This window comes from Ranitomeya imitator, chromosome 4, assembly GCF_032444005.1.
Source record: "Ranitomeya imitator isolate aRanImi1 chromosome 4, aRanImi1.pri, whole genome shotgun sequence".
Taxonomy (NCBI): domain Eukaryota; kingdom Metazoa; phylum Chordata; class Amphibia; order Anura; family Dendrobatidae; genus Ranitomeya; species Ranitomeya imitator.
The window spans coordinates 274756030-274828118 of NC_091285.1; the positions used below are offsets into that span (position 1 = coordinate 274756030).

Consider the following 72089-nt stretch of genomic DNA (forward strand, 5'->3'; position numbering starts at 1 on the left):
CCTACCTCCCTGGCCCCTATTGTAAATAAGAATACCGGTGCCACTATTCTCTGGGTAAACCTAACGGCCCCGGTAAATATCTGGAGATTTGATTTCTGCGATGTAGTCAAGTGCCCCGAGACTCAGCGGGTGGTAGAGGGAATTATCCAGTATTGTATATGTGTTACCAGAGATAACTATTGTGCTGGGAAGATATTTTCATAATGTGTTTAATAGTGGATACTATGGGAATTTAGGCCATATACAGCTCCAGGATATTAGCTTCAGACCAACCAAGGCCCCCGTTACCAGTACAGCTAAAACAGGCCCAGGTGAACGTTTGCAAAATATAGTTAACGAAGTAATCCCCATTCCAGGTCTTAGGGTACCGTCACACTATAACATTTTGATCGCTACGACGGTACGATTCGTGACGTTCCAGCGATATCGTTACGATATCGCTGTGTCTGACACGCAGCAGCGATCAGGGATCCTGCTGAGAATCGTACGTCGTAGCAGATCGTATGGAACTTTCTTTCATCGCTGGATCTCCCGCTGTCATCGCTAGATCGGTGTGTGTGACACCGATCTAGCGATCTAGCGATGCGATCCAGCGATGCGTTCGCTTGTAACCAGGGTAAACATCGGGTAACTAAGCGCAGGACCGCGCTTAGTAACCCGATGTTTACCCTGGTTACAAGCGTTAAACTAAGAAAAAACAAACAGCACATACTTACATTCTGGTGTCCGTCAGGTCCCTTGCAGTCTGCTTCCAGCACTGTGACTGCCGGCCGTAAAGTGAAAGCAGAGCACAGCGGCTGTGCTTTCACTTTCACTTTACGGCCGGCAGTCACTGAGTGCGGAAGCAGACTGCAAGGGACCTGACGGACACCAGAATGTAAGTATGTGCTGTTTTTTTTTTTTTAGTTTAACGCTTGTAACCAGGGTAAACATCGGGTAACTAAGCGCGGTCCTGCGCTTAGTTACCCGATGTTTACCCTGGTTACCCAGGGACCTCGGCATCGTTGGTCGCTGGAGAGCTGTCTGTGTGACAGCTCCCCAGTGACCACACTACGATTTACCTACGATCACGGCCAGGTCATATCGCTGGTCGTGATCGTAGGTAAATCGTATAGTGTGACGGTACCCTTAGTTGGCAAGAAGTTTTCTCCATAGAAACACAAACAGCCCCAAGGACAAATTTATGGTTAGAATGGGTAAGATACAATGTAAGAGTCCAGAGTATCTCTGTAGGATGTATTGCTTGTGCTGCAGCGAATACACATCTATACACACATGCATTGTCTTTTCCTGATGACAATACCACTGCCTTTGTTATGAATCTGTTGAAGGGTTTAAAGCCCACTGATTGGATTATGTTCCACTAATACATGAAGAACCCACACTAAAGGTCCCAGAAGGGATAACTGTGTTAGCTGATAATTATACATGTTATAATTCCCATGACACTACAGGTACACCAGTAGGGGTCTTCGAGACAGGGTTCTGCAAAGAGAACAGTTCCCTAGATACTGATTTGCTAGCTAATCATACAAAGTACATGTACGACATTTATTGGTTATGTGGAAATGGTAAGCTCCATCCTAGGTTGCGTAATGCCTGGACAGGTCAATGTACCCTTGTTAAACTAGCTATGCAGTTCAAGATTTTACCTTGGGATCCAGAGACACCTGATGAATATACCAGAAAGAGGAGAAGTCTCGATCAGCTCCACATGAGTTATGAAGAAGATCCATTGGTATATGTCGATGGCATTGGAGTGCCAAGGGGGGTGCCTGACCAATTTAAGGCCCAGAATCAGATCTATGCTAGATTTGCTTCTATAATCCCACAGGTGCAGATTAATAAAATGTTGATTGGACCAATTACATATATTACAGTGAACAAAGGTTCGTCAATTTTACCTGTGATGCCTTCCAAGGTATAGTTGAGGAGTTGGGCCCTAACACTAGAATGACCCTCCAAAACCGACTAGCCCTTGATATGATCTTAGCTGAGAAAGGAGGAGTCTGTGGGATAGTGGGAGAGGAGTGTTGTACCTATATCCCTCAGAACTCTGGGGTAAATGGAAAGACCATGATAGCCCTTAAGAAGATAAATGGGTTAGCAGCAGAATTAAAAACTAATGCAGGAGTAGACACATCTTTCTTTTCCGGTTGGTTGGGTGGGCTCAAGGGATTCCTTCAACAAGCTTGTCTAGTACTGATTACCCTTCTTGTAGTTAGATCGATAATCCTCTGTTGTGTTATTCCCCTGTATAAAAAGGTTATTACTAAGGCAACTCCGACTGGCACCTTCCTCAACCAAGAAGTAGACCCACCAGAGTACAATGGCACTGATCCAGGGGAGATCCCTAAGTATGTCCCCCTCAAGAAGATAGACAAAACCCCTTTACTCTCAGATGATGCAAAGAGATTTAGTTTAGGGACAGCGGGAGAACTCCATGTGAAGCTAGTGAAGGGTTCAGCTGCCTGGAGGCCTCTCACAAGGGGAGAGCTTCTGAGGTGTCTGGATGAAGAAATCCACCTCCCCTTTCCCCATCACATGGACAGTGTCGAAGGATCTTTCTTTTTAGGGAAAAACTTAGTGTTTAGGGGGGATTGTCAAGGTGAAAATATATGTCTTTATACACTTTTGTACTTTTATATATTCTTATACTGTGAAACAATAAGTTTTTCCCTTTGCTTGCCAAATGCAAATTTAACTGTATTTAAGATGGCTGCCAGTATTCACCTTTGCCCTACTTTTTGTTCTTGCCAAGAATCTACTTTCGTTTCTGAAGCTAAAGTATCGTCCCTGGAGAAATGGAAACTTAAAGTGACGTGGAGGAAGGAGGATCTATCATATGACGTCAGGCCAACCAGAGAGACTGAATACTAGATACATTGCTTAAACCCCGCCTATCCCCGCCCTCTGCACACCTTCCCCCAATGGACCATATAATGTTGTGTATATGAAATAAAGAGTTCAGTTGCTGTGAGGTTACCACTACGTGTGGAAGCATAAGCAGGCACTGAGTTTGAACCAGCATTGTGTCTGACTCATTCTTCACTCCGGTACCACTGCTTCTAATCTGATTTGGAATGACTGGTGGATGAAGGGTATTGTCGTGACGACCCCGACACTTTCTTCCCTGTCCAGACTTTGATCTGCTGTGTACATCTTCCTCATCCTCCCAGCCGCTATTGCTAACACTTAGAGCATGGAGGAGAGCAAAGAGCGCCATCAAAGTTAGGAGCAAAGCCCTGACAGATTTTGCAGTGAAGCTAGCTAGGCGAAGAACTTGATGCAGCAAAATGGCAGTACATTTCTAATGAAGACTATTTAGAAAAAAACTTAATTTTGCATTTTAAAAAGGAAAACAAATCAGCACATAGTCTTAAATACTGTTTGTATTATCACTGTAGGTCCACTGACTAAAGCTACACGCCCTTGTGTAGCCATGAATTTGATGTTGTTGCAAGAAATAATCTTCAGTACACCTATATTTTTAACATTGTTTAATGTTTTTAATACACAAATACCATTAATCTAGACATTTATGATTGTAACTTTAGGATGTTAGAAATTAAACATCAAGAAAAATTGTGACTATTTAACATCAGAAAAAATGTAGTTAATGAATCCCTCCTAATGTGCCATAGTAACCAACTTAGATGGTATAAAGTTAAACAAAGGGGTCTAAAGATTATATACATTTATCATCTAGCATTACAACTTCTGTCATAAATTTACTGGATTTTAACACTATGTAGCCTAAATTTGCACTAACTATTGCTCGGGATTAGTAATTCCTTCCCAATGTGCCATTGTTGATTATAAAATATTTTGAGTAAAATCTATGAGACTGTAAAGAGTAGAATAAATGTTCAGAATTAAAGCTTGCAACCTCTAATCCATTCTGACAAGTCTCTGCCTTTGCAGTGATTTCTCCAAGCAACCCTGTAGAAGAAAAAAAGATTTCATAAGTTCAATATTAGCAGCGTTGTCAGGTATGTTAACTTTAATGATTAATGAGGATGTGCTGGTGATTAGGGATGAGCGGACCCGTTGATGTTCAGGTTCGTCCAAAGTTTGGGTTCCGTGCCGAATAAAGTTTACATTTATCCGAGACCATATAGACATTTGATCAAATAGATTACATGTGTTGGGTAGACAAGAAGGCTTGTCTTGTCTAACCAATGCAAATGGACATTCCCCTGCCATTCCTCTGCTTGCAATGCTGCAATGTAACCAAAGGAGACACATTCTCACACCCAAGATCAGGAAAAAGATTTCCTATTAGAGTCACCTGTGACTCCTCATATATAATCTACAGTGGGTACGGAAAGTATTCAGACCCATTAAAATGTTTCACTCTTTGTTTCATTGCAGCCATTTGGTAAATTCAAAAAAGTTCATTTTTGTTCTCATTAATGTACACTCGGCACCCCATCTTGACTGAAAAAAAACTGAAATGTAGTAATGTAACAAATATATTAACGTAGCAAATTTATTAAAAAAGAAAAACTGAAATATCACATGGTCATAAGTATTCAGACCCTTTGCTCAGTATTGAGTAGAAGCACCTCTTTGAGCTAGTACAGCCATGAGTCTTCTTGGGAACGGTGCAACAAGTTTTTCACACCTGGATTTGGGGATCCTCTGCCATTCTTCCTTGCAGATCCTCTCCAGTTCTGTCAGGTTGGATGGTGAACATTGGTGGACGGCCATTTTCAGATCTCTCCAGAGATGCTCAATTGGGTTTAGAATGGTCATAGAGTTGTTCTGAAGCCACTCCTTTGTTATTTTAGCTGTGTGCTTAGGGTCATTGTCTTGCTGGAAGGTGAACATTTGGCCAAGTCTGAGGTCTAGAGCACTCTGGAAGAGGTTTTCATCCAGGATATCTCTGTATTTGGCCGCATTCATGTTTCATTAAATGGCAGCCAGTCGTCCCGTCCCTGCAGCTGAAAAACACCCCCATAGCATGATGCTGCCACCACCATGTTTCACTGTTGGGATTGTATTGGCAGGTGATGAGCAGTGCCTGGTTTTCTCCACACATACCACTTAGAATTATCACCAAAAAGGTCTATCTTCGTCTGATGAGACCAGAGAATCTTATTTCTCATAGTCTGGGAGTCCTTCATGTGTTTTTCAGCAAACACTATGTGGGCTTTCATATGTCTTGCACTGAGGAGAGGCTTCCATTGGGCCACTCTGCCATAAAGGCCTGACTGGTGGAGGGCTGCAGTGATAGTTGACTTTGTGGAACTTTCTCCCATCTCCCTACTGTATCTCTGGAGCTCAGCCACAGAGATCTTGGGGTTCTTGCTCAGTTTGGCTGGATGGCCAGGTCTAGGAAGACTTCAGGTGGTCCCAAACGTCTTCCATTTAAGGATTATGAAGGCCACTGTGCTCTTAAGAGCCTTTAGTACTGCAGAAATTCTGTTGTAACCTTGGCCAGATATGTGCATTGCCACAATTCTGTCTCAGAGCTCCTTGGCCAGTTCCTTTGACCTCATGATTCTCATTTGGTCTGACATGCAATGTGAGCTGTGAGGTCTTATATAGACAGGTGTGTGCCTTTCCAAATCAAGTCCTATCAGTTTAATTAAACACAGCTGGCCTCCAATGAAGGAGTAGACCCATCTCAAGGAGGATCACAAAGAAATGGACAGCATGTGACTTAAATATGAGTGTCTGAGCAAAGGGTCTGAATACTTATGACCATGTGATATTTCAGTTTTTCTTTTTTATAAAATGTGCAAAAATTTCTACATTTCTGTTTCTTTTCAGTCAAGATGGGATGCAGAGAGTACATTAATGAGAAAACAAATGAAATTTTTTGAATTTACCAAATGGCTGCAATGAAACAAACAGTGAAAAATTTAAAGGGGTCTGAATACTTTCCGTACCCACTGTATAGTGTATTTGTATTTATAGGTAGTTGTCTATTACTATAGCATCACAATAGTGTGTTTGTAGGCTGTAGGCTGTAGTCTGCAGTGACGATGTCACAATAATGTGGATTTTTTTATAGATTGCACTCATTCATCATGTTGTTACAATAGCCCCATTGTTTACTTGTTTTGCTTTCACAACAGGGTGTCTTTATGCTGTGATACCTGTGTGGTGATGTTAAAACAATATAATAATACTGAATATGTGTATTTATCGGTATTTATTGGTTGCACTTTGTTGCAATGTGTATTTTATCATGTTCTGTACTGTATATTCATTTATTTGTGGCCAATGATCTGTTGTGATGATGTCACAATACTGTATATGTTATTGAATATACATTTATATAAAGCCATGTTTTACTATTTTTACTGTTACATGATTACATTATTAGTGTAGCACCTTATACTCACCATGCATTCATACCATTGGGATCACTCACAACTCGCTTTGCACATTGCACAGATTTCGTTATGTCATCAGACAGCAATTCTGTTAAATGACATGAAAATTAGAATTGATGAAATTATGTTATAGCTTTAAATAATAATGCATCATTACATTAAAAGGTAATCATAGGCTCCATCCACATATGGACAACATACCTTTATTTTCTTACGTCTGTTCCTATAATGGCTCCGTTAAAGAGGATCTGTCACCGAGTCAAAAGTATCCAATCTTTGCTCTTATTTTATTCCTGCTATTCCCCTAAGTACTCATTTGTTTTGTTTTTTTATTATCAGATGACTTTACCAAGGGGGTTATAATGCAGTGAAGCATAAAGCGACGCCCATAGAGAATACTGTGACCAACTCCCCCTTGGTAAAGACCATAACAATTAACATATTGGGTGAACTAAATAAAAAGGCCAATATCTATGGCACCATATAGTGGATACAAAAAAAAGAGTCCACTTTTGACCTGGTGACTGATACTGTTTAATTTGCCTACCCCCCCAACCAAAAGTGCCCCAGAGTTAAGGTACCGTTACACTAAACGACTTACCAACGATCACGAACAGCGATACGACCTGGCCGTGATCGTTGGTAAGTCGTTGTGTGGTCGCTGGAGAGCTGTCACACAGACAGCTCTCTCCAGCGACCAACGATCAGGGGAAAGACTTCGGCATGGTTGAAACTGTCTTCGACGATGCCGAAGTCCCCGGGTAACCAGGGTAAACATTGGGTTACTAAGTGCAGGGCCGCGCTTAGTAACCCGATATTTATCCTGGTTACCATTGTAAAAGTTAAAAAAAAAAAAAAACAGTACATACTCACGGGGAACGTGACAGACATCGGAATGTGAGTATGTACTGTTTTTTTTTTTTACTTTTGCAATGGTAACCAGGATAAATATCGGGTTACTAAGCGCGGCCCTGCGCTTAGTAACCGGAAGTTTACCCTGGTTACAAGTGAACACATCGCTGGATCGGCGTCACACACGCCGATCCAGCGATGACAGCGGGTGATCAGCGACCAAAAAGTCCTGATCCCCACGACCAACGATCTCCCAGCAGGGGCCTGATCGTTGGTCGCTGTCACACATAACGAGATCGTTAGCGGGATCGTTGCTACGTCACAAAAAGCGTGACGTTGCAACGATATCGTTAACGAAATCGTTATGTGTGAAGGTACCTTTAGTGGAAGAGCTTCAAATTCTAGGTCCATTTGCCCCAGGGAGTCCCCTGCCTCTATTTCACCATAAAGCAAAAGATGTCATGAACTGGGGCTAGTAATAATTATATTAATAGAGGAATATTTGGGCATCAAGAAAATGGTGTTGTCTTCTGCTGATTAAAATATCTGAACAAGTCAACATTCTACAGTAAGGGTAAGTTCACACTAGGCGTTTCTTCAGCTTTTTTTTCTGCAGCAAAACTAGATCTCTTGGCCGGAAAGAAGCTGCAGAAAAAAGCAGGTTTTGTTTGTTTTTTCTTGCGTTATTTTGCTGCATTTTTTGCTTTGTTATTGGCATGCTAGAGTTGTCTCTTGCGCATGCTGATAAAGTTTAGTGCAAAAAAAGCCTTATTCTACAGAGTCAGGTCTTAGCACAAAACAATGCTGAAAAACCTGTTACCTGCATTTTTGCTGCAGTTTTTCAGTGTTTTTTTCACCACCCATTCATGTCAATGGGTGAAAAATGCTGAAAACACTTGAAAGAAGTGCCATGCTCTGTTCTGCAAAGAAACATGCAAAGCACAAAATTCTGATGTCATAAAAAACAAGGTGTGTGCATGAAATTTCTGAAATCTCATAGACATAACCAGGGCCGGACTGGCCATTGGGCACTTCTGGCAAATGCCAGAATGGCCAGTGCCAGTAGTGGGCCGCTCAATCCCTGCACGCTCTGCCACTGGGCTAACTCCCCCCGCCAGCGCCGACTCACCTCCCCCCCCCCACCAGCACCGCCTCATTCAACTATACCGGCGTCTATGAGGCCGGTACAGTTGAATGCAATGATGGAGGAGAGAGGGTCTGTTGACGCTTCCTCTCCCATCATTCCCCGTTCTGCCTCTGACACTGCGGGTGCGCAATGATGTCATATCATCGCGTACCTGCTGTGTGCCGGGCAGACTGCCGCCGAGACAGGAGCCAGGAGCAGCACGCGGCACGAGGGGAGGGGAGGATTGTGTGTTTTTTTGTTATATGAATGAGTGATAACTGGATTGTGGGGTCTATTGGGGGGCGCTACATTACATTTTATGGGGGTTGTATTATATTCTATAGGGGGCTGTATTACATTCTATGGGGGGCTGTATTACATTCTATGGGGGGGCAGTATTACATTCTATGGGAGGTTGTATTACATTCTATGGGGGGCTCTATTAAATTATATGGGGGGCTGTATTACATTCTATGGGGGGTTGTATTACTTTCTATGGGGGGCTGTATTACATTCTATGGGGGTTGTATTACATTCTATGGGGGTTGTATTACATTCTATGGGGGGCTGTATTACATCCTATGGGGGGCTGTATTACATTCTATGGGGGTTGTATTACATTTTATGGGGGGTTGTATTATATTCTAGGGGTGGCTGTATTACATTCTATGGGGGGCTCTATTAAATTCTATGGGGGGCTGTATTACATTCTATGGGGGTTGTATTACATTCTATGGGGGTTGTATTACATTCTATGGGGGGCTGTATTACATTCTATGGGGGGCTGTATTACATTCTATGGGGGGGCTGTATTACATTCTATGGGGGTTGTATTATATTCTAGGGGTGGCTGTATTACATTCTATGTGGGGCTGTATTACATTCCATGGGGGTTGTATTACTTTCTATGGGGTCTGTATTACATTCTATGGGGGGTTATATTATATTCTAGGGGTGGCTGTATTACATTCCATGGGGGGGCTGTATTACATTCTTTGGGGGGCAGTATTACATTCTATGGGGGGCTGTATTACATTCTATGGTGGGCTGTATTACATTCTATGATGGAGGATTGCATCATACTCTTTTATGGGGCTACATTATATTCTATGGGGAGGTAGGCTGTATTATATTCTATATTAAATGTATTCTATGTAATAAATTTATTATGTTCTATGAGGGGTGATTGCATCATACTCTATGAGGGGGCTGTATTACATTCTATGGGGGGTTGTATTACATTCTATGAGGGGGGCTGTATTACATTCTATGGGGGGCAGTATTACATTCTATTGGGGGGGCTGTATTACATTCTATAGGGGGTTGTATTATATTCTATGGGTGGCTGTATTACATTCTATGGGGGGCTGTATTACATTCCATGGGTGGGGCTGTATTACATTCTATGGAGGGGCTGTATTACATTCTATGGAGGGGCTGTATTACATTCTATGGGGTGCTGTATTACATTCTATGACGGAAGATTGCATCATACTATTTTATGGGGCTACAATATATTCTATGGGGAGGTAGGCTGTATCATATTCTATATTAAATGTGTTCTATATATTAAACTTATGATATTCTATGAGGGGTGATTGCATCATACTCTATGAGGGGGCTACATTATATTCTATGGGGAGCTGCATTATACTATATGAAGACGGCTGCATTGTATTCTATGGAAGGGCTACATTATATTCTATGGGGGGCTGCATTATGATATATGAGGTGGCTACCATATATTATATATACAGGGGCTGCATTATACTATATGAGGGGGCTGCATTATATTCTCTGGGGTGTTACATTATACTCGGGGCTACAATATATTCATTGGGGTGGCTGCATTATACTCTGGGGATGGCATCATTATACTATAAGTGGGCTGCATCATACTGTATCGAGGAATACAATGGGGAATACATTATACTATATGAAGAACTATGGGGTGCATTATACTATGGGAAGTGAGTTGTACTACATGGATGACTATGGCGGTGCATTATACTATATGGAGCACTATGAGGAGTGTATTATACTATATGGAGGACTGAGGAGTGTATTATACTATATGGAGGACTGAGGAGTGTATTATACTATATGGAGGACTGAGGAGTGTATTATACTATATGGAGGACTAAGGAGTGTATTATACTAAACAAGCAAAATGCTGCCTATTCACCGAGTGATTGGATTTTTTATGTGGGAACAGAAATCCTTGGTCTCAGCAGGACATCGCCGGTTTAAACTGTAGTTGTGCTGCTGATAACATGATACTGTATGGGGACAGATTGATCTAATTGTGATTGTTCTGTCCCCATCATTCTTTCTCAGTTGGTGTAAAGAGGCCGGGAAACAAGTGAACAACTTCAGTATTGTCGATCACACTCGTTTAGCGGCCTGAGATTAGCGCATGTAAATACAACAGAAATATTTCGCAGGGAGATGAGGCAAGGATGATGACAGCTGTAGTTAGCACCCGGCGCCTGGGAATAGCGCTAACTCTACTGCTTTTCCCAGCCGCCAAAGCATTTAATTTTGGTATGTGTAATGATTTTTAGGGTTGATGTCAGCTGCGTAATGTCAGCTGCTATCAATCCCTGGTGTAAGTAATGGAGAGGTGTCTAACAGACACCCCCACTACTAGCCCAGACTTGGCGAGACCCAGCGACTCTGAAGAGCGGTGACGGTAGTAACAATACCGCTCTTCACAGTCGCCGAGCTCAGCGGAAGACCCGGAATATCTGAAGAGCGGTGATGTTACTGATGTCACCGCTCTTCAGAGTCCCCGGGTCTCGTGCTGCGCAGTGGAACCAAAAGTGGCTGTAGGCAAAGTTTATGGAGATTCAGAATGAGGTTCCATAGCCTTTGGTCGTCTCAATCCCTTCATTATCTACGAGATCCAGTTATGTAGGTAAAGTAGCGGCTTTTCTTGGTACTGCAACTAAAATCAATAAATAGGACTGAGCTGTAATGCTGGATACAGCTGTGATTATACTGTATGTTATATAGTCGTGTTACACTCCCCTCACTTCTTGTAACCTACAAGTGTACAAAGATATTATACAGTCACCATGTGATAAGTGGGCCTGTGTACCTTCAAATGCCAGGGCTGAATTTTAGTCCCAGTCCGGCCCTGGACATAGCTGGTACTGTAAAATGCAGCTGAAAATTAGCATTAAAAAAACGCATGAAAAAACACCTAGTGTGAACTTATCCTAAGAGTAGAGCTTTGATTTGCATCGTATGTGGTGGGATATGTAACTGGTACATATGTAAGAGTCTCAAATCCTCTTATAATGGTGTTGAATGACCTCAATATGTGTTACTGGTTGGCACTTATGGTTGGTATTGGGCCATGCAATAGGGAGACAAAAATGTTATCTTTAGGCCAGGGTCACACTAGCGTAGAATACGGACGAGTGCTATGCGAGAAAATATTGCATAGCACTCGGATCAGTGTTACTCTATGGGGCAGCGTAAATCACCGTATTTTTTCTCTGGCATATTCTACGTGTGTGTAAAATTGCAGCATGCTGCGATTTTACGCATATCTCGGCCGAGTCTCACCAATGCAAGCCTATGGGTGCAAGAAAAAATCGGACACCACACGGACCATGTGAGTGCTGTCCGATGTTTGCGAATCGGTGTCCTTTGAAAAGATTGCGCCTCAATTCAGGACTCTATACAAACAGATACAAAACAAAGCCAAAACCTGACAACTTGGACAACACGCCATTCCAGACACAAAAGCATCTAACTATGTCATTAATCTCTCAGATTATAAACCCAACAAAGTGGAACTGGCCGTACTTTCCAGAGGACTCTCATTTTGTCCTGCTAAGGCCCTGGATAAAACTGAACTCTGCAGTGATATGGAACATTTTTTCAGGAGACTGCGTCTGAGGGAATATTTCAGTGATGCAGAAGATTCAGAACTCACCTGGACTGAAGGAAAAGGGATCCTAACAACAAAGAAGAGGTCAGACTGGACACCTCCACCTGGACGCAACCCTCATTTGGAAAAATATATAGACTCCTTCAGACATTTGATAAAATCCACCATCATAGCTACTAACAGGAGACAAGCATCCAACATCAGTGCCCAGGAGAGAAATGCCATACAGTCTCTGAAAACCAACAAAGAAATCATCAAACCTGCTGACAAGGGTGGTACAATAGTCATGATGAACACATCAGACTATATGAAGGAAGCAAACAGACAACTTATGGACACACGCTACTACAAAAAATTGAAGTCGGATCCCACACAGGACTATTACAAGGAACTAAACAAGTTGGTATCTTGTCTGCCTGACAAATCCACAAGAGCCGATGACCTGATACCAGAAAGTCCAAGAACAGGGACATTCTACATGCTTCCCAAAATCCACAAATATGGAAACCCAGGAAGACCAATTATTTCATGTGTGGGCACCTGTTGTGAATTCTGTGGCTGAGTTCACTTCTGTGGTCACAAGTGGTATTGCAGTCTCTGGGCTTCCTCCCTCAGGTGTTTTGGTGAGCTCGTTGGCTGCCTTGCTATTTAGCTCCACCTGAGTCTGTCTTCCTTGCTCCTTGTCAATGTTCCAGTGTTGGATCTGAGCTACTGCATCTTTCCTTGGGCCTGCTGCTCTGCTAGATAAGTGCTTCTAGTTTGTTTTCTGTTTTTTCTGTCCAGCTTGCTATTAACTTTTGCTGGAAGCTCTGAGAAGCAAAGGGGTGCACCGCCGTGCTGTTAGTTCGGCACGGTGGGTCTTTTTGCCCCTTTGCGTGGTTTTCGTTTTAGGGTTTTTTGTAGACTGCATAGTTCTCTTTGCTATCCTCGCTCTGTCTAGAATATCGGGCCTCACTTTGCTGAATCTATTTCATTCCTACGTTTGTCTTTTCATCTTGCTAACAGTCATTATATGTGGGGGGCTGCCTATTCCTTTGGGGTATTTCTCTGAGGTAAGTCAGGCTTGTATTTCTATCTGCAGGCTAGTCAGCTCCTCAGGCAGTGTCGAGTTGCATAGGTAGTTATAGGCGCAATCCACTGCTGCTTATAGTTGTGTGAGGATAGATCAGGTACTGCAGTCTACAGAGATTCCACGTCTCAGAGCTCGTCCTATTGTTTTTGGTTATTGTCAGATCTCTGTATGTGCGCTGATTACTGCACGCTGTGTTGCCTGATTGCCAGCCATAACAGTACAAGGAGCCCTTCCAATGATTTCCAATAGAGGAAAAAAAAAAATCCTGACATCATTTTTTTTTCTTAGCTCTGTCTTCAGTCTTTTTTTTCCCCTAGACATTAGAGTGCTTCAGGACACAGCTGTGGACATGGATATTCAGGCTCTGTGCTCCTCAATGGATAATCTCGTTGTAAATGTACAAAAGATTCAAGATACTATTGATCAGAAATCGATGCTAGAACCAAGAATTCCGATTCCTGATTTGTTTTTTGGTGACAGAACTAAGTTCCTGAGCTTCAGAAATAATTGTAAGCTATTTTTGGCCTTGAAACCTCATTCTTCTGGTAATCCTATTCAACAGGTTTTGATTATTATTTCTTTTTTGCGCGGCGACCCACAGGACTGGGCGTTTTCTCTTGCACCAGGAGATTCTGCATTGAGTAATGTTGATGCATTTTTCCAGGCGCTGGGATTGCTTTACGATGAGCCTAATTCAGTGGATCAAGCTGAGAAAAATCTGCTGGCTTTATGCCAGGGTCAGGATGATGTAGAAGTATATTGTCAGAAATTTAGGAAATGGTCAGTACTCACTCTGTGGAATGAATCTGCACTAGCGGCTTTGTTCAGAAAGGGTCTCTCTGAAGCTCTTAAGGATGTAATGGTGGGATTTCCTATGCCTGCTGGTTTGAATGAGTCTATGTCCTTGGCCATTCAGATCGGTCGTCGCTTGCGCGAGCGTAAATCTGTGCACCATCTGGCGGTATTGTCTGAGAGTAAGCCTGAGCCTATGCAGTGCGACAGGACTATGACTAAAGTAGAACGGCACGAACACAGACGTCTGAACAGACTGTGTTTCTATTGTGGTGATTCTACTCATGCTATTTCTAATTGTCCTAAACGCACTAGGCGGTTCGATAGCTCTGCCGTTATTGGTACTGTACAGTCCAAATTCCTTTTGTCCATTACCTTAATGTGCTCTTTGTCATCATATTCTGTCATGGCGTTTGTGGATTCAGGCGCTGCCCTGAATCTGATGGATTTGGATTATGCTAAACGTTGTGGATTTTTCTTGGAGCCTTTGCGGTGTCCTATTCCGTTGAGAGGAATTGATGCTACACCTTTGGCCAAGAATAAGCCTCAGTACTGGGCCCAGCTGACCATGTGCATGGCTCCTGCACATCAGGAAGTTATTCGCTTTCTGGTACTGCATAATTTGCATGATGTGGTCGTGTTGGGGTTGCCATGGCTACAAACCCATAATCCAGTATTGGATTGGAACTCTATGTCGGTAACCAGCTGGGGTTGTCAGGGAGTACATGGTGATGTTCCATTTTTGTCTATTTCGTCATCCATTCCTTCTGACATCCCAGAGTTCTTGTCGGACTTTCAGGATGTATTTGAAGAGTCCAAGTCTGATGCCCTACCTCCGCATAGGAATTGTGATTGTGCTATCGATTTGATTCCTGGTAGTAAATTCCCTAAGGGTCGTTTATTTAATTTGTCCGTACCTGAACACACCGCTATGCGCAGTTATGTGAAGGAGTCCCTGGAGAAGGGACATATTCGCCCATCGTCGTCACCATTGGGAGCAGGGTTCTTTTTTGTAGCCAAGAAGGATGGTTCGCTAAGACCGTGTATTGATTACCGCCTTCTTAATAAGATCACTGTTAAGTTTCAGTATCCCTTGCCATTGATATCTGACTTGTTTGCTCGGATTAAGGGGGCTAGTTGGTTTACTAAGATTGATCTTCGTGGTGCGTATAATCTGGTGAGAATCAGGCAGGGAGATGAATGGAAAACGGCATTTAATACGCCTGAGGGTCATTTTGAGTATCTGGTGATGCCGTTCGGACTTGCCAATGCTCCATCTGTTTTTCAGTCTTTTATGCATGACATTTTCCGTGAGTATCTGGATAAATTCTTGATTGTTTACTTGGATGACATTTTGATCTTCTCAGATGATTGGGAGTCTCATGTGAAGCAAGTCAGAATGGTTTTCCAGGTACTGCGTGCTAATTCCTTGTTCGTGAAGGGATCAAAGTGTCTCTTCGGTGTGCAGAAAGTTTCATTTTTGGGGTTCATTTTTTCCCCTTCTACTATCGAGATGGATCCGGTTAAGGTTCAGGCCATCCAGGATTGGACTCAGCCGACATCTCTGAAAAGTCTGCAGAAATTCCTGGGCTTTGCTAATTTTTATCGTCGCTTCATCTGTAATTTTTCTAGCATTGCCAGACCATTGACCGATTTGACCAAGAAGGGTGCTGATTTGGTTAATTGGTCTTCTGCTGCCGTGGAAGCTTTTCAGGAATTGAAGCGTCGTTTTTGCTGTGCCCCTGTGTTGTGTCAACCTGATGTTTCTCTTCCGTTCCAGGTCGAGGTTGATGCTTCTGAGATTGGTGCAGGGGCGGTTTTGTCACAGAGAGGTTCTGGTTGCTCAGTGTTCAAACCATGTGCTTTCTTTTCCAGGAAATTTTCTGCTGCTGAGCGTAATTATGATGTGGGCAACCGAGAGTTGCTGGCCATGAAGTGGGCATTCGAGGAGTGGCGTCATTGGCTTGAGGGTGCTAAGCATCGCGTGGTGGTTTTGACTGATCATAAGAACCTTACTTATCTTGAGTCTGCCAAGCGCTTGAATCCTAGACAGGCCCGTTGGTCGTTATTTTTTGCTCGTTTTGATTTTGTGGTTTCGTACCTTCCGGGCTCTAAAAATGTGAAGGCGGATGCTCTGTCTAGGAGTTTTGTGCCCGATTCTCCGGGGTTATCTGAGCCGGCGAGTATCCTCAAGGAAGGAGTCATTGTGTCTGCCATCTCCCCTGATTTGCGGAGAGTGTTGCAGAAATTTCAGGCTAATAAACCTGATCGTTGTCCGGCCGAGAAACTGTTCGTCCCTGATAGGTGGACTAGTAAAGTTATCTCTGAACTTCATTGTTCGGTGCTGGCCGGTCATCCAGGAATCTTTGGTACCAGGGAGTTGGTTGCTAGATCCTTCTGGTGGCCATCTCTGTCACGGGATGTGCGTGCTTTTGTGCAGTCCTGTGGAATTTGTGCTAGGGCTAAGCCCTGCTGTTCACGTGCCAGTGGGTTGCTTTTGCCCTTGCCGGTCCCGAAGAGGCCTTGGACACATATTTCGATGGATTTCATTTCTGACCTTCCCGTTTCTCAAAAAATGTCGGTCATTTGGGTGGTCTGTGATCGCTTTTCTAAAATGGTCCATCTGGTGCCCTTGGTTAAATTGCCTTCCTCCTCTGATTTGGTGCCTTTGTTCTTTCAGCATGTGGTTCGTTTACATGGCATTCCTGAGAATATTGTTTCTGACAGAGGTTCCCAGTTTGTCTCGAGGTTCTGGCGAGCCTTTTGTGGTAGGATGGGCATTGACCTATCTTTTTCCTCGGCCTTCCATCCTCAGACTAATGGCCAGACCGAACGAACCAATCAGACCTTGGAAACATATCTGAGATGTTTTGTTTCCGCTGACCAGGATGATTGGGTGTCATTTTTGCCGTTGGCTGAGTTCGCCCTTAATAATCGGGCCAGCTCGGCTACCTTGGTCTCTCCATTTTTCTGCAATTCTGGGTTCCATCCTCGTTTCTCTTCAGGACAGGTTGAGTCTTCGGACTGTCCTGGTGTGGATTCTGTGGTGGACAGGTTGCAGCAGATCTGGACTCAGGTAGTGGACAATTTGACCTTGTCCCAGGAGAAGGCTCAGCTTTTCGCTAATCGCAGACGCCGTGTGGGACCCCGACTTCGTGTTGGGGATCTGGTTTGGTTATCTTCTCGTCATATTCCTATGAAGGTTTCCTCTCCTAAATTTAAACCTCGTTTTATTGGTCCGTATAGGATTTCTGAGATTCTCAATCCGGTGTCTTTTCGTCTGACCCTCCCAGACTCCTTTTCCATACATAATGTATTCCATAGGTCGTTGTTGAGGAGATACGTGGCACCTATGGTTCCATCTGTGGAGCCTCCTGCCCCTGTTTTGGTGGAGGGGGAATTGGAGTATGTTGTGGAGAAGATTTTGGATTCTCGTGTCTCTAGACGGAGACTCCAGTATCTGGTCAAATGGAAGGGTTATGCTCAGGAAGATAATTCCTGGGTTTTTGCCTCTGATGTCCATGCCCCAGATCTTGTTCGTGCCTTTCATGTGGCTCATCCTGGTCGGCCTGGGGGTTCTGGTGAGGGTTCGGTGACCCCTCCTCAAGGGGGGGGTACTGTTGTGAATTCTGTGGCTGAGTTCACTTCTGTGGTCACAAGTGGTATTGCAGTCTCTGGGCTTCCTCCCTCAGGTGTTTTGGTGAGCTCGTTGGCTGCCTTGCTATTTAGCTCCACCTGAGTCTGTCTTCCTTGCTCCTTGTCAATGTTCCAGTGTTGGATCTGAGCTACTGCATCTTTCCTTGGGCCTGCTGCTCTGCTAGATAAGTGCTTCTAGTTTGTTTTCTGTTTTTTTCTGTCCAGCTTGCTATTAACTTTTGCTGGAAGCTCTGAGAAGCAAAGGGGTGCACCGCCGTGCTGTTAGTTCGGCACGGTGGGTCTTTTTGCCCCTTTGCGTGGTTTTCGTTTTAGGGTTTTTTGTAGACTGCATAGTTCTCTTTGCTATCCTCGCTCTGTCTAGAATATCGGGCCTCACTTTGCTGAATATATTTCATTCCTACGTTTGTCTTTTCATCTTGCTAACAGTCATTATATGTGGGGGGCTGCCTATTCCTTTGGGGTATTTCTCTGAGGTAAGTCAGGCTTGTATTTCTATCTGCAGGCTAGTCAGCTCCTCAGGCAGTGTCGAGTTGCATAGGTAGTTATAGGCGCAATCCACTGCTGCTTATAGTTGTGTGAGGATAGATCAGGTACTGCAGTCTACAGAGATTCCACGTCTCAGAGCTCGTCCTATTGTTTTTGGTTATTGTCAGATCTCTGTATGTGCGCTGATTACTGCACGCTGTGTTGCCTGATTGCCAGCCATAACAGGCACCCTTACTGAGCAGGTATCTGGATGGGTAGAGGGTATTCTTACACCCCTGGTAAAAGGATAGACCCAGCTACATTCAGGACACAACTGACCTATTGAATACACTATCAGCAATAGGTCCTAGGTACTAGAAGAAGAGGGGACGGGAAGAAAAACATTAGACTTGAACAAAGAGGACCCAGGAAAACATACTCACAAGGGAGGTAAGAACATTTCTAAAACAATCCACAGCGAGGAGATTGGAACAAAACAAAATCCTCTAAACTGCATGCTCGCAAACGCCAGAAGCCTGACAAACAAGATGGAAGAACTAGAAGCAGAAATATCTACAGGTAACTATGACATAGTGGGAATAACCGAGACATGGTTAGATGAAAGCTATGACTGGGCAGTTAACTTACAGGGTTACAGTCTGTTTAGAAAGGATCGTAAAAATCGTAGAGGAAGAGGGGTTTGTCTCTATGTAAAGTCTTGTCTAAAGTCCACTTTGAGGGAGGATATTAGCGAAGGAAATGAGGATGTCGAGTCCATATGGGTCGAAATTCATGGAGGGAAAAATGGTAACAAAATTCTCTTTGGGGTCTGTTACAAACCCCCAAATATAACAGAAACCATGGAAAGTCTACTTCTAAAGCAGATAGATGAAGCTGCAACCCATAATGAGGTCCTGGTTATGGGGGACTTTAACTACCCGGATATTAACTGGGAAACAGAAACCTGTGAAACCCATAAAGGCAACAGGTTTCTGCTAATAACCAAGAAAAATTATCTTTCACAATTGGTGCAGAATCCAACCAGAGGAGCAGCACTTTTAGACCTAATACTATCTAATAGACCTGACAGAATAACAAATCTGCAGGTGGTCGGGCATCTAGGAAATAGCGACCACAATATTGTACAGTTTCACCTGTCTTTCACTAGGGGGACTTGTCAGGGAGTCACAAAAACACTGAACTTTAGGAAGGCAAAGTTTGACCAGCTTAGAGATACCCTTAATCTGGTAGACTGGGACAATATCCTCAGAAATAAGAATACAGATAATAAATGGGAAATGTTTAAAGGGACTCTGTCACCTGAATTTGGCGGGACTGGTTTTGGGTCATATGGGCGGAGTTTTCTGGTGTTTGATTCACCCTTTCCTTACCCGCTGGCTGCATGCTGGGTGCAATATTGGATTGAAGTTCATTCTCTGTCCTCCATAGTACATGCCTGCGCAAAACAATCTTGCCTTGTGCAGGCGTGTACTACGGAGGACAGAGAATGAACTTCAATCCAATATTGCAGCCAGCATGCAGCCAGTGGGTAAGGAAAGGGTGAATCAAACACCAGAAAACTCCGCCCATTTGACCCAAAACCAGTCCCGCCAAATTCAGGTGACAGGTTCCCTTTAAGAACATCCTAAATAGGCAGTGTAAGCGGTTTATACCTTGTGGGAATAAAAGGACTAGAAATAGGAAAAACCCAATGTGGCTAAACAAAGAAATAAGACAGGCAATTAACAGTAAAAAGAAAGCATTTGCACTACTAAAGCAGGATGGCACCATTGAAGCTCTAAAAAACTATAGGGAGAAAAATACTTTATCTAAAAAACTAATTAAAGCTGCCAAAAAGGAAACAGAGAAGCACATTGCTAAGGAGAGTAAAACTAATCCCAAACTGTTCTTCAACTATATCAATAGTAAAAGAATAAAAACTGAAAATGTAGGCCCCTTAAAAAATAGTGAGGAAATAATGGTTGTAGATGACGAGGAAAAAGCTAACATATTAAACACCTTCTTCTCCACGGTATTCACGGTGGAAAATGAAATGCTAGGTGAAATCCCAAGAAACAATGAAAACCCTATATTAAGGGTCACCAATCTAACCCAAGAAGAGGTGCGAAAGCGGCTAAATAAGATTAAAATAGATAAATCTCCGGGTCCGGATGGCATACACCCACGAGTACTAAGAGAACTAAGTAATGTAATAGATAAACCATTATTTCTTATTTTTAGGGACTCTATAGCGACAGGGTCTGTTCCGCAGGACTGGCGCATAGCAAATGTGGTGCCAATATTCAAAAAGGGCTCTAAAAGTGAACCTGGAAATTATAGGCCAGTAAGTCTAACCTCTATTGTTGGTAAAATATTTGAAGGGTTTCTGAGGGATGTTATTCTGGATTATCTCAATGAGAATAACTGTTTAACTCCATATCAGCATGGGTTTATGAGAAATCGCTCCTGTCAAACCAATCTAATCAGTTTTTATGAAGAGGTAAGCTATAGGCTGGACCACTGTGAGTCATTGGACGTGGTATATCTCGATTTTTCCAAAGCGTTTGATACCGTGCCGCACAAGAGGTTGGTACACAAAATGAGAATGCTTGGTCTGGGGGAAAATGTGTGTAAATGGGTTAGTAACTGGCTTAGTGATAGAAAGCAGAGGGTGGTTATAAATGGTATAGTCTCTAACTGGGTCGCTGTGACCAGTGGGGTACCGCAGGGGTCGGTATTGGGACCTGTTCTCTTCAACATATTCATTAATGATCTGGTAGAAGGTTTACACAGTAAAATATCGATATTTGCAGATGATACAAAACTATGTAAAGCAGTTAATACAAGAGAAGATAGTATTCTGCTACAGATGGATCTGGATAAGTTGGAAACTTGGGCTGAAAGGTGGCAGATGAGGTTTAACAATGATAAATGTAAGGTTATACACATGGGAAGAAGGAATCAATATCACCATTACACACTGAATGGGAAACCACTGGGTAAATCTGACAGGGAGAAGGACTTGGGGATCCTAGTTAATGATAAACTTACCTGGAGCAGCCAGTGCCAGGCAGCAGCTGCCAAGGAAAACAGGATCATGGGGTGCATTAAAAGAGGTCTGGATACACATGATGAGAGCATTATACTGCCTCTGTACAAATCCCTAGTTAGACCGCACATGGAGTACTGTGTCCAGTTTTGGGCACCGGTGCTCAGGAAGGATATAATGGAACTAGAGAGAGTACAAAGGAGGGCAACAAAATTAATAAAGGGGATGGGAGAACTACAATACCCAGATAGATTAGCGAAATTAGGATTATTTAGTCTAGAAAAAAGACGACTGAGGGGCGATCTAATAACCATGTATAAGTATATAAGGGGACAATACAAATATCTCGCTGAGGATCTGTTTATACCAAGGAAGGTGACGGGCACAAGGGGGCATTCTTTGTGTCTGGAGGAGAGAAGGTTTTTCCACCAACATAGAAGAGGATTCTTTATTGTTAGGGCAGTGAGAATCTGGAATTGCTTGCCTGAGGAGATGGTGATGGCGAACTCAGTCGAGGGATTCAAGAGAGGCCTGGATGTCTTCCTGGAGCAGAACAATATTGTATCATACAATTATTAGGTTCTGTAGAAGGACGTAGATCTGGGGATTTATTATGATGGAATATAGGCTGAACTGGATGGACAAATGTCTTTTTTCGGCCTTACTAACTATGTTACTATGTTACTATGTCCTCTACCAGAAGGAACCATCCTGGCCACCATGGATGTGGAATCTTTGTACTTCAATATCCCACACGAGGATGGATTAAATGCCTGCAAATACTTCCTGGAAAACACAGGGACTGATACTGATTCTGTGGTGAAACTTATAAAATTCATCCTCACCCACAATTACTTTGAATTTGACAACAAGATCTATCTACAGGAGACTGGCACAGCAATAGGAAGTAAAATGGCTCCACAGTATGCAAATATTTTCATGGCCAAGCTTGAAAGTGACTTTTTGTCCTCATGTCCCAGCAGGCCTCTGGCCTACTACCGCTACATTGATGACATTTTAATCATCTGGACGGAGTCTGAGCCACAGCTAAAGAAGTTCCATGAACAGTTTAATCAATTTCATCCCACCATCAACTTGACACTCAACTACTCCCTTACTGAAATTAACTTTTTGGACACCATCATTAAGCTGCAGAACAATAAAATAGAGACATCCCTGTACCAGAAGCCAATCGACCGTCCAACATACCTTAAATGGGACAGTTTCCATCCAAAACACATAAAAAACTCTATTGTCTACAGCCAAGCCATCAGATACAATTGTATATGTTAGAACCCAATGGATAGGGATGAACACCTTGGTCGCCTCAGAAAGACCTTTTTGAATCAGGGCTACCATCCAAGAACAATTGAAAACCAAATCACAAGAGCCACCAGAATATCAAGGAATCACCTGCTACATTACAAAGCTAAAGAAGAAAATAACCGGGTACCTCTATTAGTTACCTACAATCCAAATCTAGAGGTACTAAGGGGAGCTGCACTGAAATTACAACCTTTACTACAAAAAGATGCCCGCTTACAATCCATTTTTCCAGACCCCCCACTACTGTGTTTTAGGCAGCCCCCAAATCTAAGAAGCAACCAGAAAAAATGTAAAACCTGTTCATTTATAAAGACCACGGACAAGATAAAGATCCCCAATTCACATCAGGACTGCAAGATGCCAGGTCCCTTCAGCTGCATCACATCTAATGTGGTGTACTTAATTATGTGTACTAAATGTCTAACTGGGGGTCTGTATGTTGGGGAGACAGGGCAAAAACTGAGAACAAGGATAAATTCTCACCACCATACAATAAAAGAAAAAAGAATGGATCTACCTGTGGCCAAACATTTTTGTATGGCTGATCATAGCACTATGGAGCTGAAATTACTTGTATTAAAAGGTAGCTTCAAATCTCAAAGAGACAGGAGAATCTGGGAGTATAACTTATGATGACCTTTGACACACTTAGTGCAGGAATGAATGTGTCACATGGATTTATGTCTTATTACATCAATTAAGGAATTTGCACTTCAGACCATGTGGGGTCATCATAACAGAACCAGACACCAATCAGAGGACAACAAAACATTCACTCCTAATCTAGGAACTTTCCAATATTCATGGACACAATTGTTTATCACTTCTCACTCTACCATAATGACATTTCTGTGCTGTGTTGTGTATAAATATGTTATTCTTCAGAATTTGCTTTAGTCTGTGCCTGACGAAGAGACCTGAATAGTCTCAAAAGCTTGCAATTTGTTACCATCTTTTCAGTTAGCCATTAAAAGGTATCAACCACTGAGGACTCTTAATTCTAAAAATTTTTCTTTTAAAAGCCGGCAATTCATGTGCGGCATACAGTAAAATCACACTGACAGGTTAGAATAAAATAGATAGAATAGGTGTATACATATAGAATACATAGATATGTAGATGTCAGTGACACACACATATATATACAGTATGTATTTATATTACACTAGATGGTAGCCCGATTCTAACGCATCGGGTATTCTAGTATGTAGTTTATTTATGAAGATTTTAGAATAATACTTTGAATACACAGGATTTGGCTGGCCGCGACCAAATAGGGAAGCGTGGTTCAAATCCCGCGCCAATTCGTGGATGGACTGCGCCTGTCGCTGATTGTTCGTGGCCGGCCACATAGTATATAGCACAGTCACGTAGTATATAACAGCCCACGTAGTAAATAGCACAGCCACGTAGTATATTGCACAGCCACGTAGTATATTGCACAGCCACGTAGTATATTGCACAGCCCACGTAGTATATAGCACAGCCCACGCAGTATATAGCACAGCCCATGCAGTATATTGCACAGCCCACGCAGTACATTGCACAGCCCACGTAGTACATTGCACAGCCCACGTAGTACATTGCACAGCCCACGTAGTACATTGCACAGCCCACGTAGTACATTGCACAACCCACGTAGTATATTCCACAGCCCAAGTAGTATATTGCACAGCTCATGCAGTATATTGCACAGCCCATGCAGTATATAGCACAGCCTACATAGTATATTGCACAGCCTACGCAGTATATTGCACAGCCCATGCAGTATATTGCACAGCCCATGTAGTATATAGCAATGTGGGCATCATATCCCTGTTAAAAAAAATAATTAAAATAAAAAATAGTTATATACTCACCTTCCGTTGGCCCCCGGATCCAGGCGAAGCATTTACAGATGCTCCTCACGCGCTCTGGTCTCAAGAGTGCATTGCGGTCTCGTGAGATCGCAATGCATGGAGCGGTCACCGGAGCGTCGCGAGGAGTGGGAAAGGCCTGTTCTGGATCCGAGGGGCCGACGGATGGTGAGTATATAACTATTTTTAATTTTTTTGATGATTTTTAACATTAGATCTTTTTACTATTGATGCTGCATAAGCAGCATCAATAATAAAAAGTTGGTCACACAGGGTTAATAGCAGCGTTAACGGAGTGAGTTACACCGTGGCATAACGCGGTCTGTTAACGCTGCCATTAACCCTGTGTGAGCGCTGACTGGAGGGGAGTATGGAGCGGGCACTGATTGCGGGGAGTAAGGAGCGGCCATTTTGCCACCGGACTCTGCCCGTCGCTGATTGGTGGTGGCTGTTTTGCCGTGACCAATCAGCAACTTGGGATTTCCGTTACAGACAGATGGAAGTGACCCTTAGATATTTATATAGTAGATAGAGAGATAGAAGAAAAGCTGGTAAATTATCTGCCGTGTTCTGTAAAATCATTGCAAGAGCCAACAGGATAGAAGACATGGATTGCATACAGTAAATAAAAATAGAATAAATATATAAATGACATAAATATTATTTTTTGGAAAAAAATGGTGTGGGCTCCCATGCAATTTTCGTAACCAGCAAAGGGAAAGCCGACGACTGGGGGCAGATGTTTATAGCCTGGAAAGGGGGTAATACCATGGAGCTTCCCAGGCTATTAATATCAGCTCACAACTGTATACTTAGCCTTTACTGGCTATTAAAATGGGGTACCCCCAAAAAATGACGTGGGTCCCCCTCTAATTAATAACCAGCAAAAGCTATGGATACTGGCCCCCCTGACTAAAAACATCAGCTCTCAGCCGCCCCAGAAAAGGTGCATCTTATGCGCCAATTCTGGCACTTAGCCTTGCCGTAATCCATGTCTGAGGGAGAATTAGTTTTCAACCTGGACGGTGCCAAGATGCGTCCCTCCAGGCTGAGAACCACTGGTGAATGAGATGATTTGAAAAATTCTCACAGTGATCTGCTGTGAAGACACTGAGCTTGAACTGCGGTGATCTCATCACTGACTTTTTCCCACGGTCCAGAGGTCACCGCAGTTCAGCCGGCCGGGAGCGCAGCCTCAGTGACTTCACTGAGGCTGCGCTCGCAGCATCTCATTCACCAGTGGTACGCATCTTGGCACCGTCCAGGTTGAAAACTAATTCTCTCCCAGACATGGATTAAGGCATGGGACAGAACGACCAACAGGTACGGTATATTGTTGTTTTTTTATTTTACTTTTATTACAGGAGTTCGAGGGCTTCGGTGGAATTAGGTGAGGTCGTAAGTATGGTTTGAGATTATTAAAGGAGTCTTTGTCATTTTTTCAATTTAAGGATTTTGTTCTGGCTGTGTCTTTATTTACCATATAACTATAGGATTAGTAATGGAGAGGTTGCTTATAGATACCTCTTCATTACTAAGCTTGTCATGATCCCAATGGCAGGGGATCACAAAAGGACAAGCACAAAAACAAAACAAGCTCTAGGGTGATGGAACCTGAGCTGACCGCGATCCTGAACCTAAACACACAACTAGCAGTAGCCGGGGAACGTGCCTACGATGATTCCTAGACGTCTCGCGCCAGCCGAAGGATTAACTTCCCCTATAAGAAGAAACACAGACCTCACTTGCCTCCAGAGAAACACCCCACAGAAATAGCAGCCCCCCACATGTAATAACGGTGAAATGAGAGGAAAGCACATACGTAGTTATGAAAATAGAATCAGCAAAAATGAGGCCCGCTAAAGCTAGATAGCAGAGGATACAAAAGTGAACTGCGTGGTCAGCGAAAAACCCTTCAAAAAACCATCCTGAAATTACTTGAACTCATGTGCCACCTCATGGAACATGAGGAGTAATTTCAGCCCACTAGAGCAACCAGCAGCAAGGAATCACATCTCTGCAAGCTGGACTAAGGCAAAAATTAAGCAAAACGTGGAACAGGAAAATCAAAACTTAGCTTGTCCTGAAGATAACAGACGCAGGGAGCAGAGGTAAAAAGACACGCTGATTACATTGATAGCCGGCGAGGAAATGACAAAAAAGCCAGGTTAAATAGGAAACTCCCATAACTTGATGGAACAGGTGGACACCAGAGACCGCAGAGAACACAAGTCACCCGGTACCATGAGTAACCACCAGAGGGAGCCCAAAAACAGAACTCACAACAGTACCCCCCCTTGAGGAGGGGTCACCGAACCCTCACGAGAACCACCAGGGCGACCAGGATGAGCCCTATGAAAAGCACGGACCAAATCGGCAGCATGAACATCAGAGGCAATCACCCAAGAATTATCCTCCTGACCATAACCCTTCCACTTGACCAAATACTGGAGTTTCCGTCTGGAAACACGAGAATCCAAGATCTTCTCCACAACATACTCCAATTCACCCTCCACCAGCACCGGAGCAGGAGGCTCAAGCGAAGGAACGACAGGTACCTCATACTTCCGCAACAACGACCGATGGAACACATTATGAATAGCAAACGATGCCGGGAGATCCAAACGAAACGACACAGGGTTAAGAATTTCCAAGATCCTATAGGGACCGATGAACCGAGGCTTGAACTTAGGAGAAGAGACCTTCATAGGAACAAAACGAGAAGACAACCACACCAAGTCCCCAACAAGAAGTCGAGGACCCACGCGGCGACGGCGATTAGCAAACTGCTGAGCCCTCTCCTGGGACAACTTCAAATTGTCCACCACATGACTCCAAATCCGATGCAACCTATCCACCACCATGTCCACTCCAGGACAATCAGAAGGCTCCACCTGACCAGAGGAAAAACGAGGATGAAACCCTGAATTACAAAAGAAAGGAGAAACCAAGGTAGCAGAACTAGCCCGATTATTAAGAGCAAACTCGGCAAGCGGCAAAAAGGTAACCCAGTCATCTTGATCAGCAGAAACAAAACACCTTAAATAAGTTTCTAAAGTCTGATTAGTTCGTTCCGTCTGGCCATTCGTCTGGGGATGGAATGCAGACGAAAAGGACAAATCAATGCCCATCTTAGCACAGAACGTCCGCCAAAATCTAGACACAAACTGGGATCCCCTGTCAGAAACGATGTTCTCCGGAATGCCATGCAAACGGACCACGTTTTGAAAAAACAGAGGGACCAACTCAGAGGAGGAAGGTAACTTAGGCAAGGGTACCAGATGAACCATCTTAGAAAAGTGGTCACACACAACCCATATGACGGACATTTTTTGAGAGACAGGGAGATCCGAAATAAAGTCCATGGAAATGTGCGTCCAAGGCCTCTTCGGGATAGGCAAAGGTAACAACAATCCACTGGCCCGAGAACAGCAAGGCTTAGCCCGAGCGCAAACTCCACAAGACTGCATGAAAGAACGCACATCCCTCGACAAGGAAGGCCACCAAAAAGACCTGGCCACCAAGTCTCTAGTACCATATATTCCAGGATGACCTGCCAACACAGAAGAATGGACCTCGGACATGACTCTACTGGTCCAATTATCCGGAACAAACAGTCTTTCCGGCGGACAACGATCAGGTTTATCCGCCTGAAACTCCTGCAAAGCACGTCGCAAGTCTGGGGAGACAGCCGACAAAATCACCCCATCCCTAAGGATACCAGTGGGCTCAGAATTTCCAGAGGAGTCAGGCACAAAACTCCTAGAAAGAGCATCCGCCTTCACATTCTTTGAACCTGGCAGGTATGAAACCACAAAATTGAAACGGGAGAAAAACAGTGACCAACGAGCCTGTCTAGGATTCAGACGCTTGGCAGACTCAAGGTACATCAGATTTTTGTGATCAGTCAAGACCACCACACGATGTCTAGCACCCTCAAGCCAATGACGCCACTCCTCAAATGCCCACTTCATGGCCAAAAGCTCCCGATTACCAACATCATAATTCCGTTCAGTGGGCGAAAATTTTCTAGAAAAGAACGCACATGGCTTCATCACTGAGCCATCGGAGCTTCTCTGTGACAAAACCGCCCCCGCTCCGATCTCGGAAGCATCGACCTCAACCTGAAAAGGAAGCGACGTATCTGGCTGACGCAACACAGGAGCAGAAGAAAACCGGCGCTTAAGTTCCTGAAAGGCCTCCACAGCCGCAGGAGACCAATCAGTAACATCAGCACCCTTTTTAGTCAAATCCGTCAAAGGCTTAACAACACTAGAAAAATTAGTTATGAAGCGACGATAAAAATTAGCAAAGCCCAAGAACTTCTGTAGACTCTTAAGAGATGTAGGCTGCGTCCAGTCACAAATAGCCTGAACCTTGACGGGATCCATCTCAATAGTAGAAGGGGAAAAAATATACCCCAAAAAAGAAATCTTCTGGACTCCAAAGAGACATTTAGAACCCTTTACAAACAAAGAATTGGCCCGCAGGACCTGAAACACCTTCCTGACCTGCTGAACATGAGACTCCCAGTCATCAGAAAAAACCAAAACATCATCCAAATACACGATAATAAATTTATCCAGATATTCACGGAAAATATCGTGCATAAAAGACTGGAAGACAGAAGGAGCATTAGAAAGTCCAAAAGGCATCACCAAATACTCGAAATGGCCCTCAGGCGTATTAAATGCGGTTTTCCACTCATCACCCTGCCTTATCCGCACAAGATTATACGCACCCCGAAGATCAATCTTTGTGAACCATTTAGCCCCCTTAATGCGAGCGAACAAATCAGTCAACAATGGCAAAGGATACTGATATTTGACTGTAATCTTATTCAAAAGACGATAATCTATGCAAGGCCTCAAGGAACCATCTTTTTTGGCCACAAAAAAAAAACCTGCTCCCAAAGGGGACGAAGATGGACGGATATGTCCCTTTTCCAAGGACTCCTTAACATAATTCCGCATAGCAGTATGCTCTGGCACTGACAGATTGAACAAACGACCTTTAGGGAATTTACTGCCAGGAATCAAATCTATAGCACAATCGCAATCCCTCTGAGGAGGAAGCGAACTGAGCTTAGGCTCCTCAAAAACCTCCCGATAATCAGACAAAAATACCGGAACCTCAGAAGGAGTAGATGAAGCGATAGAAATCGGAGATACATAATCATGAACCCCCTGACATCCCCAGCTTAACACAGACATTGTTTTCCAGTCCAGGACTGGGTTATGAGTTTGTAACCATGGCAGACCAAGCACTAAGACATCATGTAAATTATACAGTACCAGGAAGCGAATCACCTCCTGATGAACGGGAGTCATACGCATGGTCACTTGTGTCCAGTACTGAGGTTTATTCATAGCCAAAGGTGTAGAGTCAATTCCTTTCAAAGGAATAGGAACTTCCAGAGGTTCCAGACTAAACCCACAGCGATTGGCAAATGACCAATCCATAAGACTCAGGGCAGCGCCTGAATCCACATAGGCATCGACGGAAATGGATGATAATGAACAAATCAGCGTCACAGACAGAATGAACTTAGACTGTAAAGTACCAATGGCAACAGACTTATCAACCTTTTTTGTGCGTTTAGAGCATGCTGATATAACATGAGCTGAATCACCACAATAAAAACACAATCCATTTTTCCGCCTATAATTTTGCCGTTCACTTCTGGACTGAATTCTATCACATTGCATTATCTCAGGTGCCTGTTCAGAAGACACCGCCAAATGGTGCACAGGTTTGCGCTCACGTAAACGCCGATCAATCTGAATAGCCATAGTCATGGACTCATTCAGACCTGTAGGCGCCGGGAACCCCACCATAACATCTTTAATGGCCTCAGAAAGGCCATCTCTGAATTTTGCAGCCAGAGCGCACTCATTCCACTGAGTAAGCACCGACCATTTCCGAAATTTCTGACAATATATTTCTGCTTCATCTTGCCCCTGAGAGAGAGCCAATAAAGCTTTTTCAGCCTGAATCTCTAGGTTAGGTTCCTCATAGAGCAAACCCAATGCCAGAAAAAACGCATCCACATTGAGCAACGCAGGATCCCCTGGTGCCAATGCAAATGCCCAATTCTGAGGGTCACCCCGCAGGAAAGATATAACAATCTTGACCTGCTGAGCAGGGTCTCCAGAGGAGCGAGATTTCAAGGAAAGAAACAACTTGCAATTGTTCCTAAAATTCAGAAAACTAGATCTATCTCCAGAAAAAAACTCTGGGACAGGAATTCTAGGTTCAGACATAGGCGTATGTACAACAAAATCTTGTATATTTTGAACCTTAGCCGCAAGATTATTCAGGCTGGAAGCCAAACTCTGGACGTCCATGATAAACAGCTGAGGTCAGAGCCATTTAAGGATTAAGAGGAGGAAAGAAGCAGTCAAGCTGCAATTAAGGCTAGGCAGCAAACACTGAGGAGGGAAAAAAAAAAAAAAAAAACTTCCTCAGACTACTTTTCCTCCTACTTCAGCCAAAACGATGACCAATTTTTTCGGGCCGGCTATACTGTCATGATCCCAATGGCAGGGGATCACAAAAGGACAAGCACAAAAACAAAACAAGCTCTAGGGTGATGGAACCTGAGCTGACCGCGATCCTGAACCTAAACACACAACTAGCAGTAGCCGGGGAACGTGCCTACGATGATTCCTAGACGTCTCGCGCCAGCCGAAGGATTAACTTCCCCTATAAGAAGAAACACAGACCTCACTTGCCTCCAGAGAAACACCCCACAGAAATAGCAGCCCCCCACATGTAATAACGGTGAAATGAGAGGAAAGCACATACGTAGTTATGAAAATAGAATCAGCAAAAATGAGGCCCACTAAAGCTAGATAGCAGAGGATACAAACGTGAACTGCGCGGTCAGCGAAAAACCCTTCAAAAAACCATCCTGAAATTACTTGAACTCATGTGCCAACTCATGGAAAATGAGGAGTAATTTCAGCCCACTAGAGCAACCAGCAGCAAGGAATCACAACTCTGCAAGCTGGACTAAGACAAAAATTAAGCAAAACGCGGAACAGGAAAATCAAAACTTAGCTTGTCCTGAAGATAACAGACGCAGGGAGCAGAGGTAAAAAGACACGCTGATTACATTGATAGCCGGCGAGGAAATGACAAAAAAGCCAGGTTAAATAGGAAACTCCCATAACCTGATGGAACAGGTGGACACCAGAGACCGCAGAGAACACAAGTCACCCGGTACCATCAGTAACCACCAGAGGGAGCCCAAAAGCAGAACTCACAACATAAGCTGTGGGCTTGATGTCACCGAACAATACAAAGATGACATCAACTCCACAAATATTAACCCCACTTGTCACCGCTACAGGGCAAGTGGGAAGAGCCGGGCAAAGCACCAGAATTGGTGCATCTAGATGCGCCTTTTCTGGGCAGCTGTGGGCTGCTGTTTTTAGGCTGGGAGGGGCCTATATCAATGGCCCCTTAGCAGCCTGTGAATACCAGCCCCAAGCTGTGAGCTTTAGCAAGGCTGGTTGTAAAAAATGGCGGGGACCCCACGCTGTTTTTCAATAATTTAGAAAAACAGCGTGGGGACCCCTCTATTCTTGATAACCAACCTTGCTGAAGCTGACAGCTGAGGGTTCCAGCCCCCTGCTGTGAGTTTTTCCCGGTTGGTTAAAAAAAATAGGGAGAACCCACGCCAGAGTTTTCATTCATTTAATTCGTTATATCTCAGGTGACATCTGAGGAATACCCCTATCATCCGCTCCTGCTGTCACTGTTATTAGTGGCAGCAGGTGTTGGATGATGGGAGTAAGAGTCCCAAAAGCCCCCACCTGCTGTCATCGTTCTGACTTTAACATAACTCTCTTCATTCTCCTCTGCTCGCGCTGATTGCCGGCAGAGCAGGGGAGAATGATGAGAGCTGTCTTCCGCACCTGCTGCCAGGGAACAGCGTTTACTTTTTCCCCGGTGCCGATGCGTGTCACATGGAGGACATCAATGTGTGTTCTCCGTGTGCACATGTGCGGGACGTTTTGCCATCCGTGCTGATGATAAAAAATGGACATGTTTATGTGTGGGGCACATGGACACATGGTCCGTGGAAACACACTGAATGGGTCTACTTGTGTCACATTTGAATGTGTCTACGTGTGTCAGTGTCTCTGGTACGTGTGAAAACTGTCTCCACATGTACCGCAGACACAGATGTGTGAAAGAGGCCTTAAACACACTTTTTAAGGCAACTGGAGAACCTGCAATTTGCAGCAAATTTTTGTCGCTACTTTTGATTTTGGGGGAAAAATTTGCCAAATCTTGCAAATTTAACCCCTCTCTGACCTTCGACGTACTATCCCGTCGAGGTGCCCTGGGCCTATCTGACCCTCGACGGGATAGTACGTCATGCCCTTTAATGCGATACCGCGACTTAAGTCGCGGTGATCGCATTAAAATTCCGACGCCATCTTACCTGGGGGAAGATGGCCTCGGCATCCAGGGCATTGTCGCCGCCCACCCGCCCTCTCGATCGCTGTGATTGGCTGTTCAATTCTGAACAGCCAATCACAGCCATTCTCATTGTTTCAGCCAATCGGAGAGGCTGAAACAATGAGGTGACAGGCTAGGATCGAGTACCGATGTACTCGATCCTAGGTCCGGTGCCTGGCAACGCCAGGCACCGGCAAGAACACCCCGGATTGGCGCGATCGCCGATCGCATCGATCGCGCCAATCGCAAGGCACCGCGCGGTATTACCGCGCTGTGCCCTGCCGGAACCTGCGCGGATCGGTGCTCTAGTAGCACCGATCCTAGGATAGGACACAGTGCAGGCCCAGCAGGGCCTGCAGGAGCCGATTGGTGCGATCGATGTCATCGTCGATTGCGCCAATCACAGGGCGCAGCGGCGATCACGCTGTGACCGCTCTGTGCCCTGCAGGTGACCTGGCTATGACCTGCCTAGGAACGGCGCGAACAGTTCGATCCTAGGCAGGTCACAGCCAGGTCACCAGGAAAGCTCTGATTGGTGGGATCGATGTTATGGTCGATCCCACCAATGACAGGTCACAGCAGCAGCATGACCGCTCTATGACCTGTCTGTGTCACCTGCCTGACCTGTGTATGACCGCTCTGCAGGGTCCTCATTCTAGCTGAGGATTCCTACAGAGCGGTCATACTGCTGGATCTCCCTGCTGGATTTTGTGCCTGGATCTCCCTGCCGTGCTGGGTATTGTGGTGCCACAGCAGCCTGTAGCACCACAATCCCTGCTAAAGAAGAAGACAACTAAACGTAAGTTTTATCCGTGCCCAATCCCCATTCATCCGTGCCCAATCCCCATTCATCCGTGCCCAATCCCCGTTCATCCGTGCCGCCCAATCCCCGTTCATCCACCCCAATCCCCCCTTCCCCCTCTTTTTACACCCTCCACCCCCATTTGTGCCGCCTCCGTGCGCACATTTAGTAGCCGCCGAGCGTTGATTGGTGACGCAGTTCACCGATCAACGCTCGCGCTCGCTTTTTTTCCCTCACCCCCGTTGCGCCAACTCTGTACACACATCCCGCAGCCGCCAAAGTTTGATAAGTGACGCAGTTCACTTATCAGAGTTTGTGCCTGCCGTTTTCCTTTTTTTTTTTTTTTTTTTCACCCCCCCTTTGCGCCACCTGACTACAACCGTACATTTTGATCACTTATCCCTGCCCAATCCTCACTTCCACCCCATCTCCCTTCCCCCTCTTTTTACCCCCCTTTGCACCTCCTTCCGTGCGCCCATTTAACAGTCGCCGAGCGTTGATTGGTGACGCAGTTCACCGATCAGCGCTCGCTTTTTTTCCCTCACCCCCGTTGTGCCAACTCCGTACACACATCCCGCAGCCGCCAAAGTTTGACAAGTGACGCAGTTCACTTATCAGAGTTTGTGCCTGCCGTTTTCCTTTTTTTTTTTCACCCCCCCTTTTGCGCCACCTGACTACAACCGTACGTTTTGATCACTGATCCCTGCCCAATCCCCACTTCCACCCCCATCTCCCTTCCCCCTCTTTTTACCCCCCTTTGCACCTCCTTCCGTGCGCCCATTTAACAGCCGCCGAGCGTTGATTGGTGACGCAGTTCACCGATCAACGCTCGCGCTCGCTTTTTCTCCCTCACCCCCGTTGCGCCAACTCTGTACACACATCCCGCAGCCGCCAAAGTTTGATAAGTGACGCAGTTCACTTATCAGAGTTTGTGCCTGCCGTTTTCCTTTTTTTTTTTTTCACCCCCCCTTTGCGCCACCTGACTACAACCGTACATTTTGATCACTTATCCCTGCCCAATCCTCACTTCCACCCCCATCTCCCTTCCCCCTCTTTTTACCCCCCTTTGTACCTCCTTCCGTGCGCCCATTTAACAGCCGCCGAGCGTTGATTGGTGACGCAGTTCACCGATCAACGCTCACGCTCGCTTTTTTTCCCTCACCCCCGTTGCGCCAACTCTGTACACACATCCCGCAGCCGCCAAAGTTTGATAAGTGACGCAGTTCTCTTATCAGAGTTTGTGCCTGCCGTTTTCCCAACTCCCCCCCCCCCCCCTTGCCCGACCCTCGTGCGCACATCAAGCAGCGGCCAAATTTTGATAAGTGAAACAGTTCACTGATCAGAGCTGGGCCTGCTGTTTTAGACTTTTCTTTTTACAGGTTTTTCTTCTCCTTTTAGCATTTTCTTTTCAGATAAGTTTGCACAAATCACTATCCCCCCACACATACACATACAGTTATCAATAAAGTGCACCCAATCACCATATTCACACAAAAATCGTCCCAACAGCGCTATTCATTGGAGGAGGCATATGCTTTCCTTGCCTCCGACACTGATAGCGAGGGAGAGGATCCCACTTTTCTTTACTTTTCTGATTCTTCATCCTCTCCTTCTTCCTCCTCCTCCTCCTCTTCCTCCTCATCTTCCTCCTCGGGCCCTGCGGAACCGCCAAGCAGACGCCCCAGGACAGAAGATGAGGCAGCCCCCACGACTCCTGAACCAGCGCTCCCCACTGCGGAACCCACATGGACCTCGCCCCCCGAAAATTACGAGCCACTGATTCCTGATTTTGTGGCAGAATCAGGAATCAAGTTTGACACCACGGGCCTCACAGAAACAGACTTTTTCAAAGTCTTTTTCTCTGAGGATTTTATTAACCTCATGGTGGAGCAAACTAATTTGTATGCTCGTCAATTTTTGGAGCAAAACCCCAGTACATCATTTTCCAACTGGTCTCCTGTAGACGCAGTTGAAATGATGCAGTTTTGGGGCCTGGTCCTCCACATGGGGATCGTGAAGAAGCCAGAAATTCGGCAATATTGGAGTGTAGATGTTTTATATAACACTCCAGTGTTCCGAATGGCCATGGTTCGGAGACGTTTTGAGGCCATCCATAAATTTCTGCATTATTCCGATAATGCACAGTGTCCCGCACGAGATGACCCCAACTTTGACCGGCTGTTCAAAGTTCGGCCGGTCATCGAACACTTCAACAAAAAGTTTTCTGAAGTGTACGTGCCCAAAAGGGACATCTGCGTGGATGAGTCCTTGGTCCATTTTAAGGGGCGGCTCGGATTCCGTCAATACCTGCCCAACAAAAGGGCCAGGTACGGAATCAAACTCTACAAGCTGTGTGAGAGTGCCTCAGGGTACATCCACAGGTTTAGAGTGTATGAAGGGAAGGACACCAGGATTGAACCCCCTGAGTGTCCTCCTGACCTGGGAGTGAGTGGGAAGATCGTGTGGGATTTGGTGCACCCACTGCTGGATAAAGGTTATCACCTCTATACTGATAACTTTTATACCATCATCCCACTCTACAGATCCCTCTCTGCGCGAGGTACCGCAGCCTGCGGTACTGTCCGCAAAAATCAGAGAGGCCTCCCAAAGACGCTACTTGGGCAGATGCTCAGAAAAGGTGAGAGCAAGGCCCAATGTAGCGACCACCTGCTGGTGGTCAAGTACAAGGACAAGAGGGATGTCCTTCTCTTGACCACCATACATGGTGATGGCAGAGCCCTCAGCACTGTACGGGGTACCTCTACACAGGTCTGCAAACCGGACTGTGTGCTGGGCTACAACAAAAGCATGGGGGGGGTTGATCTCTCTGATCAACTCCTCCAACCATACAGTGCTTTGAGAAAGGCCAAGGTGTGGTACAAAAAGCTGGCCGTGCACATTGTACAAATGGCAATGCTCAACGCTTTCCTGCTGTTACGATGTGCACGCCACACCGATACGTCGTACCTTCAGTTCCAGGAGGTAGTGGTTAAGGCCCTGTTATTTGGCACGAGGGAAGGAGCTGGCCCCAGTACTTCCGGAACTGAAGGTGCTCGTATCGTACCAGGCCAGCATTTTCCGGGGGTGGTCCCGCCAACCGGCAGAAAAGGTAAGCCGCAAAAAAGGTGCCGAGTGTGTTACAAAAGGGGAATACGCAAGGACACCATTTATCAATGCGACACCTGCCCCGAAAAACCTGGCCTGTGTATGAAGGATTGCTTCAGATTGTACCACACCTCCATGCACTACTAATTTACTTTACAAGAAAGCGTACATTAGTTCCAAAAAGGGGGCACATCTAGATAAGTTCCTTGGGGGGGGGGTCTAGGTTCCAAAATGATGTCACTTGTGGTTTTTTTTTACTGTTTAGGCACATCAGGGGCTCTGCAAACGGAACATGACGACCGCAGACCATTTCATCAAAGTCTGCATTCCAAAACGTCACTACTTCCCTTTCGAGCCCCAACGTGTGCCTAAACAGTTTTTTCCCACATATGGCGTACCAGCGTAATCAGGACAATTTGGACAACAACTTTTGATGTCCAATTTCTCCTGTTACCTTTGGGAAAATTAAAAATTGGGGACTAAAATATCATTTTTGTGGAAAAAAATAGGATTTTTTATTTTCACGCCTGGGCATTATAAACTTTAGTGAAGCACATGGGGGTTCAAAATTCTCACCACACACCTAGATAAGTTCCTTAGGGGGTACAGTTTCCAAAATGGGGTCACTTGTGGGGGGTTTCTACTGTTTAGTCACATCAGGGGCTCTGCAAATGGAACATGATGCCAGCAGAACATTCCATCAAAGTCTGCATTCCAAAACGTCACTACTTCCCTTTCGAGCCCCAACGTGTGCCCAAACAGTAGTTCCTCCCCACATATGGGGTATCAGTGTACTCAGGACAAATTGGACAACAACTTTTGGGGTCCAATTTCTCCTGGTACCCTTGGGAAAATTAAAAATTGGGGACTAAAATATCATTTTTGTGGGAAAAAATAGGATTTTTTATTTTCACGCCTGGGCATTACAAACTTTAGTGAAGCACATAGGGGTTCAAAATTCTCACCACACACCTAGATAAGTTCCATAGGGGGTACAGTTTCTAAAATGGGGTCACTTGTGGGGGGTTTCTACTGTTTAGTCACATCAGGGGCTCTGCAAATGGAACATGATGCCAGCAGAACATTCCATCAAAGTCTGCATTCCAAAACGTCACTACTTCCCTTTCGAGCCCCAACGTGTGCCCAAACAGTAGTTCCTCCCCACATATGGGGTATCAGCGTACTCAGGACAAATTGGACAACAACTTTTGGTGTCCAATTTCACCTGGTACCCTTGGGAAAATTAAAAATTGGGGACTAAAATATCATTTTTGTGGGAAAAAATAGGATTTTTTATTTTCACGCCTGGGCATTACAAACTTTAGTGAAGCACATGGGGGTTCAAAATTCTCACCACACACCTAGATAAGTTCCATAGGGGGTACAGTTTCCAAAATGGGGTCACTTGTGGGGGGTTTCCACTGTTTAGGCACATCAGGGGGTCGCCAAATGCGACATGGCGTCCGATCGCAATTCCAGCCAAATTTAGCTTGAAAAAGTCAAACGGCGCTCCTTTCCTTCTGAGCCCTGCCATGCGCCCAAACAGTGGTCCCCCCCCCACATATGGGGTATCAGCGTACTCAGGACAAATTAGACAACAACTTTTGGGGTCCAATTTCTCCTTTTACCCTTGAGAAAATAAAAAATTGGGGACTAAACGATCATGTTTGTGGAAAAAATAGGAATTTTTTTTTTCACGCCCGGGCGTTATAAACTTTCGTGAAGCACTTGGGGGATAAAAGTGCTCATGACACATCTAGATAAGTTCCTTGGGGGGTCTAGTTTCCAAAATGGGGTCACTTGTGGGGGGTTTCCACTGTTTAGGCACATCAGGGGGTCGCCAAATGCGACATGGCGTCCGATCTCAATTCCAGCCAAATTTAGCTTGAAAAAGTCAAACGGCGCTCCTTTCCTTCTGAGCCCTGCCATGCGCCCAAACAGTGGTCCCCCCCACATATGGGGTATCAGCGTACTCAGGACAAATTGGACAACAACTTTTGGGGTCCATTTTCTCTTTTTACCCTTGGGAAATTAAAAAGATTATTGCTGAAAGATCATTTTTGTGACTAAAAAGTAAAATGTTAATTTTTTCCTTCCATGTTGCTTCTGCTGCTGTGAATCACCTGAAGGGTTAATAAACTTCTTGAATGTGGTTTTGAGCACCTTGAGGGGTGCAGTTTTTAGAATGGTGTCGCTTTTGGGTATTTTCTGCCATATAGACCCCTCAAAATGACTTCAAATGTGAGGTGGTCCCTAAAAAAAATGGATTTGTAAATTTTGTTGTAAAAATGAGAAATTGCTGGTCAAATTTTAACCCTTATAACTTCCTTGAAAAAAAAATGTTTGTTTCCAAAATTGTGCTGATGTAAAGTAGACATGTGGGAAATGTTATTTATTAACTATATTGTGTCACATAACTCTCTGGTTTAACAGAATAAAAATTCAAAGTTGGAAAATTGTGAAATTTTCAAAATTTTCGTCAAATTTCCGTTTTTTTCACAAATAAACGCAAGTTATATCGAAGAAATTTTAGCACTATCATGAAGTACAATATGTTACAAGAAAACAATCTCAGAATCGCTAAGATCCGTTGAAGCGTTTCGGAGTTATAACCTCATAAAGAGACAGTGGTCAGAAATGTAAAAATTGGCCTGGTCCATAACGTGCAAACCACCCTTGGGGGTAAAGGGGTTAAGTTTCAAAAGATTCCATATTCTCAAGTTGGCAGCAATTATATTAGGAATTTCATTACCAATATTTTTACTTCTATTTTATTAATCTCCTGCTGCTATCGAATATCTTATGGTTCTTTTACTTATAATATCTGTCGATCATTAAATATTTAAGTCCATAGTAATGTGCAGCTTATATCAAGCAGATGTTTATCATGTGACTGATGCTAAAGGAGCCTAACCCTTATAAAACTATATAGTTCTCTGTTACTTCCTTTTTTCACATACTATTACAATTCATATATTTAAAAAAAAAAATATTGTCTTCTCTTCTCATTCCAGTCTCTTTACCTTGGCAGTTGATGTTGCAAGCATTGTGACTTCTAGGGGTCTTGAAATCATTACACCACCATCGACTGTTTATTTGAAGAATGCCATAATCAGTACTGTTGTCGCCTGGGTTGAAGTTTGTGCTGGCTGTGTTAAAGGAGCTCTCGTAGAAGGCAGTACATACCCCTGTAGAGATTTTAGTTTCAAGAGCAACATTTTGGTGTTATTACACAGCCATTACTATCATAAATACCAACTAGTCCTTTATCACAACATATTATCACTTATTTAACAACTTAAAGGGAAACCGTCATATTTCATGCTGCCCGATCCCTTAGGATCACATGGGGGGGACTTACCAGTCAACTGGAACTGGGAGGGAAGAAGCGGGCCACAGACTAGTCAGAGAAGATACACCATCGGACGCCATTTCAATGTTTGTTCTGAATGTTTGTGCCTGATTCCTGCTGGCCGTGGTTCAGGCACCATGGCTCTTATGACAGATTCCTACAAGTACTAGAACTATTGTGGATCCTAATATGCATATTTTTTGTAGCATTTTTCTATATGGTCCTGGTATTTCAATAACACTATTCAAAAGGGTTGTTTGGAACTTTAATGGGGACCTGTCACTGTCACTGGACACATGATGTAACAGTGGCTGCAGAACGTAATAAAACGTTACTGCCTCATTTTAATTTTGCCTCTCTGTTGTGGAGATATTATCAAAGTATTAGCACATAATGAATTAACTTTTAAGTCCAAGTGGGTGTTATCCGATAGCAACTTGTACAGGGAGGCCTACACTCCATTAGTGAAAAATATCTAATCCCACTAAAGTTAACTCACTAGGTGCCAAATATTTTGATTGCCAATATTCCCACAATAGAGAGGCAAAATAAATAAAAAAATCAAAAACAAACAAATATATAAACTTTGCTTCCTGTCTATTTGCTATTATTTCCAGACTTCTGCTCTTTCCAAGCAATTTTTATCATTAATTGGATGTGCAAAATAAGAAGAACACGCTTACCAGTGCTGATATAGTGTATAAGCAATTACACAGGAGTAAAAATGATGAATGTGGTGATAATCTATAAGCCACAAGAACATGTTAAAGCTATATAGTGTTCAAGGGAAATACCGGGATCACAGTGCAAGCGAGTGCGCATTGAGAATTTTTTTTCTAGCATTTATTATATAGGAAACAAGGTAAGGAAAACTTCCTGTATCAATTACTAAAATCAGAAAATGCAAAAAGAACTTATCTCCACTTAAAATTGTGGAACCAAAATATACTTACAGTTTGGCAGACTGTAACCTTTGAAACCATCAAGTCCTTTATTTTTCATGTCCTTTGCAAGTTCACATTTTTCAAACTTTTTTCCACTTGCAAATACACTTATGATCAGGAGACCTCCAATGATATGGATTTGCCACTTCATAGTTGTGCTCGTAGATTAAGGTGTGCCTGTCACATAAAATGCTTATATACCTGTCGTAAAATACAACTAGTCTTTGTTCACAGAGTAAACCAATTGTGGTCATGGGAAAAAATACCACAAAAGCTGTAAACCAAGTTCCTCGAAATTGCCTGTCACATTTCAAAAGACGTTCGTCTAGTTCCTCTTTCCACGAACAGAATGATTAATGTTGTTTGATTTTTTTTATCATTCAAAATAATTGTACATTAGCATACATTACAGTTACATATACCAAAAATGTATGGTTTTTTCAAGGTTTGTGACATTTAGTACCTTTAGAAAAAAATCTATTTAGTTTGAGATTTGATGTAGGTTATGTGTAGTTGAATGTCCTGCCTAGATCTGTGTTGTGGATCAAACTCGAGAATTACAAGTAAATTACCCTGTGGAAAAAAAGGAAATTAGATAGCACTTGAATGTCATCCATGTGCTGTACTTTACTTCTTGATGGCGAAGGAATTTATTTCTTTGTTCCAGAAAAACACATGCAAAAAAGATACAAAAAAAAGAAACATGGACCAGAAATGGTTCTACCACACTGAAAAAAAAGGTCTGTTTTTCCAGGCAGAAGAAAAAAATCTGATATGTAAAACTGACATAAGCCATAGGGCTGCTTTGTAAGTAAATATCTAATGGATTAAAAATCTGGGATTAAAGTTTTCTCCAAATTTAGCTGTTACAGGAAGAGCATTTAACCTGTTCGACACCAGGCTATCTCTCCCCCCGTTTATGACCATGCACATTTTCGTACATACATTTTTTTCCATACATTTAGTTTTAAAAGCTCTAAATTGTCTCATTTGGATAATCAAATAATTTTTGGCCATTTTTTTGTGGTACATGCAACCTACTTTTTCTTGTGGGGAAAATAAAGTAAAGTGCTTTACACATTTGTGAAATTGTTATTTTTTTCAACCAAAAAGGACAATAAAATGTATTTAAAATGGTTTTCCTTTCCAAATAAATTATTTTTATATATCAGTTATAAGGGGTCTTCTTTTTACTGGGGCAGGGTGAGAACGATTCGTACTGCCAGTAACTTTTTGTTTACATATTTTTTCTTGCTTTATTTTACATTTTCATTTATTTCATACATTATGTCAATCATAAGGTTATAAAAGACTTTTGGGGGGCAAAACAGCATTGAAATAAATGTTTTTAGATCCGGTTTTTCGCAGTAACATGGCTGGCATATTAGCCCCAGTCACAAAGCAAATTAATCGCTTCCTAATCTATATGAACAGTTCTTCAGTAAACGATCTCTGTCTTCTCTATTTATAGGGGGCTGTATGGGGGATCATACTATATATAGGAGGCTATGTGTGAGCTCATTCTGTATATAGGAGGCTATGTGAGGGCTCATACCGTATATAATATGCTATGTGTGGGCTCATACTGTATATAGGGAGATATGTAGGGGCTCACACTGTATATAGAAGCCCTTGTGAGGGCTCATACTGTATATAAGGGGCTCATACTGTATATAGGAGGTTATTTGCGAGCTCATACTGTATATAGGAGGCTATAATATGCTATGTGGGGACTCATACTGTATATAGCAGGCTATGTGCAGGCTCATACTGTAAATAGGAGGCTATGTGCGGGATCATACTATATATTGGGAGTTATGTGAGGGCTCATACTGTATCTAGGGAGCTATGTGCAAGCTCATACTGTAAATAGGAGGCTATGTGTGGGCTCATACTTTATATAGGGAGCTATGTGCTGGCTCATACATTATATAAGGAGCTATATGAAGACTCATACTGTACGTAGGAGGCTATATGGGGGCTCATACTGTATTTAGGGTCTATGTGGGGGCTCATACTGTATACTGGGGGCTATGTGAGTGCTCATACTGTATGTAGGTGGTTGTGTGTGGACTTATACTGTGTGTAGGGGGCTATATGTGGGCTCATTATGTATGTATGGAGCTATGTGGAGGCTCATACTGTATATCGGGGGCTGGGTGGGGGCTCATATTGTATGTAGGAGGCTATGTAGGGGCATATTGCTTAGGCCTGTGAGCTGTTATCCTCATTGCAGTACGGCTTATGGTCTCCTTTTGTTGTCCTGATTGAAGGAAGTCCCTGATGAAACTCTGAATGTGAGGGTCAAAGTACAGCATAAAGCATAAAATCCATACAATAGTGCTGGTTACTCTGTCTGGCTTAGAGTCTGGTCTCTTAGTCCTTAAGCAAAGGTATTCAATCCAGGAGATCTGCACACCTCCATACACACAGGCATGTGTGAGACAAACATCTCTCCGTTTACAAAGTGAACCACACCCAGGGGTAGAGATACGGTGAGTCTCTCCCAACTCATCAGCTTCTCATAATCAATCTGTCATGGCTGATTAACCCCTTTTAGTCCTGTATGTACTGAAGCATTACTTAAAGTTTATCTCCCAACTACTAGGTGTCCAAAAGTCACCTCACATACCTCCCCCTCTGCCTAAAGCCGTGGGCTTGGCAACTTTCACCACAAGACACTAGATTCTAGAGAGAACATCGGCATTAGTGCAGCGCCCCAGAGATCTGGTCGTTGCAGTATGACACTCTGCCACTAAGGGGAGTGATGGTACGTCTGATGGCACTGAAGGAATTCTACTGACCAGGTATCACCAGCACACATTACACTTCACACTCCGGCCACTAGGGGGAGCAAAGGGCTTTATTTATTGGGCCACTCCTCACACTGGTAAAACTAGGGATTGGATAGGAAGTTAGTCAGAAGCTGACTGGGTTGGATTCAGGCAACATCCCGTGGCAGGGGGTGTTGCAGGGAGAAGACACAGGGGGGTCCCTGTCAGGTGTGGGAACCTGGCAGGTGCCTAGCGAACAGGGCAGAATGTTACGGAACCGCGCCTGCACACCCCGCAGCGGTATCCTAAGAAAGAGACACGAAGCGAAGGATATTGTGGAACAGTGAGAAACGAGATCAAGCACAAAGGAGAACCAGTAGGAGTCGTGCCGTGAGACCGAGGCAACATCCTACTGAGGCGCGTAGCCGGTGGCCGGAACACCGAGGGAGTAACTGACTCTACACTTTACTTCAAACTCCGCAAGACAGTTAATTATAGGTTGGCTGTCTCACCTAAACACCTACGAAGACATAGGGGGCAACTGTGGGAGAGGGGTGTCTCTAGGGTCCCGGAAGAACTCCAGGCCTTCCCGTCATACGGGTGCATCCTAGCCATAACATACCTGGGGGACATTGAACTAGAAAGATCTGGAACAAATTAGAAAGAACGAATGAACGAGAACAGAAGTTGTGAGGACTATTCCGAATGCTCAGCAGGGTAGCACTACATCACACAGGTGCTATTGGTAGGCAACGATTTCCACCTGCAAAGGGAATTCTGGATGTGCCCATCGGACCGGCCGGTCCCAGTTAGCCCTGTTAAGCGTGCTCTGGATTGAGGATCCGGAAGTCTTCAGTAAAGAGGTAAAGAGACTGCAACCTTGTGTCCTCGTTATTGACTGCACCTCACACCATCACCATCCACCTTACTGGGAAGCCCTGGGGACATACTTCACCTGTGGGAAGGTATACCATCCAGCTGCCGTTCCATCACCCCAGCAGACCCCACAGCAGCGTCGGTCACCCTGACCGAACACCACAGGTGGCTGTTGTGAATTCTGTGGCTGAATTCACTCCTGTGGTCACAAGTGGTACTGCAGCTTCTGAGCTTCCTCCCTCAGGTGTTCTGGTGAGCTCGTTAACTGCTTCATTACTTAACTCCGCCTGATGCTGCTATCCTTGCTCCTTGTCAATGTTTCAGTGTTGGATCTGAGCTTCTCCTGATTGTTCCTGTGACCTGCTGCTCTGTATAGCTAAGTGCTTTTTGCTTTTTTGTTGCTTTTTTTCTGTCCAGCTTGTCTTTTGTTTTGCTGGAAGCTCTGAGACGCAAAGGGTGTACCGCCGTGCCGTTAGTTCGGCACGGTGGGTTTTTTTGCCCCCTTTGCGTGGTTTTGCTTTAGGGTTTTTTGTAGACTGCAAAGTTCGCTTTACTGTCCTCGCTCTGTCCTAGAATATCGGGCCCCACTTTGCTGAATCTATTTCATCCCTTCGTTTTGTCTTTTCATCTTACTCACAGTCATTATATGTGGGGGGCTGCCTTTTCCTTTGGGGAATTTCTCTGGGGCAAGTCAGGCCTATTTTTCTATCTTCAGGCTAGCTAGTTTCTTAGGCTGTGCCGAGTTGCCTAGGTAGTTGTTAGGCGCAATCCACAGCCGCTTTTAGTTGTGTTTAGGATAGGATCAGGTGTGCAGTCTACAGAGTTTCCACGTCTCAGAGCTCGTTCTTGTATTTTTGGGTATTTGTCAGATCACTGTGTGCGCTCTGATCGCTAAGCACACTGTGTTTCTGGATTGCCTTCATAACACCTGTCATTAGCAAACATAACAGTACAAGGAGCCCAAACTAATGATTCTCAATAGAGGGAAAGAAAAAGTTCTTACATCATTTTTTTTTTTCTGCTCTGTGTTCACTTTTTTTTTCCCCTAGACATTTGGGTGATTCTGGACACAGGTATGGACATGGATATTCAGGGTCTGTGCTCTTCAATGGATAATCTCGTTATAAATGTACAAAAAATTCAAGATACTATTGATCAGAAATCTATGTTAGAACCAAGAATTCCTATTCCTGATTTGTTTTTTGGAGATAGAACTAAGTTTCTAAGTTTCAAAAATAATTGTAAGCTATTTCTGGCCTTGAAACCTCATTCTTCTGGTAATCCTATTCAACAGGTTTTGATTATTATTTCTTTTTTGCGCGGCGACCCTCAAGACTGGGCATTTTCTCTTGCGCCAGGAGACCCTGCATTGAGTAGTGTCGATGCGTTTTTCCTGGCGCTCGGATTGCTGTACGATGAGCCTAATTCAGTGGATCAGGCTGAGAAAAATTTGCTGGCTTTGTGCCAGGGTCAGGATGATATAGAAGTATATTGTCAGAAATTTAGGAAATGGTCAGTACTCACTCAGTGGAATGAATCTGCGCTGGCAGCTTTGTTCAGAAAGGGTCTCTCTGAGGCTCTTAAGGATGTCATGGTGGGATTTCCTATGCCTGCTGGTTTGAATGAGTCTTTGTCTTTGGCCATTCAGATCAGTCGACGCTTGCGCGAGCGTAAATCTGTGCACCATTTGGCGGTACTGCCTGAGGTTAAACCTGAGCCTATGCAGTGCGATAGGACTATGACTAGAGTTGAACGGCAGGAATACAGACGTCTGAATGGTCTGTGTTTCTACTGTGGTGATTCCACTCATGCTATTTCTGATTGTCCTAAGTGCACTAAGCGGTCCGCTAGGTCTGCCGTCATTGGTACTGTACAGTCCAAATTCCTTCTGTCCATTACCTTGATATGCTCTTTGTCGTCGTTTTCTGTCATGGCGTTTGTGGATTCGGGCGCTGCCCTGAATCTGATGGATTTGGATTATGCTAAACGTTGTGGGTTTTTCTTGGAGCCTTTGCGGTATCCTATTCCATTGAGAGGAATTGATGCTACACCTTTGGCCAAGAATAAACCTCAATACTGGGCCCAGCTGACCATGTGCATGGCTCCTGCACATCAGGAAGTTATTCGCTTTCTGGTGTTGCATAATCTGCATGATGTGGTCGTGTTGGGGTTGCCATGGCTACAAACCCATAATCCAGTATTGGATTGGAATTCCATGTCGGTATCCAGCTGGGGTTGTCAGGGGGTACATGGTGATGTTCCATTTTTGTCGATTTCGTCATCCACCCCTTCTGAGGTCCCAGAGTTCTTGTCTGATTATCAGGATGTATTTGAAGAGCCCAAGTCCGATGCTCTACCTCCGCATAGGGATTGTGATTGTGCTATCAATTTGATACCTGGTAGTAAATTCCCTAAAGGTCGATTATTTAATTTATCCGTGCCCGAACACGCCGCTATGGGCAGTTATGTGAAGGAATCCCTGGAGAAGGGACATATTCGCCCATCGTCATCACCACTGGGAGCAGGGTTCTTCTTTATAGCCAAGAAGGATGGTTCGCTGAGCCCGTGTATTGATTACCGCCTTCTTAATAAGATCACTGTTAAATTTCAGTATCCCTTGCCATTGTTATCTGACTTGTTTGCTCGGATTAAGGGGCTAGTTGGTTCACTAAGATAGATCTTCGTGGTGCGTATAATCTGGTGAGAATCAGGCAAGGAGATGAATGGAAAACTGCATTCAATACGCCCGAGGGTCATTTTGAGTATCTAGTGATGCCGTTCGGACTTGCCAATGCTCCATCTGTGTTTCAGTCTTTTATGCATGACATCTTCCGTGAGTATCTGGATAAATTCCTGATTGTTTACTTGGATGACATTTTGATCTTCTCAGATGATTGGGAGTCTCATGTGAAGCAGGTCAGAATGGTTTTTCAGGTCCTGCGTGCTAACTCTTTGTTTGTGAAGGGATCAAAGTGTCTCTTCGGTGTGCAGAAAGTTTCATTTTTGGGGTTCATCTTTACCCCTTCTACTATCGAGATGGATACAGTTAAGGTCCAAGCCATCCAGGATTGGATTCAGCCGACATCTCTGAAAAGTCTGCAAAAGTTCCTGGGCTTTGCTAATTTTTATCGTCGCTTCATCTGTAATTTTTCTAGCATTGCCAAACCATTGACCGATTTGACCAAGAAGGGTGCTGATTTGGTTAATTGGTCTTCTGCTGCTGTGGAAGCTTTTCAGGAGTTGAAGCGTCGTTTTTGTTCTGCCCCTGTGTTGTGTCAGCCAGATGTTTCTCTTCCGTTCCAGGTCGAGGTTGATGCTTCTGAGATTGGAGCAGGGGCGGTTTTGTCACAGAGAGGTTCTGATTGCTCAGTGATGAAACCATGTGCTTTCTTTTCCAGGAAGTTTTCGCCCGCTGAGCGTAATTATGATGTGGGCAATCGAGAGTTGCTGGCCATGAAGTGGGCATTCGAGGAGTGGCGTCATTGGCTTGAAGGAGCTAAGCATCGCGTGGTGGTATTGACTGATCATAAGAACTTGACTTATCTCGAGTCTGCCAAGCGCTTGAATCCTAGACAGGCCCGTTGGTCGTTATTTTTTGCCCGCTTCGACTTTGTGATTTCGTACCTTCCGGGCTCTAAAAATGCGAAGGCGGATGCTCTGTCTAGGAGTTTTGTGCCCGACTCTCCGGGTTTATCTGAGCCAGCGGATATCCTCAAGGAAGGAGTCATTGTGTCTGCCATCTCCCCTGATTTGCGGCGGGTGCTGCAAAAATTTCAGGCGAATAAACCTGATCGTTGTCCAGCAGAGAAACTGTTCGTCCCTGATAGGTGGACTAATAAACTTATCTCTGAACTTCATTGTTCGGTGTTGGCTGGTCATCCTGGAATCTTTGGTACCAGAGAGTTAGTGGCTAGATCCTTCTGGTGGCCATCTCTGTCACGGGATGTACGTACTTTTGTGCAGTCCTGTGGGATTTGTGCTAGGGCTAAGCCCTGCTGTTCTCGTGCCAGTGGGTTGCTTTTGCCCTTGCCGGTCCCAAAGAGGCCTTGGACACATATTTCGATGGATTTCATTTCTGACCTTCCCGTTTCTCAAAAGATGTCAGTCATTTGGGTGGTCTGTGATCGCTTTTCTAAAATGGTCCATCTGGTGCCCTTGGCTAAATTGCCTTCCTCCTCTGATTTGGTACCTTTGTTCTTTCAGCATGTGGTTCGGTTGCATGGCATTCCTGAGAATATTGTTTCTGACAGAGGTTCCCAGTTTGTTTCAAGGTTTTGGCGAGCCTTTTGTGGTAGGATGGGCATTGACCTATCCTTTTCCTCGGCTTTCCATCCTCAGACTAATGGCCAGACCGAACGAACTAATCAGACCTTGGAAACATATCTGAGATGTTTTGTTTCTGCAGACCAGGATGATTGGGTGTCCTTTTTGCCGTTGGCTGAGTTCGCCCTTAATAATCGGGCCAGCTCGGCTACCTTGGTTTCTCCATTTTTTTGCAATTCTGGGTTCCATCCTCGTTTCTCTTCAGGACAGGTTGAGTCTTCGGACTGTCCTGGTGTGGATTCTGTGGTGGATAGGTTGCAGCAGATCTGGACTCAGGTAGTGGACAATTTGATCTTGTCCCAGGAGAAAGCTCAACTTTTCGCTAATCGCAGACGCCGTGTGGGTCCCCGACTTCGTGTTGGGGATCTGGTTTGGTTATCTTCTCGTCATATTCCTATGAAGGTTTCCTCTCCTAAATTTAAACCTCGTTTTATTGGTCCGTATAGGATTTCTGAGGTTCTCAATCCTGTGTCTTTTCGTTTGACCCTCCCAGACTCCTTTTCCATACATAATGTATTCCATAGGTCGTTGTTGCGGAGATACGTGGCACCTATGGTTCCATCTGTTGAGCCTCCTGCCCCGGTTTTGGTGGAGGGGGAATTGGAGTATATTGTGGAGAAGATTTTGGATTCTCGTGTTTCTAGACGGAAACTCCAGTATCTGGTTAAATGGAAGGGTTATGCTCAGGAAGATAATTCCTGGGTTTTTGCCTCTGATGTTCATGCTTCCGATCTTGTTCGTGCCTTTCATGCGGCTCATCCTGGTCGGCCTGGGGGCTCTGGTGAGGGTTCGGTGACCCCTCCTCAAGGGGGGGGTACTGTTGTGAATTCTGTGGCTGAATTCACTCCTGTGGTCACAAGTGGTACTGCAGCTTCTGAGCTTCCTCCCTCAGGTGTTCTGGTGAGCTCGTTAACTGCTTCATTACTTAACTCCGCCTGATGCTGCTATCCTTGCTCCTTGTCAATGTTTCAGTGTTGGATCTGAGCTTCTCCTGATTGTTCCTGTGACCTGCTGCTCTGTATAGCTAAGTGCTTTTTGCTTTTTTGTTGCTTTTTTTCTGTCCAGCTTGTCTTTTGTTTTGCTGGAAGCTCTGAGACGCAAAGGGTGTACCGCCGTGCCGTTAGTTCGGCACGGTGGTTTTTTTTGCCCCCTTTGCGTGGTTTTGCTTTAGGGTTTTTTGTAGACTGCAAAGTTCGCTTTACTGTCCTCGCTCTGTCCTAGAATATCGGGCCCCACTTTGCTGAATCTATTTCATCCCTTCGTTTTGTCTTTTCATCTTACTCACAGTCATTATATGTGGGGGGCTGCCTTTTCCTTTGGGGAATTTCTCTGGGGCAAGTCAGGCCTATTTTTCTATCTTCAGGCTAGCTAGTTTCTTAGGCTGTGCCGAGTTGCCTAGGTAGTTGTTAGGCGCAATCCACAGCCGCTTTTAGTTGTGTTTAGGATAGGATCAGGTGTGCAGTCTACAGAGTTTCCACGTCTCAGAGCTCGTTCTTGTATTTTTGGGTATTTGTCAGATCACTGTGTGCGCTCTGATCGCTAAGCACACTGTGTTTCTGGATTGCCTTCATAACACCTGTCATTAGCAAACATAACAGTACAAGGAGCCCAAACTAATGATTCTCAATAGAGGGAAAGAAAAAGTTCTTACATCATTTTTTTTTTTTCTGCTCTGTGTTCACTTTTTTTTTCCCCTAGACATTTGGGTGATTCTGGACACAGGTGTCCACACACTAATTTAAATTCTCACAATAAAAGAGATGATATGGCAATGTGTCCACCACCTTCTTTTTGGCTAGGCAATCCTTTTCTACAATGAAATAATTTTTCTCGCATGCCGACAGTTACCTACTCATAACAGGCTGCTCCTCTCCGTGTATCTCCTGAGAAAGGACCACTCCTAGTCATACTTCTGAGGCATTCATTTGGAGTACAAGCTCCTTCTTAAAATTGGGGGCAATCAGAATTGGCTGCTTACACAGAGCCACTTTCAGTTCCTGAAACACCGTCTCCACCTCCAATGTCCATTTGGCCATGACTGATTCTGTCCCCTTAAGGAGATCGGTCATGGGTGCGGCCACCAGTTTGGAATCAACCTCCTGTAGTACCACACGATTCCCAGAAATGCCCTAACTTGCTTCTTTAAGAGAGGATTGTATCCACTTTATTGGTCTGGGCTTTTATTTCGCCTCTACCTTCTACATATCCAAGGTATTTGGCCTCCTCTTTCCCCATGGCACATTTTTTGGTATTAAAGAGAACACTGCCTTTCTGAGTGCATCAAACACTGGAGGAACCTTTTTCAGATGAGTTGCCCAATTCGGGTTGAAGATTACAATATCGTTCATGTATGCATCATAGTAATTCTTGTGGGTGCGAGGATCCGATCCATGGCTATCTGAAAGGTGGCTGAAGCTCCCTGCAGTCAGAATGGCATCCATACATATTGGAAGCAACAGTCAGGCATAGAGACAGCCATCTTCTTCTTGGTTTCTTGTGACATGGGGATTTGCCAATATCCCTTTGTTAGATCCAAGATGGCCATGTATCTTGCCTGCCCAAGTTTCTCTATCAGCTCATCGATTCGCGTCATCAGATAGGTGCTGAACTTGGAGACTTACTTCAACTTCTGATACCGAATTTCCATTCTCCATCAGGTTTAATTATTATTTTTCTTCCTGCATTGTTAGGTTTCCAAGTAATGCATATTTTATCTGATGGAGTATATAAATTAACTTAGGTGACACAAATTTTTGTTTGACATCTTTAGTCTGGTAACACCACATTCCACAATACATAAGTTTACAGCTACTAAGGACATGATGATGGAGAAGGGTAGCATGGTGATTGAACTTGTTAGCAATGTTGTGTTGCAGTAATGGTGTCTGGTCTGACACTAGATGAAGTGAGCACTTTTGGGGCAAAATATTCTTTGAGTGAAGATATTCTTTGATATTTTAAGTAGGTTAGCATTAGAAAAATGCCATTTTCTTCCTTCGGGACTCCAGAACATAAATGTTCTGATGATCCACAGTGAGGTTAACTACACATAAAGGACATAACAAAGTATAGTGTGTGTACCCACACGAAACAATGGTCATTAGCAGGATCCTTAATCCAGATATACTCAAACCTATTATTGTGCTCATAGAAATGCACAGTACCTTGAGGACCTTGAGGACTTGAGGAAAGCCTATATTATCCTGTGATTGTACATTTTTTTGTGTTCAGCATACCCTATATAGTGTTGTTTTTTTGCATTTCCTATTGCCTTCTACAGTATATCTAAGTTAGAGAAATTAGATTGTGAGCCTGCTCTGAACAGAGACTGACAACAGTATTGATCACTGCACAGTGCTGAACCATATATTGGACATTTATAAGTAACTGAAAAAATAAATATATTACACTATAAAAAATGATAATGTATCCTATTTGTCATCGTGAAAATGTAAAAAGTCCTATACCAAGGCTGAAGACCAGTGCAATTGTTGTCATTACACCTTAAGTATTCCACCCTCCACCCCCTAATTCAAAACCGTAGCTTCAAATGTCAAATGTCGACAATCTCATCATACTTTTTACCTTTGGTATAAAATGGGACTTAGATCTATTGATAATTTATTAGATCATTCACATTGACGAATACGAACAACTTCAGAGCTTAATTCTAAATACCTAAAACTTGAGAAGAGGTTCATACCTCAAAACTGAAACATTGCCGCTGACACTATAGGCTAATATACCACTTTTTTTTTGCTATATTGCTTGGTGTGCTGCCTGCATTCGTTACTTCTTATCTGAATGGTTTGTTCTGTGCCAGGGAGGATCTGCAGTCACCTTTCTCTGGCGCTGCTCCTGTTTTTCTAATTTTCTAATTGTACAAGCTAAGAGCTATATTTCAACTTTTTCTGCCCCACCTTACCGAAACAGAGTGGAACCCACTGTTAAAGGGAACCTGTCACCCCAAAAATCGCGGGTGAGGTAAGCCCACCGGCATCAGGGGCTTATCTGCAGCATTCTGTAATGCTGTAGATAAGCCCCTGATGTTACCTGAAAAAGGAGAAAAAGACGTTATATTATACTCACCCAGGGGCGGTCCCGCTGCTGGTCAGGTCAGATGGGCGTCATCTTCATTCCAAGACGTCCTCTTCTGATCTTCAGCCACGGCTCCGGCGCATGCGTACTTTGTCTGCCCTATTGAGGGCAGACAAAGTACTGCAGTGCGCAGGCGCCGGGCCTCTGACCTTTCCGGCGCCTGCGCACTGCAGTACTATCCTCTGCCCTCAAGAGGGCTGAGCAAAGTACGCCTGCGCTGGAGCCGTGGCTGAAGATCAGAAGAGGACGTCTTGTAATGAAGATGGGAGGCGCCGCAGCGGACCAGAGACGCCAATCTGACCTGACCAGCAGCGGGACCGCCCCTGGGTGAGTATAATATAACGTCTTTTTCTCCTTTTTCAGGTAACATAGGGGGCTTATCTACAGCATTACAGAATGCTGCAGATAAGCCCCTGATGCCAGTGGGCTTATCTCACCCGCGATTTTAGGGGTGACAGGTTCCCTTTAAGAATGCTCTTTTCACAATCTCAGTTCTCAAAAAGCCAAATATCAATATATAACTCCATTAGAACACATAAGATGGGTATTTTTCCTACATCAAATTATTAACAAGCCTAAACAGAATAACTGAATACTGTTTACCCATTGAGGATATGCAATGCCTATAAACATGATACACAGCCAATATGTCAAAAGAGTAATACAATCTTTTATTAGTTACATAATTAAAGAAGTAAACATAGAAACAGTGGAAATAAAAGGGAAAAGGGAAGAAGTCCTCATGAAGTGCAAGTACAGGGGCTAGATAAGACCAAGGTCATCAACATGCATAAAGTATGACAAGATATTAGATATTGGAAAATACCATAAATTTGTATACAGTTATGCCATATGTAAAGATTGTAGAAAGCAAAGCGGCATGTGCTGAGTTAGTGATTCTCAGTAAATGTAAAGAGAGATGTTAGTGCATGAAACAACTTGTTTCAGAGGAACCTAATAATTTAGCATTTGAGTAAAGTCAGTGCTAAATGAGTAATGACTCTATGAAGAGCTGCACAGCAATTACCACATATAGCAGAGGAGTACCTCATGTAACACATAAGTCTATAAATAGTATAGCAAGTGTAGTGCAGCGGGGTTGGTGGAGTGCGACAGCTAGGCAGGGACCACAGGAAAGTTCAAAGAAAAATGTGTTAAATGTCCAAAACTTACAAATGAAAAGCAAGCAGTATCCTATGGATCGCAGCCAGGGCATCAAGACAGTCCGTATCCGAGACCCGTTAACGTGGGTGACTACACCGCCGAGTCATGCTGAGGGTCACCAGGTGTTTTTGCTTCACTTGGCTTTGTGTTCACATCAGTCGGATGTTGCAGAGCCACTTCTTCTGCAGTTTGCAAACCTAGACTGACACACCCAACCCTTGCTGCAGGGATTTTAAATGGAATCTGTGGCCATGGGACACTTATTAGACCTGCCCCACTACCATCCTGTAGTTCGCTCCAAAAATAAAAGCCCATGCCGGGTTTTCTTAAATTTGCCTTGGGCAATAGCTTGCGCAAGACCAAACTTACTTTAATTTTGCACTGCAATCACAGCTATGCCTGTGACTGCAATGCACTCCAGCAGCCTCAATGCGCTTTTATGTGCATCCTGGAGGATACATATCGACCCTCGCATATGATCCCCTTCACTGCCTCACACAAGATAAGATGAGGTAAAAATATGCAGACAGATGGGAAGTAATGGTGGCAAAAAAATACTAACTCACTGTTATTGCACCTGACCGATGCGCGTTTCGCATACGGCTTCAATGGGGAACTGAGATGTAAGGTTGTATGGGGTATATAAAGGACGAAAAGCCAATCAGAACCTCACCTTGATTGAATCGTTCACACGTGTGAGTTCTAGTGACCGTGTCCACCATGCATGGTATCTCCAGCATTACATTCACCCAGAGTGGCTTCTCCCTTAGGAACATGGTGACTCAGGTGGAAGTGATGTCACCATGCGTTCCACCCTAGACCGCAACAGGAGTCCAAAGGATGCCTGCACTGAGTTCGGGCAGTCTATTTACTTTATTTATGCCACTTTACTTTCTACAATCTTTACATATGGCATAACTCTATACAAATGTATGGAATTTATAGTGTTTTCCAATATTTAATATCTTTTCATACTTTACACAGGTTGATGACCTTTGTCTTATCTAGCCTGTGTACTTGCACTTCATGAGGACATCTCTTTTCCCTTTTATTTCCACTGTTTCTAAGTTTACTGTTTTACTTATGTAACTAATAAAAGATTGTATTACACTTTTGACATATTGGCAGTGTATCATGTTTATAGGCATTGCTCTACATCAGATTGTTTCAAATGTAATGCTCCCAAGTATGACTCTAGGGCACTCGATTAGTGGCACCACTTACCGCTTCAGCTGTAAAATAAAAAAATGTTGGAGTGGTGCTTTAGAGTTTGATATTAAGGAATGTGATTTGTGCGTTTATTTGATAGTAAGTCACAGGAAACACTAGATCTTCCCAGGAATAAGTTGAGAAGACGAAACCCAGGGTTGGAATGAAATATAGCGTGTATAAGGAATATGTGTATTTTTATGCAATGAGCATTTTAATACTGATCATGAGTATATAAAAATAATATCTATTATTCAAGTTGAAGGCTTACTGCACTTTTTTGCCGTGCTTGATATATCTCTAAGAACATCAGGGCTGAGATAGGGAAATACTTTTTGAAGTACATGTAAGTATATGTTTATACTATATGTGTTGTAGCAATACCAGGTAGGCTAGGGTTCAATCCTAACTCTGCAGGCTTTGATTAGTACAACTGAAGTTACCCATATGATTGTGCCAGTCATATACAATTATAAAATCTTACATAATCAAAGACTGCTATACACACAAGGAATCCAAACACCTGTGAACTTTAGGGCAAATTTAACTAGTTTCCATGGCAGCAATCTGGGAAGAAATTTTATATGTCCCAAATCTAGATAGAGCAAATGTATGAGCTGCAACATGGTCTTTGCCCAAATGTAGCAAGAAAACATGAGCCCTCTGGAAAATTAGCGCAAGTTGTTCCATTAATGTGGAGAGGCTGCCATCTGCTGGCCAGCCAAAACCAAGCGGAACCAAAGTGTGCTAGAAGATTTGGAGAGGGAAGAACGTTGTGTGCTGGACCAGATCAAGTGACCCTCTGTAAGAACTTCACTGAAATAAAATCCCTGACCAAATCACAGGGTGATTGAGCACCAGTAAAGAGAGCGGGGCAGACGTGCTCCAGAGACTCCACTGAGACCAATGTGACAGGCCTCAGCAGGGAGTCTGTGCTACCTGGGTGTTGATCACCACCTGGAAAGTTCCAGATACCCCAGAAGGTACCCCTGAGTATGTCTTACGCTGGCCAGAGCCGTAATCTGCGTCCTGAGCTGGTCAAGCCTCCAAGCCTGTCGAGTAGAGACCCGTTCCTCTCTGCCCCGAGCCTGAGAGACTTTCCCCGACGGTCAAGCCAAGAAGAGCCATGTGGCAACTGCGACAAGAGAGGCATGCCTGCAAGAGAGGAGGAACAGTGCAAGTGAGCAGAGTTGTCACTTCCAGCTATCACCTACGGTATCGGGGCCGGCTGGGACTAGAAACACAGGTTTAATAGACTACGTCAGGAAGAGACATGAGGCCCATCAGGAAAACTCGTTGATCCTCGCTAGAGCCAGAGCTTCAGATGAGAACTCACGTAGTGACTCCCAAGACTGGGCACACCACTAACATTAAGTACAGAGAGAGTTTCTATCTTGTTCATGACCTGTTATAATTCTCTATATTATTAAATTGCATATTTACTAACCCTAATTGTTTAGAAGTTATTGTTCTTTTAAAATATCAAAATATCAACCCCTGTCTGTTTCCGCCTCGTGATCTATTTACGTTGCATTCAGGCACCTGCATTACACATACAATATAGGAATTTCACAGAGAAGAGTCTACTCAGCTTGTATTGTTGTGGGCTGATAGGCACTTAGGTTGGTATCTTATTGAATAATTCATGTTGAGCTTTTGTAAATTTTCATTTGGCAGCCGTTAATTTGAGTACAGTGGTCTAGATCGCTGTATTGTAACAGATTAGTTATGAAGTTATGGGCAACAAGGCCTACATTAAAAGAGTTGTCCACTACTGGGACAAGCCCTTTTCAATCTGTATGTTTGCCCCCAGTAAAATAATAACACATTATACGCACATTCGGTGAGTGCTGTGTTGTGAATTCTGTGGCAGAGCTCCCTCCTGTGGTCACAAGTGGTACTTCGGCTGATTCTCTCTGGGAGCTTCCGTTTGTGGAGGAAACTGGTACTGCTGCTTCTGAGTTTCCTTCCTCAGGTGATCTGGTGAGGTCGTTAGGTGGTTCTCTACTTAACCCCACCTAATGCTTTGATTCATGCTTCCTGTCAATGTTCCAGTGTTGGACTTGTGTTTCTCTGGATCATTCCTGTGGCCTGCTGCGCTGCATAGCTAAGTGCTTCTTTGCTATTTGTTGCTATTTTGTCTGTCCAGCTTGTCTATTTGTTTTGCTGGAAGCTCTGGGACGCAAAGGTTGTACCTCCGTGCCGTTAGTTCGGTACGGAGGGTCTTTTTGCCCCTTTGCGTGGTTTTCTTTAGGGTTTTGTGTAGACCGCAAAGTTATCTTTCCTATCCTCGTTCTGTCTAGAATATCGGGCCTCACTTTGCTGAATCTATTTCATCCCTACGTTTGTCTTTTCATCTTACTCACAGTCATTATATGTGGGGGGCTGCCTTTTCCTTTGGGGTATTTCTCTGAGGCAAGGTAGGCTTATTTTTTCTATCTTCAGGCTAGTTAGTTTCTCAGGCTGTGCCGAGTTGCATAGGGAGCGTTAGGCGCAATCCACGGCTGCCTCTAGTTGTGTTTGGAGAGGATCAGGGATTGCGGTCTGCAGAGTTCCCACGTCTCATAGCTCGTTCTATTATTTTGGGTCATTGTCAGATCACTGTATGTGCTCTGACCTCCATGTCCATTGTGATACTGAATTGCCTTTCATAACAGTGCTGCTGCTCTCTCACTTCCTCTTGATGTATGTGATACGTCCAAAGTGGGGAAAGTGTAGAGCCCACTGATTGGCTACAGGGATAGCGGTAAGTAACAAGGTCATGCGATCACCGGGAGAGTCAGTGCCGTTATAACAGCGCCTCTAACAGCCACGTGTAGAGCGAAGTTGTTAAATGTTGCTGTCAATATTACAGTGGCACCTACAACACGTGTCCCTTTAAAAATTAAGAAATTAAAAATACACGTTATCGCTATTTTATCTATCTATCAAAATATAAAATTAATTATCCAGCTTAAAATGCAAATAAAATAAATCTAAATGTAATGAGCAGAAGTTTTAGGATGAGCTGTAGCATATTGCTAAACATGTTAGAAACTTATATTGCTTTGTGAAATGTAATATTGCAAGAGTTGTGGTCTACAACAACCCTAAAATAAGTTTTGGAGTCATTGAGGAAAGCACAGAGTTATGAAATCCACTGTTGAGCAACCAAACAAATAAAAAATACATCAAAAGGAAACTGTTACCAAGGGCAGAAAAAGGTTTGGAGAGAGATTCCCATTCCTACCTTGAGTCACTCACTTGTGTTTGTGTGATAGTTTTCACAAAATAATTGCAGTGCTGGAGTCCTCTCAATGTAATACATGTGCTGCCACGTCCTTGCCCCATTATCCCTGGTTAATGACTCTCTCCCTTTACCCAGTATACAGTGGGGTTAGCCTGCTGTTTGTGATTATGGAGGACTGAGCAGAGAATGCATTACAATGAGACGATTCTAGCTCTGCAGCTTATACAGAATGATTATATGAAAAACTACTGCACCAAAAAAAGTAAGTGACCCAGTGCAGGAATCATGGTCTCAGTCCCCAGTTTATGCTGTCCTCAGATAAGTCTGCACAAACCTAGTTACAGATTCTGCCAGAAACGGGCTGATTCCCTAGATACTGCTTGGCAGACGAATTGCGGAAACAAATAAACAATCTCTACTTCTCTGGTCTCCATTTTAACAAAACCATTCAGGGGCGGACATACCGTATGTGCAGCTGGTGCAGCTCCTCTGGGGCCACACACACTACTGAGCATCATTTCCTTGTCTTGAGGTATTTTCACTGAAGTTGGATAAGCCTGTAACTTTATTTTCCACTTTGGTTTTGAGCATAATTCCAACTCCAGACCTCCGTGGGATATTATTTGTGATTTACGTTGATCATTTTTAGGTTTTACTGTTCTCAGCACATTCCACTATGTAATGAATAAAGATTTACAACTGGAATATTTCATTCAGTGATATCTAGGATGTAGGATTTTAGTGGTCCTTTTATTTTTTTGAGCAGTGTATATATGTAGCTTTGTCGCCATAGAAGAATGGGGTCCCAGAAACATTTCTTGAACAGGGTTTTTTTTTTAACAAAACTGTATTACTATACTAAGTACAAATCCTATTGATCATGTTCAATAACAAATTATATTGTGGTACCGTGTTAGCCAGAAAAATTAATGTGAATACTTTTCAGTCCAATGATGACAAAACTATTCTTGGAGTGATACCATTATTGACTAACCAGAAAATAATGGCACCAACATAACTACATATGAAGAGCAAAGTGTCTGGAGCTCTGCCTATGTAAACAGATTGGAAGAAAGTCCGTGAGGTGACAGAATAGCTAAAGCCACTCAAAAGTGACCCCATTTTGGAAATTTTACCTCATCGAGGAATTCATCCACAGGACCATCCCTGACGAACGAGACCACTATCTCCGAAATGCGTAGGAATTGGTCCTAATGACGCCTCTTATCCCCGCTGATCACGTAACAGCCTACGTCACGGAAGGTCCTGCTGGTCTATTGGAGTGCCGCGGACCTCAACCACGAGCTTGATCATGCTCGCACACTGCTGGGAAGAAGGCTCAAGGAGCATGTGTCACCGGCCGGGACCACGCTCCTGAAATAACTTTCTTGATGCAATATTCATCTTCGGAGAAGAACCTCGTACTGCGGATTCAAGCACTACATTGAGAGAGGTAACCTCAGCTTCACGCACTTTATGCAGGTTTATCTGCAAGTTCATTAACTTTGGGGAACTCTGTGTAACACTTGGTAAAATAGGACACGCTCTGGAGTTAATGTACCAGGCATTCAGGATTACATTTGGACTTATTTGACCTTGTTTACATTTGGACTTATTTAATTTTGTTTTTATTGTAAACTATTGACTGGCTGAATATAGATGTTAATTGTATTTCTAATAAATATGTCTTTTATTTGTATAACCCAAAAAGGTATTTTTGCGCAAATGATGTAGTATGTAAGAAAATAATATATGTTTGCAAGCTTTCAGAGAACAGAGGCTTCTTCTTCAGGCTGGGAGTTTTGTTCATATCACATACCTACCTTTAGTATTTTATATGTCTGACTTTTTAAATTTGTTTATTTTAATTCTTTTAATTATTTTGTTATCCAATAAATAATATATTTTGTTATTGAATTTGAGCCTTGCACATTTCCCTATGCAGTGGCATGTAAAAGTTTAAGCACCGCTGGGGAAAATTACTGTTATTGTGAACAGTTAAGCAAGGTAAAGATGAAATGTTCTCTACTGTAAAAAGGCTAAAGTTAAAGAGGACACATTTCCTTTGTATTTTAAGACATACAGTCCTTCTCACCGTTATTGGCACCCTTTCATTTTTTCATGGACAGTACAATATCTTCAGAAATAAATGAAAAGGTGCCAAACTTATATTCTCAGGATTATTTAATTAGTGTTCCAAAGTAATACAACAATAAAACATTGTTTTTGCACTTACATGTTGTAATTTCAAAGAAGAAACAGAATAAAGAGCATGTGCAGCAATAAAGGCATCCCTAATTAACCCCTTTGCCCCGAAGCCTGTTTCCACCTTCCTGACCAGGCCAATTTTTACAATTCTCAGAGTCAGTAAAAAGCGGTCATGGGGGAGTGCTCAGGAAGCAGCCCAGGGGATGAAGGAAATGCCAGGTCCCACCCAGCCCCAGCCAAAAACCTCCGAAGGAGGATGGAAGCAGTGATTTGTAGATAAAACAGTCACAGGAGCGCTGGAAGGAGACTCAGACACAGAAATAGGGTTAAACCACAACGCTTTTCGACAGATGCTCCATCTTCATCAGGTGGAGGTTTATTAGCGACCGGAAGGAAGGGGTATTTAAATGGGAAACAGCCAATCACAGCATTGTTCCCATTAAGCAATCACATATTACATATTACAAGAATGGTCATATGTTACAAAAGAGATAATGAACTAGCGATAAGATAAAGAAATGTTTTATATAATATAAAAAATATATGTATAAAATAAGGGGGAGCTAGATAAGCAATAAAATAAAATGGGTAAAGGATTGACAATTTAATAGACCAATTAAAATAAGATACACATTAGTAGAAGCACATAACGAAAGAGGTAATTAAAAAATTAAATAATTATAAAGTTAAAAATTAAATACTAGACATTGTTACAATTATCTGGTAACTTTTTCAATTGTTAAAATCAATACTTCAGGGGCCAGCGTACCAAGCTACCCAGCGTCCCAGCCATAGTGTCAGGTATGTAGTCAATAATTGTTAGTTTCAAATTTTTCTGATGCACAGTTAAAAAAATGGTTAGAAAGACTGTGCAAAAGAAAGCCGTTTCTAATGTTCTGGCGATGCTTGTTCAAGTATAGTCCTGCCTACATATTGTAGACCGTAACCACATTAAATCAAATATGCCACATAAATGGATTGACAATCGACATGAAAATTAATTTTATATGTGGTACCTGTAGTGTTGGATTTAAATTCTTGTACCCCATTTAAAATGGAGGTACAACAAAGACATTTGGAAGTTCTACACGCAAAGCAACTGGGATTCGAGGATGTTTGGTGATAAGATACAGGGCCTGGATTTAGGGTAGTGTTACTGGGTGCAACAAGGTTCCGTAGAGTACGGTTTCTGCAGATTATCATTCTGGGTTGGGTAGGAATCTGGATAATATTGGGTCTCCTTTCAGGATGAACCAATACTTGGTAAGAAGCTTCTTAATCAACCAATGAGATTGGTTGAAAGTGGTGACGAAACTCCATCTACCAAGTTCCATATCAGGAGAACATGTAGTTTTTTTGCTATTAATTCTGCTTATGCAGTCTTTCTGCATAAAAGTTTTAGCCCTCAGGATTGCATCTTGGACCAATTTCTTTGGGTATCCTCTTTGCTGAAATCATTGTTTCAAAACCTTTGCCTCATTGATGAAGTCAGTATCTTCTGTACAATTTTTCGTATTCGCCAATACTGCCCATATGGAATGTTCTGATTTGAATCCACCTGGGTAGGTGACCACTGTTGAAACTTAGATAGCTGTTAACATCTACTTTTTTAAAATGTGTGGCGGTAAAAAAGCTGCCCAATTTATCAACATGTACAATGAGATCCAAGAATTGAATAGACACATTGGAGATGTTGGCTGTGAAACACAAACCCCAGGGATTCAGGTTTAGATTGCGGATGAATTCAAGAACTTCCCCCTCTGTGCCGGTCCAAATGATGAACAAATCGTCTATGAAGCTACGATAAAATGCCATTTTGCCAGATGCCAGGTCAGACTGCAAGATGAAGACGGACTGAAATGCCCCCATGAATAGATTTGCATAACTGGGGGCGAATCTCGTCTCCGTCGCACAGCCTTTGACCAGGCGATAAAGGAAATGTTCAAAAGAAAATACGTTATTATTGAGCTATTGAGCACAAAACGGATGGCACTATTTAAAAAATCCTTTTGAGGAGGGGGTAATAGTACATCGGTTGAGAGGAATTGGTCCACTGCCTCTATACCCGGATCATGAGGGATATTCGTATAGAGGGCTTGAACATCCATTGTGATAAGAAAGCAATTGGGAATAAGCAGAAACTTTTGGAGAGAATCAATGAGGTGGGAGGAGTCTTTAAGATATGAATCTAGGCCAATGACATACTTCTGAAGAAAAAGATCCACATAGTGAGGAAGATTGCCCGTGATTGAACCGATGTCGGAGATGAATTTTTGGTAGAAAATAAAAGAATGGGGTTTTGAAATGAGAGATGTTAAGGAATTTGTACTCCATTTTATTCAAGATGCCTGAGGAGTGAGCTCCCTTAATAAATGCAATGTATTCAAGGAATATATCGATGGAGGTGTTGTGATCAAGTCTGGAATATTAGTTAGAGTCACTATGCAATCTAGTCGCTTCCTTGATGTACGATCCCCTATTCATTATGACCACCCAACCCCCTTTATTGGCATTTTTATGATGATGTAGGTGATGTCACAGAGAAATGTAATAGCTGTTTTTTTCACCAGTATTCAGATTAGTATTTGATTTCTTAGTGGAGGATAATGAACGATCTTCCTTGAAAATAAGCTGTTGAAATGTTTCTATATGTGACCCTTCATGTTGAAGGGGATAGAATTGACTAAGTATTTTTTGGAGCAACATGTATAAAAGGATCTGTTTCAGTGGAAAGATTCTCTACTTTAGAACCATTGCCACACCTGTGACTTTCAATCAGAAAGTGACGTTGTATAGTAAGTCTCTGAATGAAGTCATTAAAATCGAGATAAAGATTAAAGACATTCAGTGGTGAATCTGGGCAGAATGACTAGCCACGTTCTAGGAGTGACCTTTCATCATCACTGAGATTATGGTCTGATAAATTAAAAATGTTGGAACCTGCATTTAAATTGGCTGGGTTAGTGCTGGTTGCTTCACGGGAGGGCCTACAAGTTGCTCGAAGGCTTTTTTTGTGTTTACCTTTGCCCCTATATCCTTGTGTTCCCTTTTTCCTTTTCTTTTTGACTGGTGGCCCGGTACCACCTAAAAAAATGAGTAATTTTTGAGTTTTGTGGATCAATCCTCAGGGGAGAGGATAAGGTGAAAGAGTCTAAATGGGGTGATTCAACTGAATTGTTCCTCATCGTGATAATGGATTCTACAGTGTCTATTACAAAACTACGTAAAGCAGTTAATACAAGAGAAGATAGTATTCTGCTACAGATGGATCTGGATAAGTTGGAAACTTGGGCTGAAAGGTGGCAGATGAGGTTTAACAATGATAAATGTAAGATTATACACATGGGAAGAAGGAATCAATATCACCATTACACACTGAACGGGAAACCACTGGGTAAATCTGACAGGGAGAAGGACTTGGGGATCCTAGTTAATGATAAACTTACCTGGAGCAGCCAGTGCCAGGCAGCAGCTGCCAAGGCAAACAGGATCATGGGGTGCATTAAAAGAGGTCTGGATACACATGATGAGAGCATTATACTGCCTCTGTACAAATCCCTAGTTAGACCGCACATGGAGTACTGTGTCCAGTTTTGGGCACCGGTGCTCAGGAAGGATATAATGGAACTAGAGAGAGTACAAAGGAGGGCAACAAAATTAATAAAGGGGATGGGAGAACTACAATACCCAGATAGATTAGCGAAATTAGGATTATTTAGTCTAGAAAAAAGAGGACTGAGGGGCGATCTAATAACCATGTATAAGTATATAAGGGGACAATACAAATATCTCGCTGAGGATCTGTTTATACCAAGGAAGGTGACGGGCACAAGGGGGCATTCTTTGCGTCTGGAGCAGAGAAGGTTTTTCCACCAACATAGAAGAGGATTCTTTACTGTTAGGGCAGTGAGAATCTGGAATTGTTTGCCTGAGGAGGTGGTGATGGCAAACTCAGTCGAGGGGTTCAAGAGAGGCCTGGATGTCTTCCTGGAGCAGAATAATATTGTATCATACAATTATTAGGTTCTGTAGAAGGACGTAGATATGGGGATTTATTATGATGGAATATAGGCTGAACTGGATGGACAAATGTCTTTTTTCAGCCTTACTAACTATGTTACTATGTTACTGGTAATGTGATGGGGTTGCTCAAAGTGATGGAAGGGGATGTTTGGGGTAGAGGTTGAGTGGAAAATTGGGAAATAGGGTATACATCATGAACCGTCAATTAGGATAGGTCATCAAAGGTGTCTTGCCCCTTTAGAATAGAACTGATCCCGCTGTTAGAAGAACCCTTTAGCGGTGTTGCAACATTAGTAATCACCATGGATGAGTTTTCAGAGATGGAATAGGGTTCAATCAAGATGGGGTTTGAAATCGGAGTGGGAGTAGTTGTTTCTAATAATTCAGTGGAGGTAGCAGAGCCCACTGCATTAATGTTGACGCTGCCTTTTAAACTATCTTTGTGTTGTTTATAAAATATTTTCTGTCTTATTACGCAGAAATGATGAAGAAGTATTAGGATTACAAGACTAGGGGGATTCCATATTAACTGAGGAGATTGCACTGATTGGGTCAACGTATTTGTTTCCATTGGGACATTTACATTATTAGACAGTTTAATTTTCCTGTCCCTCATAAATTTAGTTGCCTTTTTCTTTATTAAATCATCTTCAAATTTAATTAGTTTATTATATGGTTTAGTGTTAAACTCCGCAAAATCAACAAAGGAAGAGAAATGGGTAAGTTTCCCCTTAATTATAGTCAGCTGAGATAGAGCGGAGTCAGCTAGAGAGTTTCGTTTAGAGATAAGGAGATCCATCATGTGCATAGAGCATTTAGACCGAATAGCATCCCAGGTTAAGGAAAATTAATTATCATTGGGAAAGGAAGATTGTTGAGCTATAATTAGATCTTTAGGTACAAGGCCTTCTAGAATGTATTGTTTCAAAAAGAGCACATCTATATGATTAGTAATTCTGATTTTGCTGAGATTTTCATAGTCAATAAATAATTTGATCACATCCCTTTTTTCAATATCATTAAGTTTCTAAGAAGGGGATTGATCTTTAGGTGCTAGGGGGCTTGCAGAGGCACCTAATGCTTCTACAGTCATGGCCAAAATTTTTGAGAATGACATCAAAATTATATTTTCACATGATCTGCTGCCCTCTGGTTTTTATTAGTGTTTGTCTGATGTTTATATCACATACGGAAATATAATTGCAATCATATTATGAGTACCAATAGGTTATATTGACAGTTAGAATGAGTTAATGCAGCAAGTCAATATTTGCAGTGTTGACCCTTTTTCTTCATGACCTCTGCAATTCTCCCTGGCATGCTCTCAATCAACTTCTGGACCAAATCCTGACTGATAGCAGTCCATTCTTGCATAATCAATGCTTGCATTTTGCCAGAATTTGTTGGTTTTTGTTTGTCCACCCGTCTCTTGATGATTGACCACAAGTTCTCAATGGGATTAAGATCTGGGGAGTTTCCAGGCCATGGACCCAAAATCTCTATGTTTTGTTCCATGAGCCATTTAGTTATCACCTTTGCTTTATGGCAAGGTGCTCCATCATGCTGGAAAAGGCATTTTTGGGCGCCAAACTGCTCTTGGACGGTTGGGAGAAGTTGCTCTTGGAGGACATTCTGGTACCATTCTTTATTCATGGCTGTGTTTATAGTCAAGACTGTGAGTGAGCCGATTCCCTTGGCTGAGAAGCAACCCCACACATGAATGATTTCAGGATGCTTTACAGTTGGCATGAGACAAGACTGGTGGTAGCGCTCACCTCTTCTTCTCCGAATAAGCTGTTTTCCAGATGTCCCAAACAATCGAAAAGGGAATTCATCAGAGAAAATGACTTTGCCCCAGTCCTCAGCAGTCCACTCCCTGTACCTTTTGCAGAATATCAGTCTGTCCCTGATGTTTTTTTCTGGAGAGAAGTGACTTCTTTGCTGCCCTCCTTGAAACCAGGCCTTGCTCAAAGAGTCTCCGCTTCACAGTGCGTGCAGAAGCACTCACACCAACCTCCAGCCTGCTGCCATTCCTGAGCAAGCTCGGCACTGCTGGTAGTCCGATCCTGCAGCTGAAACAGTTTTAAGATACTGTACTGGCGCTTGCTGGTCTTGGGCTCCCTGGAGCCATTTTGACAACAATGGAAGCTCTCTCCTTGAAGTTCTTGATGATGCGATAGATTGTTGACTGAGGTGCAATCTTTGTAGCTGCGATACTCTTCCCTGTTAGGCTATTTTTGTGCAGTGCAATGATGGCTGCACGTGTTTCTTTAGAGATAACCATGGTTAACTGAAGAAAAACAATGATACCAAGCATCAGCCTCCTTTTAAAGTGTCCAGTGATGTCATTCTTACTTAATCATGACTGATTGATGGCCAGCCCTGTCCTCATCAACACCCACACCTGTGTTAATGGATCAATCACTAAAACGATGTTAGCTGCTCCTTTTAAGGCAGGACTGCAATGATGTTGAAATGTGTTTTGGGGATTAAAGTTCATTTTCTGGGCAAATATTGACTTTGCAAGTACAGTAATTGCTGTTAAGCTGATCACTCTGACATTCAGGAGTATATGCAAATTGCCATTAGAAAAAATGAAGTAGTAGACTTTGGAAAAATTAATATTTGTCTCATTCTCAAAATTTTTGTCCATGACTGTAAGTTAGCAATGTGAGGTGTTGTTGTTATATGGATTATGGTCAGAGCAGCCTGTACTGAACCTATTTAGGGGACAGACCTATTTAGCTATGATTGAGATTTTCTTCAGTGTCTCCTTGGTGGGCTTGATATGCTATTCCAACAGGAGTGACAGTTATTCATAGGTGTGGTCCTATTGGTTTTCCTGATATACAGCCAGTCTCCTTTTTAGATGACATTGTTTTGTATTTATTTTGTGTATTTTTTGTATAATTTATTTATAATATTTAGCTATATATGTACTATCTGTGATTTAAATAAATTTGTACTTTTGGATCATATTGTTCATTCATTGTCCTCTATTGATTTAATGGTTGTAAGTGAAGGGATCACCACGTGATCACATGTGAGGCATATTTCTCTTGATTATTGGTTAATCTCTGCCCCTCTTCTTTCCTTCTTAAAAACAGTTGATATCCTCCCATCGGTTATTTCGGACCACTCTCCGGTTTTACTTACTTTGGAACTCCCCACTAGTAGAACTGTATCTTTTCGTTGGCATTTTCCTCATATCTTTATACTTTGGATGACTTCAAATGCTATATGACTGGTTGGTGGGAGACTTTCATTAAGGATAACCTGGAACACCTAGGTGATATCAACATATTCTGGGCCACTACTAAGACAGTGCTTAGAGGACATATTATCTCCTTTGTGTTCCAGAAAAAAAGAAATTGTTGTCCTCCCTGTGGCCTCTCTTAGACCAGCTTACTCAATCATATAGAGATTTTAAATTACATAATACTCCCTCCTTCAGAGAGGGTTACCTTATGGCTAAACAAAACTTAAACACCCTGTTGCATGTACAGGCACACAATCAGTTAGCTCATCAACGCAATCGATATTTTCGGTGGGGTAATAAACCAGGCCATCTTTTGGCATCCCAAACAAAGCCATGCAAAGCAGCTTCTAGAGTCTCTAATATTGCGTTACCTGATGGCTGTATCACCCGTGACCCGACTCAAATCTGTGCGATTTTCAGAGATTTTTACGCAGACCTTTATGGCCCATCCCTAGACTCCCAGGAGGATCGATACAAATTTTTACATAAGGTTGAGCCGCCAAAACATTCCACTTCCCAAAATCAGTTGATCTCTCCTGGGGAGGTGAGATCAGTGATCAAGTCTTCAAAGTTGCGTAAAGCACTTGGCCCGAATGGGATTTCGGTTGAATTCTATAAAATATTACAACCTTTACTCACTCCCCACCTTACTTTTCTTTTTAATCATATTATTGACTGATTCAACGAAGCTTGTTTATCTTTGTTGCTGAAGTCAGGCAAGGACCCGCTTCTCCCTGCCTCGTACTGTCCGATCTCCCTCCTAAATGTTGATTTTAAATTGCTTACCAAAATAATGGCTAATAGACTTCACTCTATAATTTCTGATATGCTCACCTTATCTCGAAGGGTTTTGTCCATGGTCTGTTTATCACTTATAATATTAGTATGGCATTGGCTGCCATTACACATAGTTACCAGGCTAAAGCCAAACAACATATACTGGTCAGCCTTGATGCTGATAAAGCCTTTGTTCAAGTGTCTTGGTCTGACCTCATTCGAACCCTTAAGTATAGATTGTTTGGCTTTACCTTTTTCAACTTTGTAAGGACAATTTATACCAACCCCCAATCTTTGATTTGGAGAAATGGTATTCAATCAACCTCTTTTTCCATCTTGGGGGATACGAGGCACCTCTGTTATTTAAAATTGCCCTGGACCCTTTGCTGAGATACCTGGAGATGATAACTTCCTTTGGGGGCATTAGGATCGGTCACCATACGCTTAAAACATTGGCATTTGCTGATGATATTTTACTCATGATAGCCAACCCTAAGGAATTCATTCCTTCTATCATGGATGCCTTTAACGAGTTTCGGGATTTTGCCTAAATTACGACAAATCTCATGCTTTGGCTATCTTCAAAACTGCTCAGAAACGGTGGCCGTTCCCTTTCCCCTTTCAGTGGAGGAGGGACTCCCTGCGTTATCTTGGGGTCTACCTACCCTCAAAACCCCATGATATTTATAAACTGAATGTTTGACCCCTCATTTCTGTGGTTGTACAGGAAATACAATCCTGGAAATCCCTTAAACCATCCTTTGCGGGCAAGGCCCATCTGATTAAAATGATCTCTTTCCCTAAAATACTTTTTCCGTTACAAACGCTGCCGGTTCTATTATCTAAAGCTGATGACACGTTTTTAACAAAAGTCTTCTGTCAATTTATTTGGGGCTCAAATTGGGGCTCTAGAATTTGTATTTTTAAGCTCCAACAAACAAAATCCTTAGGTGGCCTTAATCTCCCTAATATGCATCTATACAGTACAGCGGGTGTCTTCCGCCACTCCCTGGACTGGATCTATGCCTTCCCCCGCTTCACTATTGCTCCAATAGATGAGGCAATGTGTAGACTTTTTAGTCTCCCTGCTCTGCTCCACCTACGACAAACCAAAGTCCTAGTGGAGGTTAGGGATAACCCCCTACTGTGGTCAGTAATCTTGGGATGGCGCCATGCTAGACGAAATAGTGCACTTTGACCACCATATGTCAGTGTTTCTTCCCTTCCGAGGCAATCCCTCCTTTCTACAGGTTAGACCACCTCCCATCTATCGTATGCTTGGGAATAATGGATGTAGACTGGTTTGTGACATATTGGCGGACCATCAATGTCCTTTTACTTTGGAAGATGCTGTCATTAAATACCCAATCCTGGCGGGAGATAACTTTACTATTACTCAAGTTAGTACTGTAATTATGTAGGCTCGGTACTGTAGGATATACCGGACGACGTTAGATTGCACCCTCTAAACTTATTCTCTCTTAAAGCCCACATGGGGAATTTCTCTTTAAATTTTATATACAAGTCACTGAAACCTTCCATACAGTGGTCAAACTCTTCACCGGGCCCGGGAAGATGGGTATTTCAACTAACTGACTGTCAGGTAAAAAACATCTTGAAAGCCACATTACGTATTAACTCTATGTTACCATATGATAGTTACACAACCATGACTCTCATGATATTCCATAGAGCATATATCTCCCCAGAGGTTAAGTCTAAAATGTTCCCCACAGGTGATTTTCCCTGCCCTAAATGCTTACATTTTCCAGCTGATATTTTTCATTGTTTCTGGGACTGTCCAAAAATATGGGAGGTTTGAGATACACTCTTGCAACATCTCACTAATACTTTTGGTGTATCTATTTCTCTTTCTCTGGAGTGGGCCATAGTCAACATTCTCTCACAAGATCAGTTGGCGAGGCTTTCTGTTCAGCAGCGCTGCATTTTATTCATCTGGACAGCAGCCACCCGCAAAAGTATTCTTCATTTATGGGCACAAGATAATACTCCTTCTTTGAGCTTAATTACTACGAAGGTAGCCTATCTCTTCAAGATGGACTGGATAGAGTCCATTTTGAATAAATAAAAATACACTGAACGTTTTTTCCTTAGATGGTCTTCTTTTATTAATGCCCAGATATTATCTATACGCCATGGCGATTCATGGTTGCTTCCAATTTACGGACTGGTACATGAGAGAGCAAATTGACAGCAGAATTCCTGTTGGGCTTGATTGATATTGTGCTATGAAGGTGTGGATGTGTGCCCGGGGGGGGGGGGGGAGTTGGTTCTAGTTACAATACACTGTCTAATGTTCAAAGTACTGTAAAACTCTGTTTCTCAAATCTTTTCTAATGCTGCTGAATAATCTATGTGCCCTTCGTTTATTGTTCAATAAAGACGGTTTTATAAAATAAAATAAAAAGTTGACCAGCGATTTCTCATTTTTACAACAAAATTTGCAAAATCATGTTTTTAGGGACCACCTCACATTTGATGTGACTGACAGAAAATACCCAAAAATGACACCATTCTAAAAACTGCACCCTTCAAGATACTTAAAACCACATTCACAAAATTTATTAACCCTTTAGGGTACTTATGTATGATGAAGAGGGTGCTCACTGTTCTAATTGAGGTGCCAGGAGAAAAAATCCAATATTCTCTAGAAGTTGAAACTCCGGCACACAATAAGAGATAAGTTTATTTAATAGTTCATAAACTTTATTCCAAAGGAAAAATTGTATATATACGTTGGTGGGTTTCTACTTGCAAAATTATGTCAACTTTAAACAGCTTATACCGTATATACTCGAGTATAAGCCGACCCGAGTATAAGCCGACCCCCCTAATTTTGCCACAAAAAACTGGGAAAACTTATTGACTCGAGTATAAGCCTAGGGTGGAAATGCAGCAGCTACCGGTGAATTTCAAAAATAAAAATAGTAAAAATAGATCATTATTTCCCCATAGCTATGCCATATAGTGCTCTGCGCCGTTCATATCTCCCCATAGCTGTGCCTCATAT

The 72089-nt window shown here is 43.2% G+C and overlaps 1 protein-coding gene across 1 annotated transcript; it reads right to left on the bottom strand.

The window, feature by feature from the left end:
• Positions 1-3487: 3487 nt before the first annotated feature.
• LYZ (lysozyme) lies at positions 3488-41359 on the bottom strand. Its single transcript, XM_069764633.1, has 4 exons — positions 41128-41359; positions 39846-40010; positions 6357-6435; positions 3488-3942 (listed from the first exon to the last, which is right to left on the bottom strand). The coding sequence occupies exons 1-4, from the start codon at positions 41267-41269 to the stop codon at positions 3876-3878; spliced, it is 453 nt and encodes a 150-aa protein (XP_069620734.1). The 5' UTR covers positions 41270-41359; the 3' UTR covers positions 3488-3875.
• Between the last annotated feature and the right edge of the window lie 30730 nt (positions 41360-72089).

Bases quoted from the DNA above. Each gene is read 5' to 3' on its own strand.
- LYZ (XM_069764633.1), bottom strand. From the start codon at position 41,269: ATGAAGTGGCAAATCCATATCATTGGAGGTCTCCTGATCATAAGTGTA. The intron at 6,436-39,845 runs GTAAAGAGACTG...GTCATTTAACAG, and splicing joins TTGCAACATCAACTGCCAAG to AATTGCTGTCTGATGACATA. The intron at 3,943-6,356 runs GTGAGTATAAGG...TTTCTTCTACAG, and splicing joins CCCAATGGTATGAATGCATG to GGTTGCTTGGAGAAATCACT.